Source organism: Rhipicephalus microplus, unplaced genomic scaffold, assembly GCF_043290135.1.
Source record: "Rhipicephalus microplus isolate Deutch F79 unplaced genomic scaffold, USDA_Rmic scaffold_15, whole genome shotgun sequence".
In the NCBI taxonomy this organism is placed as follows: Eukaryota; Metazoa; Arthropoda; class Arachnida; order Ixodida; family Ixodidae; genus Rhipicephalus; species Rhipicephalus microplus.
The window spans coordinates 2,126,452-2,198,540 of NW_027464588.1; the positions used below are offsets into that span (position 1 = coordinate 2,126,452).

Here is a 72,089-nt window from a genome sequence, read left to right on the forward strand (position 1 = left end):
ATAGATTTGAAGAGCTGAATGCAGCACTAGGTTTCCTCGTGTTTCCCCGTGGTTAGCTTTATCTACGCCTACTGGGACGCGCATCTGCCTCGGGTTTGCAGACGCGCATTGCGGTTTCGTTCTTTTAGCCTTTCAATCAGTAGTGCCGGGACGCGTGTGCGAGCCAAATGCAAGAAAAAAAAAGAAAACAATTCGCAGTGCCAGCTGCCCTGCGATAAAATAAAGCGAGAGTGGCCCCACCGTGACAGCAAATACTACGTACGGTTCCTTCGATGCCCCTTGAGCCACGCGCTCCTCGCCGATATCAATGCCCTTATCACCAGGAGCGCTGGTGATAGCACCTCCGATGGGCGGGCCTCTCTCTTCGAAGTGACCATTCTTTGCTGCTCGTTTCAACAGGCCTGCCTTTGACTGAAAAGTAAGTACCCTCTACATCCACGTAATATTCTACGTACCCCTTCATCTTAATACTACGACCGGGGACAGTTGATACAGCAGACCATGCAGTTGTTCAGAAAAAACAAATGTTTTAAAATAGTCTGTAAATTTGTTTGGCTAATAGACCAGTCTGACGACGAATGGAGCAGTATGCTATACTAATTGACGCTGAGGCAGTGTAATGCACCGTAATGCACCCTACCAATGTTTTTACTCTACTTATTGGTTGTCCTTATTTTATTGATTGATTGATTGATTGATATGTGGAGTTTAACGTCCCAAAACCACTATATGATTATGAGAGACGCCGTAGTGGAGGGCTCCGGAAATTTCGACCACCTGGGGTTCTTTAACGTGCACCCAAATCTGAGTACACGGGCCTACATCATTTCCGCCTCCATCGGAAATGCAGCCGCCGCAGCCGGGATTCGATCCCGCGACCTGCGGGTCAGCAGCCGAGTACCTTAGCCACTAGACCACCGCGGCAGGGTTGTCTTTATTTTATACTAAGGAAAATAGAATGCTTATATTCCTCTTCGTCACGTATTTAAATATATTTAAAAAAACTCTCTTTCACATAGTCGTAGGACACGTGATGCTAAAAAAAGTAAACGTGTAAAGCCAGCTATATGTAGAAATGATTACTTTTGTGGCAAAACAAAGTCGAAGACCTCAGTGCTTTCTTTTGTTTAGAGGGTGTGCGTCACCCTCTCTTAAAGCTATCGCCGCACAAACAATGTCCTTTTGTGAGCGTGTTAGGATTTTTCAGCTGAAATTGTTCCGACGTCACTTTCTCCTCAATGTGAGATACTTGTCACTTCCTCGCAAGGGCACCTTACGCAAACGTAGTACGGCGTCGAAAACATGCAGCGAACATTCCGCGCTTCTCATAGTCTGAAGAAGCTCTATCTGGGGACCTGGACATTTATTTGTTTTGTGCTTTGCTTTGTTGAAACTACTACTGGGGCATATCTTCAGGAAATTTTCTGTTGCAATTACTTTCATTGAGTAGTGTTGCTTTACATGAAATAGGATATAGAACGTCCACTGAACGAACCAACCGCCCTGCCCATCTTGCTTTAAGCAGCCAGTCAGCTTCTAGATAACAGCGCAGCAGACGGGACACAAATAAATAACTAGTTGCAACAAACAAACGCCAACCCACAACTCATTTATTTGAAACTTAACCGATGTTGTATAATGCGCAGCAAAGACAACGCGCCCCAGTCAAGGCTCGTCAGCGTACTGAGAACAAACACGCAAACGCAAAAACTGTGAATCAACCAGATTCACAGTTTTTGCGAATCAACAGTAACAAGTAGAACGCAGATATGCATACTCCTCGTGTAACAAAGTTAAAGAGGGCTCACTGACGCACTAAGTTTAATTGCGCCAAGTTTATCGAAGGTTCCGCAAAAGAGAATACAGATTAGAGAAGAAAGTATGGACAATACTAATGCTCTTTTCGTTCGCCTATGCAATTTTATTACTAGCTTTTCCACAATATAAAGCTACTACAACTCACCAAAATGTTTTCTTTGCTATAGGTCCGCCTAATAACTAGATGAATGGACAAGTAAATTGTGCGTACACGTTATATTAATACAGGCCACTGTGGTAGATGGCACGTATACGTCCGTGCATGGACATCATGGTACACAGCTCAGTATAGTCACGCCGGTGAAATGCGGATGCCCTGAAGTCTTTGCCGTTCTAACATCAATGGTGAAATACACTCGGCCATGAAGCTTCATAGCAAATACTTCCCACTTACTGGGAACCACGTCACAGGGACAATCTGTCATGTCACGAGGTAATCGTAACCGACTCAGATGTGGAAACTGCTACCGCACAGAAGCATTTCTATGAGACCATCTCTATGGGTGCAGGGATTTCTAATTACATACATCAAGCCTTAAGGTAGATACAAACCATAGTGTAGGCAAAAGGAGTTGGTATGATTGAAGGTGGCAGTCATACACAACATCCGGAGGGACATAGTCGGATTCGGGAAGTGGTTTTAAATGAAAAGTAGAGAAAAGTGGGCCCATAACTGTCTCTCAGGTGGAGGACACCTCAACAGCAGCTCACTAGGTGGGGGGGGGGTGAAGGATGGATTAAAATATTAGAATTAAAAGGTAAATAGATAGAGATAAAGGAAGCAGAGAGCGAGGCGCAGCGACAGCGAACGACGGATGTAAGTAGAAGATAGGAAACATGGACACGGTCACAGGAATCCGAGGACGGGACCCATGATCATCCGTACGTCTGTCCCGGCACTTCCTCACCCCTAGGGTCGTGTTATAGGGATGTTTTGTTTTGGGCAGACGGCAATATCCTGGCAAGAGGGCCACCGCTCGGTGCCAGGCGCCAAACAGACGCGGCCTACCTCCCGGCACACAAGCCAGGGAGACTTAACAAGTGGACTATCCCTCGGCGCAGCAACTTAGGTCACGAACGAGAAGCGAGCGTAACTTGGCAAGGTGGGCTAGTCTTATCCCCGTCGAGGCCGACTAGACGGGGGAGCAATGCGAGGTGGCTGGCGCATATGCGAGAGTGATGACAACGACCACCCCCTTTTTGTGGGGAAGAGGGATTTTAAATGAAAAGAAGAGAAAAGTGAGCAAGATAGCAAGTTGGGCCAGTTGAATTACGTTCAGAATTGAAAATTATGGGGCACCACTCTGCGAGAGTTCTTGTCGGCGTCAGAAGATGGCGTAGGGCGAGCCCAGTCGGCCAGAGCTGCGCTGTCGTCGGAGACCGCCGTCAGGACATGGCGTAGGGCGAGCCCAGTCGGCCAGAACTGCGCTGTTGTCGGAGATCGCGAGGGCACAACCGGTCGGCATGAAATCCAGCGAGTGAGACCGTCGAATTCGGGAAAACTGTCAAACGTTCGAACACTGGTGTTTGGAACCGATCAGAGGGCCTGCGATAATTTGCTGGTCAATGTGAGCTTAAATAACAGCGAATTCGAAAAAAAAGGCTTGTTGCACTATGTCCAGCTAAGTATCTTCAAAGTGTGCGTCGCAGCATGACACTATGTACCCACCTTTTTTATATTGGGATAACATGATTTTGAAGAGAACTATGTAAAGTTAGAGCACCTTTTTTATGCTTTTCATGGCTCATGTGTGTGCGAAGCCGTTCTTATATATGCCTAATCTTCCTTTTCTTGTGAAATTTATTCTCCTCAGACTGAACTCAGCCTGTGCCTAAATCGAACGTTACCATGACGGCACACTTCATGTTCATCGGAGCTATGGCCTGTCTGGCTTGGGCGAATGTCCGCGCCCAGACAAACCGGCCAAACATGGTGTTCTTTCTCACCGACGACCTTGACTTGGAGCTGGGCAGCATGATGGTGAGAAATGAGAGTTTCATGTTAGCAGCTCACAGCCAATGCAGAAGAATAACGCAGACAAACTGTATTGAGCTCACCTGTTAACGGAAAAGGAAGATGCTGGCTACACGTAATAGCAGAAAAAAAAGGTGATGCATTTTATGATAACAGGAAATTTTTGTATTTGAGTAAGTGCCTAACTATGATGTGCCATCGGCGAAAATCTCCAAGGTGCCTCCAATCTTGATATACTACTGCATCTCTCGTATTTCGTGCAAGGCAACCTGGCCTGAAAAGTTTTTATTCAATGAGCACGCTTGCAACATTTTTGTGCTGTAGACAACCACACACAAAATAAAAAAGTATGTAGATGTGCCCATGTCCCTCCCTCCCGCTCCTAAAGTGAACATTTTTGCTCAGATTGGCATTTATGAGTCTGTCTGAGGGAACCAAATGTTTTGGAGGTTTTACATGCCAAAACCCTGATATGATTATGAGTTACGTATTATTACTTATTAGTACATCTTATTCGCGGTATTGCCAAAATACACATGCAACTTTAGATATCTTTTTACGTGAATTTGAACTACCAAGAAGAGTAGCTTGGTCTTGTTGGCTTGTAACTTGATAAAAATAGCACCCACTTAGACGGCGATGGATTAAGTGAGGTGACACACGAATGTCGTGCTGCTTTTTCTCTTTTTCTGCCTCTGCTTATGTGTGTGCTATCCCATTCACACGGAACTATCAAACGATGTGAATATGTAGTAAGAATAACTCACCAGTACTGACCCATATTTTCAGTGGGCACTACTAGGTCTCATTAAGCAGACGGCATAAATCATGAAGCCTTGGACTAGAGGCGCTGCCTGTCAAACTTCTAATGTCTAACATTATTTACCAAACATCTATTTTGATAAGGTTATGCATTTGCTCACAAAACGAAGAGCTTCTGGTCTCCCAAACGTCAAGAAAAAAAGTATAATCAGGACAAAATCTTCGACTGTTTATGAAAAGATTATTTGCGCTATGTGCAATAAGCAAGAAAATATGACATGTTAGTAATAAGGGGCACGCACACACACGTTGTACATTACTGTGTTGTAGTAAACACATAATTACTCTACTATACATGAAAAATGTGGCATGTATTTACAAAGGAACTTGGTTGACAGTGTTTAGAAAGATTGGGAAGCAATTAAGGGTACTAGCTAGTTTGCTATGGGAAAGCATAAAGCCGTCCCGTGGGCTTCTCACTTGATGAGGCCCTGTCCGACGAAAGCAGATGCTCATTGTTAGTGCTCTGCAGTCAGTTACGAAAGAAATGGAGCAACGCCCTCGTTTTTGCGAAAGGAAGCCTTACTGTACGCTCTATAGAGTGTTCAGAAAGGCTTCTTTTTCATATGTAAACTAAGACCTGAGTCTTTCATCAATATTTATCTACTTTAGAAGTTAAGTGGTTCCTTTTATTTCTTTATTCCTAATGATATGCAGCACGGGGCGTTGTTTCTCTAGCTTTGTATTTACAAGCGTGATTAAGGGTGACGTTCATTGAGAAACTACCTGAAGAATGACTAATTGAAGGCGTATTTTTAACCACCCCTTTTGTTCGAGAGGACCACACCTATTTGTAGGTATAGTCAGCGATGCCCTGTCGAAATGCTCTAACAAACCCAGCTTTATGCGAAGGGCCTAAGGGACGCACATTGGCAATCTTTGGCCCGGACTACATTTATTGTAGCATGAAAGCGCTCTGCTGCAGCTACTTTAGAGAGGTATATATGGTTTCATTTTATTCTTTTTCGACAAGCGATGCGAATGTGGGTAGGTTGTGCCTAGCCGTACACCACCGTATTTTGTGCTTTTCTACCACAGCATCAATCGGAGAAACATGAGAACGCATTTTTCTCCCTATACCCACCTTGATACCCGCAGAAACCACTTGTGAGGACGCGCCAGCTCATTGGAGATGGTGGAGTGACTTTCGCAAACGCGGTGAGTGAAGATTTTGAGGGGTCTCGTGAGCAATGGTCGGTGTTCCTTTACTAAAGTGAAACATTCTATAGAAAGCAACAGGAGGTTTCACAAGCACCGTATGTGTAAATGCGAAAAATGTATGTCTCGTCCTAAATCTTGCCATATGATCTCTAGCGAAGTAGAGTTAAGGATACCGTGACATGAAAGATGAAACATACGAATATACTACGTCAATACGTTTAAAAAAAGGCATGCCCTGTGTGGAGTCTACTGAAGTTATTCGCATATTACAATTACTGGCTGAAAGCTTCTAGTTGCTATTGATTATCGGCTCATATGATAATGTATCGATATTTTCATGACCCATCTAATGATAGTAGTATCAACACAGTATTGATGCAATCTGAAGATGTGCACTGTTACGCCAAGAACTGGTTCGTTACATTGCGTGTTTTCCATACTACAATTTATGGCAGCATGCAGACATCCATTGTGTTGCGGAGAAAGATTACTGACGAATACAAGAAGTTTTTTAACCAATAACTTACTCTTGAATTGTTCGTGTGAAAGAATTCAAGCCAATCAGGCCATCAGGCATACCGAGGACTGCTGACCGCCGGCTACAGGCACTTGCAAGATAAAGACTTTTTGAACTAAGACACAGCGTCTGTTTCTGATATTGGACGCAGTACGTGACGACGCCCCTGTGCTGCCCTAGCCGCTCTAGCATCCTGACGGGTCGGTATGTGCACAACGTTGGAGTCTTCAACAACTCGCTGTCCGGAGGATGCAGCTCGCAGCACTGGCAGCGCGGACCCGAGCGCAGCGCGTTCGCTGTGGACTTACAGAAGGCCGGATACGAGACCTTCTATGCGGGGAAATATCTCAACCGGGTGAGGCTAGCGAATTCGAATGAACTCAAGTTCAGACAAGGGTGTGTCGGAAGGGTTGCTTTTGATCATACCGGCTTAATGTTTTATATAGTGGAAAAAAACATTTTGCAAAGACATAACTTTACCACCGTCACTTAAGCATTTAGTGTTAAATTTTTACGGAATCGTGAATGTCGTGGCCAATAGTTTGACTTGATCTATTGTTGCTGTGTCAACTGGAAGCACATGGAGTTTCAGAAGATAAACAAGAACTGAGAATGTTCCTTCTGCGGTTATTTATTAACTCGCTTTATTGTCGCCTCGAAAGCTTAAATGCCATTTCTGTTTTTCACTGCATTTGCCGTTTATAGAGCTACCAGCCTGAGCTAAAAGTCCTACTTTTTTTCAAAAAACAATGAACCTGGGAAAAGCGACTTACTTGAGACGTGTGCACTAACGATCTTATGCAAGTTGTTAATTTATATATCGCATTGGTTCACACTATATTTTCTAACAAATTCGAAATTAATAACAACCAATAATCAAGTCAAGGAAAGCACAGCGGGTGTTGTTAGTAATTATGACAAAATGTGAATAAATTAAAGTGGACCAATAAATTACTTGCCCCCGGCAGGGGCATAACCCGCAACCTTTGTATAACGCGTCCGATGCTCTACCAAGTCAGCTATGAAGGTGGTCATCATCCCGTGCATTTTATTAGGTATTGTTGCGAATCTCTGTGCTGTTCATCAGTAGTCGCTTTGAATCCCAGCGCTGATCACCAGTTGTTGCAGACCGGGGTCTACCCGACGCTTCTCCGCTTACGTGGGTTGCCGGAACGTCAGGGATACGTCGGACTCGGCCTCTTGTGGTAGCGTGGCGTAACTTAGAGTGGAGGAAACGAACGCTCACAAGATGGGGATACGAAAAACAAACAGGTTTATGGCACTCTTTACACTTATTTACAGAATAGAGAGGTTGAGAGTTTCATGAACCACGAGCGTGGTGGCTGTATCGTTACATGGTTCAGAGCAACATCCAGAAATCTGCGGCGTCGTTATAAACCCTCTCGGGCTCCTCCTCCTTGTTTGGAACAATCACACACACAAGACACCGCCCACAGGGCATCAGTCAGTAACACATGGTCCGCCGAATGGTTATTGCACCTATTGACGCAACGCTCTGTAGAAAATGAAAACGGGGATCTTTCCCGGAACAACTTGGCGGTTGGGTTGCTTCTTCCACCTTTCCCAGGAAGAGCAGCCAAGGAGTGGATACTTCAATTGCGTAGACACAACCTGTGCGGTCGGTCTGCTTTGCCGTCGCGCTAAACAACCCGGCCTGGAGGAATTGCTTGCAGGGACATTGGCTCACGGACAATCTTCTAATCCTTCTGTTGCTCCCCACCGTTAGACGCTGGTTCCGAGAGAACTGGGGTTCCGGGCGTGGGAGCGCAGCCCGGATCGTTTCTCAGCGGTAGCAGTGCGGCTACTGACGTGGGTCACGACAGCTTCCCCCTCGCCAGATGAGTCATGTAGGGCAGCAGTCACCACTGCTGCTCGAAGGGACGAAGAAAGGGTCCATAGTTGAATGCCAGGAACTCGCCTTCGCTTGTAGCATTGTCTGAGTAATTGCCGAAAACTTCGACAGCACCTCTGAAACTCGATAGCATGCACAAGCAAGCACTCGGCCCCCTTTGAACAAACCAAGCCAAAAGAGGGATGGCAAACCAATTTTCATTACTAGCTTTAACCAAAAACTTACACTCAAAACTGTCTGGACTCACTTGCACTGAGAAACCACACGTGCTACCTTACACATTTCACATAATAGGTTGCACGAAAAAAAAAACAAAAATATCAAATTTGATACACCAAGAGCACCCTTAGATAGCTTAGAAAGAGCGGCTGAGCGCGTCAGCGTTTCCATTCAATTTGCCCTTCTTATACCTATTGTCAAAATGATATTTTTGAAGAATCAAGCTCCACCTCACAAGGCGACTGTTCTTCGATGTCACAGTTTGCAGCCACGTAAGGGGACAAAAGTCTGTCTCTACTTTAAATTTAGCTCTCCTGAGATAACACTGCCACTGATGAATGCCCTACACAAGGCAAGCACACTCTTTTTCTGAAGCGCAGTACGTCATCTCTCGAAAACCCAATTTCTGGCTCAAGTAGAGCGCATCATACTCGTTGTCACTGTCGTCCTGGCAGTATGACACCTAGGCCTCGATATCTCACATTGCACCGGACCGTGCATTCTCGATCGTAAACAGAAGCTCTCAAAACCGGAGGACGATAAGTATTGCCTCTCCTGCCTCCTCTTTTTCATCACTGACTACTTTCATAAGTTGTGTCCCGGGGAAAGCATCGGTCAAGTACGCGAATGCCGAATAAATTTGGATTCAGCGAGCGCTACTATTGTCCCAACGTCTGTCTTTGTCTACAGCTGCCAATAACTGTCTACTGAGACATTAAGCTATCTAGCTTTCCTGAAACTTTGACCTATGCTGTGGCCAAAATATTATTCATTTACTGAACATTAGAAAAAAGTTACTGTTTCGCTCATATGATCGCTTAATCAATCGCCCTTAAAGTGAAGCAACACAACATTAGGAACAAACACTGCCTTCTAGTAAGTTCAGGGGGTTAAACTTACCTGCCTATGCCAACGCCTTTGATTAAAAAAAAACCACTGAGCTCTCCTGAGCGTTTTCACTTAATATCCTTCCTACAGCGCTGCAAAACGCACGGCGCTACCAACCAAAAGCTTCAGCTTTCACAGTTCGTCTAACATTCTTACATTACGCTGTTACACCTTATGTACAACACAACAATAATCCTAGGAAAAATCGGCGACTCTCGCCGAAGCTCGGGCTTGTCCAAACAAAGTATATGTGCTTTACGAGCCTCTTCGAGTCCACCTTGACCTGTTGACTCGACACAGGCAACCTCCCCTATCAGCGCTAACTGCCAGCCACCGAGACTGCAGTTATTCAAGAGCTATATCGTGGCTCGAGAACATCATACCGCCAAGACTCTCTCCCCCACGTGTTCCTGAGATACCTCCATGGCTCCTGCCTAGACCACTTGTCATACTTCAGATTCTTGGGATAATGAAGAAGTCCCTTGTATCATCGATCGGCCTAAAGCAACTTGCACTGCTGCACATTTATACTATGTACGATGGTGTGGCGCACGAATATACCGAAGGATCTACTACGTCGCGTAACTCCGCCGCAGCCTTTGTCATCCCGCAGATTAAGATAGCTCGTCGTTTCAAGATAGATCACAAGACCACATCAACAGCCGCGGAACTTGTTGCTATTCGGGAGGCAATACGTTTCATGTCGACAGAACCCGCTCGTAAATGCACAATACTGTGCAATGCCAAAGCTGCTCTTCAAACCATCGATGGCTTCATGAGACAAGGTTCATATCATACTTTATCGATTGAAACTGCAGAGCTTCTTAACATTGCTACAAAAAATAGACATCATGTAACATTTCAATGAATACCTGCTCATTGTGGCATAATGGGCAAAGAACAGGCGGACGCTGAAGCTAAGAGAGCTTTAAATAGTGCCCTGGAAGTGTGCATCGCATTTTCTCGACAAGATACTGACATCCTACTTCGACGCGTAATGCGCAACTTCATCTTGGAGCACTGGCAGAAACCAGAACACCAGCACAAGCAGCTGCACAAATGGGACCCGGAAATGAAGTTCCGTATGCCTCAAAAGTTAAAGCGAAGCATCTCATGCATTATCCAACGCATTCGCCTCGGTGTGGCTTACATGAGACGTTACACCCACTTGATTGGTTGTGATGACACAGGTCCCAATTGTGCTGACTGTCTGTTGCCAGAAACGCTCAAACATATATTTTACGACTGTCCAGCATATGCAAGCGAACGTCAGCAACTGATATCTTCGATTGGCCGATATATTAATCGACTATTAATCGATGAGGTTGTGTTAGGTACTTGGCCTGACGCCAGAAGCACACATGTGGTTATACGAGCCATCATCGCTTGCTTAGAAGCCACTGGACTGGATGCACGTCTGTAGAGTTACCAAGCCAAATAAGAACATATCATCTCTCTACCTTACCATCGTCATTCATCAATATTTCACTCCCCAGTCACCCTTCCCTAATGTAGAGTACTAGGCCAGAGCAAACTATAACTCAGGCCGACCTCTCTACCTCTCTGTAAATAAAACCTCTCTCTCTCTTTCTCTCTCTCTCTAGGAAAAATCACGTCAAAAGCACCTCACAACAATCGCACAGGTTTTATGCTAAAACCGTGCACTAGATGTCTTTCAATTCTTATAGCGCGTAACGACAACTCCACGGTGTCATGCCAAGCTTAATCATTTTACGAAATAATTAGGTCTATGTTAACATATTCTTCCCTAAAATGCTCATTCACGCCACATCCACATGACAGTGAAGGCATATGACATTACACTAAACCTATAAAACACTATAAAAATAACACATTTTTTCCAGCTTTTGCCTTCTGCACGATTTCGCACTAATTTATTAATCACTTCGATGCTAATTTTCAGCTTTTGGTTTGGGAGTTTTCTTTCTAAAAATTTACTCCACATTACGTAACTTACAAAACTAAAAGGGTTCAAATACGCACCTCCGATGCAACACTCAGTAACCATATTTAACACGCCTGTGCAAAAGTTACTTAAACTGACCGTTTCCCCTTTCTCAACTAAGTTCTTTTGAATCGTACCCGATGGGGTCGTGGTCACCGCAGTTTTCGAGCACGCCAGAACCTACAAAATCCACACACTCTAAGCAGTGCACTGCCGTCACACCTCATTTTACACTTCGGCCTGTTCCCCTCGGGAATTTCAAAGGGACGCCAGAAACAGGGGAAAATTGGGGCCATTGCCCATTTGTGTTCGCCCTGATGCGTTTTTTTAGCTATTGTGATCTTTCGACGTCGACCCTTCGAGCAAGGTCCCCTTCCTGAAGTTGTCGAACTGAATCGCACCTTTCCTTGTGGTGACGCACCTCCTTTTTCCCCTCAGAACCTGGTTTGCCACTTGTGCCTGCCTAAACGCCACCATTGCGTTTCCTGGAGCGATTTAATGGCTCATACCCTTTCATCTTTCTTGCGACGGAGTGGAACCTGTCCAAGGCTTACCCAGTTCTGAACGGTTCCGCTTCTTTCTTTTTCTTCGATGATCGCAAACCACCTCGATGGTATGGCTGCACTGCTGAAGCGTGGCGTTATTGCTCTCATCGGACACTGCGCTAATCATGTCAACATTCGACGATGTCGAAACGTCTTCTTGAGACACGAAGAAGGTTTCCAGCTCCTTACTGGGCCCATTAAGGCTGCTGGCACCTTCCTCGTCCACGCAAGACGCGTCTTTCGATATCCTCCCTATTTTCAGACCAGCCAAGACCTCGTTCTCAGCATACTCCACCTTGATGGATTCTAGAAAACGCGGGCCCTTCTCTGGCGCCATCTGCTCTTCTCGCGTTTAATGATGCGCCTCAACTTCCGGCGCTTTGCGACGCGCCTCGCTTTCAGACTCCGGTCTGAGTGTTTCTTTTTGCTAACATAAGTTTCGAATCTTCTGATTAGCTCTGCTTGAATAACTTCGTAGTTTTTGGCGTCCTGCTCACTGAGTCGCGCCACAACATTCGCTGCCACGCAGGGCAGAACCGTGAGTAGCTTCTGACACCAAGTGCCTCGTTCACACGACAGTTGCCTACGCTTTCATTCAAAGAGTCTAAAATACAGGCCCATATCCCATGATACCTCATATGGCTGCATGTATTTAGACATCTCGAACTCTGCCCTATTGTCGACAAGAAGTACTTCTCGCTGGGGTCCCAATCTCTTACTCAACTCATTATCTTGTTCGAAAAACTTTAACTTTTGGTCTAGTCTTTCGTCTTCCCTCTTTCCATCTGAGCTGCTCTCAACTTTCTTTCAATGATGAGGTCCCATTCTTCCCTTAGTTCCTCATCATCAGCCCCCAAATCATTATTCACTTGTATGATTATGGGTTTTTGTGCAAAACCATTTGTATCAATCCCCGATTTCTCAAACAACACCAACAAGTCTGACTTCTGCAGCTCCCTTCCGTAAGTCCATGATCGTACTGAGTACTCGATACTTCCAAAAATAGCTTCCCGAAACGGCGAAACTGAGTCTTGCGGCAAAGTTAACTACCAGTTCTAAAATTTACACTCTTTTAGAGCCTGGTTCACTCAAAGGAAAAGCCAAGCACTCGCCCTTACGTGATTCATGACTTGAGCCAGCCGCTTCCTGTGGGCCGACAGTTACTGTCACTTGCTTGTAACTTCGTATCCCACCACCGATCACCAGTTGTTGCGGATGCCTGCACTGGTCACCAGTAGTCGCTTCGAATCCCAGCGCTGATCACCAGTTGTTGCAGACCGGGGTCTACCCGATGCTTCTCCGCTTACGTGGTTTGCCGGAACGTCAGGGATACGTCGGACCCAGCCTCTTGTGGTAGCGTGGCGTAACTTAGAGTGCAGGAAACAAACGCTGACAAGATGGGGATACAAAAAACAAACAGGATTATGGCATTATTTACAATTATTTACAGCCTAGAAAGGTTGAGAGTTTCACAAACCACGAGCATGGTGGTTGAATCGTTACATGGTTTAGAGAAACGTCCAGCACTCTGCAGCGTTGTTATAAACTCTGTCAGCTCCTCCTCCTTGATTGGAAGACCAATCACACACACAAGACACCGCGCACATGGCATCAGTGAGTAACACAGGGTGCGCCGAATAGTCATTGCACCTTTTTACGCGATACTCTGTAGAGAAGGGAAACGGGGTTTCTTCCCGGAACAATTTCGCGGTTGGGTTACTTCTTCCACCTTTCCCAGGAAGGGTAGCCAAGGAGTGGATATTTAAATCGTGTATACACGACCTGTGCGGTCGTTCTACTTCACTGTCTCACTAAACAAGCCGGCCCAGAGGAATTGCTTGTAGGAACATTGGCTCACGGACTGTCTTCTAGTTCTTTTGTTGCTCCCCGCCGCTGGACGCTGATTCCGAGAGAAGTGGGGTTCTGGGCGTGGGAGCGCAGCCCAGCTACGTTTCTCAGCGACAACATGGCGCCTACTGACCCGGGTCACAACAGTATTTATGCGCATGCAAAACCCAGGAGTGTTCGTCAGCGCTTCTCGTAACCACGAAGCCAAGTGTAGAACCCTTGTTTCAGAGGCGAAGCTCTTTAGGGTGTGGCCGTTCCCTCCTCTGTAGCAGTAGCAGTAGTATGTAGCCACATATAGTTTATGAATTGCTGAATAAAGGACGTTGTGAGTATGTGTTCTTACAACATATCACTAGATCGCGTTAATGGTTTTCGTATAGGGGACGATTTCATATATTTGACAGACAGACAGACAGACAGACAGACAGACAGACAGACAGACAGGCAGACAGACAGACAGACAGACAGACAGACAGACAGACAGACAGACAGACAGACAGACAGACAGACAGACAGACAGACAGACAGACAGACGCAGCCTGTGGATGATTTCCGGTTGGCCGATAAAACCCTACCAAGCTTTGACCAACTCATCATCAATCACTATGTGGATACGCAGCAATTCTTTCATGAACTTCGTGGTCTAACCTCTCCTTCTGTGAAATTGATTCAGCGAGCAGATCTTACAATAGGGTGAACTATAAAAATGGACATGGACTGAAAGCTTCTCATTACTTTGCTTAAAGATCTTGTAAAAACTAAAGTAATTTCTGTTGATTTTTTTTTATTTTCTCTACTTATAAGAATGTGAAGAGAGTGCGTGGTGAGAATTAACTCGGATAACTTGAGAAAGAATGACGGCAGAGAAAGACAAGGTTTAGGTAACTATCGTTTTTTCTTGGGGTCCAGGTGCTAAAATTGTGAGGGTCCGTAGTTGACCAGTTGTGTAATCACTACCCTGGGACGGCTCTATGCTCTCCCGTAGTAGAGTAACAAGTACTCTTAATCGTAAACCACTTTCGGTAAACACACACGATAGAAGAGGTTGGCGCTAACGACGGGACGGCTTTCAGCTTTCCCATAGTAGAGTATCTAGTACTCTAAATCATTACGCACTTTTTCTAAAGACAGTTCATTGACGGGGTAGCTTGATACTGTCTCAAAGTAAAGTGCATTGTATTCTAAATTGTCGAACATTTAATTGCGATGACAGTTATAAGGACATTCTAAGGTGGATTTCGCCGCCAACATCGATGTCGTGCACCGAATTTGTATACGTATCTCTATATATAATAAAACGTAAGAAAGAAAAAATACCAGAAAGACTCCGGCGCGCCGAATCGAACGTGAGACCTCCGCGTAGTGAATGCGAGGCGTTGACCACTATACCACCAAGAGGTACCTCCTTCAACGTTCAAACGGCAAGCTATATATATCTACTACTTACCACTGTTGGTGGGCATCACGGGGGGAACTGGCGTTTTTTTGCAGCATTATCAGCAAGATGGCGCAGTAAGCGCACGGCGGCTGTGATCTCTCACGCGTGGTTTGGCCCGCATAGAGAATAAGGGGGTGACGTTCGATCACGTGCCCTTATCTTGCATTGGGGAGAATTGTACGTCTTGGCCAGCCTTTGAGTTTCATCAGAGCGATTCGTTTGGAGTTACCGGGCGCACAATAAAAGGTCACTGCAGTCGTTGCACAGCCTCCATTTGCGAAAATGGCGCGCTTTTAACACACAGCAAAGTAACGAGGAACAGTACAGCGAAGTACGTTTCGTGCGTTCTTTGTGCGTGAGAAACGCGGGGCACGTTTTGAGCTGCTTGCCGTTCTGCGCGTGACCTTTGAATTTGTTCCTATCGCGTTCATTGCTTCGCTTTTGCGGCAAATCTGTGACATTTACGGGCGAAGCTTATTATAGCGGCACTCATTTGTCCCTCGTAGCCGTTGTAGTATGTAACAAGTATAACATTTTGACCTCCAAGGTGGTGCCGGTGAAAGATTTCTTCTGTGCGTTGTTGAACAATAAAAATAGTGCCTAATGTACATGTCAATGGCTGCTAATGGCGAATGAGAGACAGGAGCGTTCGGCTTTTAGTTATCGCGCACGCTGCAATTCCCATTAGCAGCCATTAACATGTATATTGAGCACTATCTGACAAGAATGCGTTGCTACGTTATACTCGCTGGGCGTAACCTCCATGGTTTTAGAAAGGTTTAGCGAGCATTGGGGCCGCAGTGTCATGAATATAGTGAACTAGTATATGCCATGAACTCGAGGTGGTTCAAAGGTGGGAAGTAGACACGAAGCGCAAGCCGTAAGAAAGTGTGCGTGGGCCACCTCTCGTTTAGTCCTTGGATTGTCCGCTGTATGGCGGTGCTTCTATATAGGGAATATATGATGACAAGATGCGAGATGGTGGTACTTGAAGTGTTGAATAGATGGACGAACGGACACACAGACAGATGCACGGATGGATGCATGAACGGACGCAAGGGCGGATGCATGGACGAACGCAGGGACAGCCGCACGAACAGACGCACGCACGGACGGGCGGATGGACGCATGGACGGTCACACAGACGGGCGCATGGACGGACGGAAGCAAGAACATGGACGGACAAATGCTACGCCCCACTCTACATCATTCACTCCGTGGATATGCTGCCAATTTTTGTTTCGAACATTTCTCAGTCGTCAGGCGTAATTTTTGTCGATGTGACCTCATAAAATGTGAGGCCCAAGGGACGGCTTTCCGCTCTCCTATAGTAGAGTACCGAGTACTCTAAATCGTCAGCCACTTTTAGGGGCGAAGCTCCTCTCGGTCTACCCTTGTCCTACGTCAGGCATAACCGGCCAGATGGACAGATGGAGAGACAGACGTACAGACAGGTACACGTTCAGACAGACAAATGGAGAGACATACAGACACACGGGCATACAGACAGACAGACGGACAGAAAAAGAGGTAGAAAGATGGACGGATGGACGGACAGACAGACAGACAGACAGACAGACAGACAGACAGACGCTTCGGCCAAGTCATCATCATTCACTTCGTGGATATGCTGTGATTTTTTGCCTGCTTGAGTCCCGAATGAAGGTACAGAATGGTTTTATATTTGTTTTCAGCGCATATTCACAATACTTAACTCCATGCTTATATTTCTCTTTTTTTTTCGCCTAAGGACACACATTTTCCAAGTTGGAAATTTCAGACTCATTTCTTTAGGCATCTCTGATTGGGAAACCTTTTTAATACTTTCGACTGGAAAATGCGATATAACTTTGCAAGATACTTTCTTAAACCAGTTTGTTCATGAACTTTTGAAGAAAAGTTGTAGCGCAATGCAACACAAGGACAGATAAGGAATTGTCTCGCCAGTCTTAATTTTATTACCTATCACTGCATTGTTTTGCTTCAAGACAATAAATGAGAACTCTATCCGTTATGTCCACTCTAAGTTACGTTCTCAATCAATTCCAGCAAATGAAATCTCATCAAAAGTTCTCCACTGGTAGCGTCGCGTATGTGTGTATCCGTTATATATATATATGTGTGTGTATGGGATATAACACAACGGGAGCGTTGTCAACAAAGATAAATATATTTATCTTCCTTGTTGACAACACTCCCGTTGTGTTATAACCCAATAACCCAAATCTTCACGAAAACGAACTGGCATAATGAATTATTACTCTCAATATATATATATATATATATATATATATATATATATATATATATATATATATATATATATATATATATATATATATATATGTGTGTGTGTGTGTGTGTGTGTGTGTGTGTATATGTATATATAGTTTGTGTGAGCGCAAAAACTCAGAGCCAATGTGAGCGTTTTCGTCTTTGGTACTTTATGCATGTTCTTCGAGTACTCAATTGCCTGATAAAGGCGACTAGTTGAGGTTGAGGTGATACGTTTCTGTTGCAGTACGGTCACAAGAAGGCAGGTGGTGTGCAACATGTGCCGCCTGGATGGACCAACTGGAATGGACTGGTAAGCATCAACAGTGTGCACGGTTCGCATGACACTTAGGTGCTCTTCAATCCAGTTTCAACAGTAAATTATTTACCGATTACTTATTGAGTCCTTACCATGGGACATTAGGCAAGGCCAATTTTCAAAAGTTAACTTGAGCGATAAAGGGTTCGAATACTGGGAGATGCAGTCGACACATATACTTATAACAATTAATAGAAAAATATCTCATTATCTGGCCTCAATCAATGACAGTTACCTAATACCGCGAATTTCTTTGCTTCCTCACCAAAAGAAAACACCATTGTTTTCACCTGAAAAATGATTAGTCCAAAGTACTATTTCGTGTCGACAATATTGTTGAAGTGGAAAAAACACCGAGCAAAAATAAGCAATCATGAAAAATAACTTTTGTATCTCCTGTGCCATAAACCGGGACTATGAGACGCACCATTGGTGTGAACTCCACGCCCATGTATAACTGTATGACTGTGTATAACTGGCACTACGTATAACTGGGACTTCTTCTTATGTACTAAAAAATGGCAGATCCCACGTACAGGGGAGTCAATGTTATGCGAATCACGAATTAGAAATGTTGATGGGTCACTTTAAAATCGGCACAACGTTACGAGGTGGAGGTAAATGATGCCGTACATGACTTACGTGTCATGATTATCATGTTTCCATTTGTCATGATTGTCATGTTTACATTTGTCATCTGTTCACGTCACGTGATATCTAATTTAGTATATGTGGTGCTAGCGAAACGGCCATGAGCACGTTATGAGCGTGGTATGGTGTCATGTTTTTACATGACAGGCATGTCATGATTATCATGTTTGCACCAGTCATATATTTTGTGATTCAATGACGTCACGTAACACCGAAATTGGTATATGTGGAGCTAGCGAAACGACCACGAGAGCATCATGAAGGGCCCAATATAATCTAATGTAGCGTTGACGCGCGCGCACGCTGGGCACAGCGACGCTACGTTAGCAAAACGCGAGCAGTTTATAGTCTGACGCCAGGCGTGACAGGCGCGACCAGCGTCCGTCGGCGTGGCCCGACGGCAACCAGCGTGAAATTCGTGCCGATGCGTTACCCAGACAACACTGCATCTCCCTCTTTTCATGACGGAGGAACGCCAGACGCGCTTGAACGCGCTTGCCTCAAAGCAACGCAGGGTGGCGCACGCCTGCGATTATATGGCAAAACAGGTGCCCGGCATGGCAACGCCGGGCTGACGCGGCGAAATGAACGCCGGCGAGCACGGGCACCGCGTCACATCGAAATGTATTGGCACCTCGAATGTGGAATGTAGTCATGTTCTCACACGACATGCATCTCTTGATTATCATGTTTGCACCAGTCATGTACCTTCGTCATCCATTGACGTAACGTATTAAAAATTTGACATTTGTGAAGCTAGCGAAACACCAGTGAGCTCATCATGAGTGTGGCATGTAGTCAAGTTGTTACATGACACGCATGTCGTGATTATCATGTTTGGATGTGTCATTTACCTATATCATTCATTCACGTCCCGTAATACTAAATGTAGTATAAGTGAAGCTAGTGAAACGGTCGCCAGTGCATCATGAGCGTGGAATGTAGTCATGTTGTTACATGCCAAGCATCTCATGGTTATCATGTTTGCACCAGTCAGATACCTTTGTCATCCATTCACGTACTGTAATACCTAATTTGGTATATGCGACGCTAGCAAAACGGCCGCGACCACATCATGAGCGTGGCACGTAGACATGTCGTTACATGACACGCATGCAATCATTTTCATGTTAGGGCCTGTCGCTTGTGTTCGCCATGCAATCATGTCATACCATACCAGTTTTGCAACATGCCATGGGAACGAAACCACGGCAAGAGCTGCAGGATTATGAATAGTAAATCACGACATTCATGACGTACATGTCAAAATTTTTGTGTTATGACTAGTCAAATATGTTCTTCATACAGTCGTGTTTTTCACACAGCCATTTATTAGGAATGATCAACCACCAGTAGGGCGCGAAATCAAAATTTGCTCAGGGATTTGGACAGCAACGTATGAGAGGGAGGAGTACCTTAAGTCCTAACGTTTAATCACTTTTGTACATTACTCAGTTTATGCGCAGTTAGTCGGCATGTCGTAGATCTAGTCGCACAGAAGATAGTTTTGATTTTTAACACGGGTTCTAGGTTCTGATTTGGTCCTTAACTTTTACCAGTTACACCACGGCCGACGCGTTACAAGGTTCCTTGCCGACAATTGTGACATCAATGATAGATAGACCATTAGTCTTCCCCAAGAAGGACAGTACTCTAAATGTATCAGCAAACCATCCATCTGATCACTAGAAAAATAAGTAGCTCCTTGGTTTTATTTACTCTGATGTAAAGATATATTATGAACATGTTTTATAATCTTAAAAAAAAAGTTCTCATCATGTACCTTTTCGCGTTTTTGGCGTGTTATTGGCAGCGTTAGCTGGTGTGCACGTCAGAGGGGGATTCTGTGGTTGTGTAGAGATGCTCCTGTTCGACTACGAGTAAACTAGGTCATGTAGTTTGTGCCCATCTTGTCTACAGTGCTCTTTATCTCCGTATTCGCGCCTAAGTTTTTACATATTTTAGTGCGACCAACCAGCTAGAACTGGTTTTGATGCTGCCTCGCAGGTGGGCAACTCCGTGTACTACAACTACACGCTGTCCATTAACGGCAGTGCCGAGAAGCATGGCGACAACCCGAACAAGGACTATCTTACCGATGTATTGGTAAGCCGACATTGCTACTGCAACATAGTGCCACAGTGCATTTGTTCCCTTTTTACATGTGAGGCTTGCTTAACACTTACTTGGCTGGTTATTGCAATTCGCTTTGACTTTAAGCCTTTGCTAACGTCTTTGTTAGGTCTTTTTCTACTTTAGAGGAAAGCGGTAGAAGACGAACAACGGTCAAAAACTATAGTCAGACTCCTGTAAGCAGCCGGGACGCTTTCGTCTACCTACAGAACCATCTTTTGCGCACTGGGTGCGCCAAGATGAAGCACATGCATAGAACAATAAATTACAACACCAGAGCTCAACTCTAACTTCTGATGCATTGCTTCAGGCAGGACTGCCAGTTGCAGTTAGTGAAAATAGCGCTTGGAACTGAAAAGTTGATGCCGGATTATTTTAGTAGATACGGCTTAATGTGAGGTAGGTTGCATTCCTGGGACAGGTTTGGTCTGATGCAAATAACCTTCCATGCTCTCGATGAATATGACCCGGATCATGTTCTGTCATGATGGTGAGGCCTTGGCATTATATAGAATCATGCAGGCGTTGCGGTGTCACAGATTTAAAAAAATCACGTGGATATTTTTTCCGTGGCTAAATATTTTTCATTCGTCATTTTAATGCGCAGATCCCACGTAACAAGTGGATAATTGTAACACGTATACATGGTTCGCAAGCAGGTTAAGGCAAAATGAGGATCCAAACCTCCTGACCAGGCCCTACCGCACAGGGGTAGCAGAAGCAGCAGATTTGAAAATAAATAAGTCAACTTAAGAAATGCTGAATCAACAAGGACATAATCATTATTATGTTAAGCTTATAACCACCAATTATAGTAATAACGTTGCGACAGTAATGGACATAAAGTATTATTGTAATCACAGGACCAACATAAGCACTAATGCAATAAAAGCAACAAACATCAATAATGTAGTAATTAGCCACAGTAATAACAATAACATTTAATAATGTTACAGTGCAATAGACGGATATCATTTTTATTTCTGTAGTGAAAGTTACATTAAAAATTGAACAACACATCCGCATCTGACTTAAGGAACATGTCCATTATTAAATGATTAAATTGTTGAATCATTTTACAATTTCTGGCTACTTGAACAACAGTTGAATACATATTACATAAACACATAGTCTCATACTCGATGGTTTGCTTGCCTTAGTTTGTCCTGGGTTGCTTAGTTACCATTGATGCGCTGCGTAAACTGTATCCTGTTTCTCGACTGAGGTACCAGTTTGAAAAGCCTCAAAGTTTGTAGGGACTTCCTTAAACAGTCGAATGCAGATCTTTACTCTGTAAGAGTTTGTAGTGTTAATAATACTGTAACGCGCCATTAATTTGGAAGACCCTATGTTTCCAATTGAAAAGTTTAGCAAACGAACAGCTCGACGTTGTAGTACTGCCAATTTTTACAAGTCTGTTTTGTTTCCTTTCTCCCATACTGATAAGCCATAGCTAAGCTGAGAATGTACAAGAGAATAGTATAGCTGTCTCACGAGCTTAAGTGGCATATAGCATCAAATTCGTTGTAACAGGCCAACTGATCATGCAACCTTAGCTCAAACTTTATTTATGTGCTCAGTCCAGCTTAGGTTTATATGAAATGTAACACTTAAAAAAGAATGGCTTGTCACATCCTCTAGTTGCATTAATTGGCTATCCCGTGCAGATTCAAACTCCTCTAAAGCAGATAAGCATCTTGCCCGGGTAATATATATATACATCAGAAAGCATAGTGTTGGCTACTTCATATCTGTTTCGACGAATTCGAGGCCACGATATATGGCGCGTGATGTTTTGCTAATATAATGGGTAAATCATCCTTGATTTCAGAGAAGTATGGCGCCACATGCTGTGTGTCGCAAAATTTGACATATCTACTGAGTGTCAAGGCTCAATTGCACATCCTCTTCCTCCTGGCTGAGTCCAAGGCAGTGGATCACTGGTACCCTTTCTCTCCCCACCCCCAATTTTTTTTAATTTTGCATAAGTACAGACTGTTTCAAATTTCTATGTACGTCTGGCATCGCGATGCGACTGGCACTGCAATCGAGCGCCCGCTGCAGCTCACGCGTGCGCAGACGCTTCAAGGGTGTAGAGTTAAATCACGTCGACTGCTGCGGTAGGGCAAGTGCTGCCAATGGTACTAGAATCGTGGGCGTGCCGCATTATGGGCCAGTGCACGGATGTCATTGTTAATGCGGTAACTGGGCCGATATTCTGCACTAATAATTTTCAAAAACATGTGCGCCACAGATAGGATACCAATAAACAAGGAAAGACGAAATCGCGCCTCCTTTCTTTCTTTGCGCCCCGTTTTGCTGTGCAGTTTTTCAACTGTTCCCGTACCAACTTGCCCAAGTTCAAACGATTGTCTGCACTAAACGTTGTGTATTGATTGATTGATTGATTTGATGGTTTAACGTCCCAAAACCACGCTATGATTATGAGAGACGCCGTAGTGGAGGGCTCCGGAAATTTCGACCACCTGAGGTTCTTTAACGTGCACCCCAATTTGAGCACACGGGCCTACGACATTTCCGCCTCCATCGGAAATGCAGCCGCCGCAGCCGGGATTCAAGCCCGCGACCTGCGGGTCAGCAGTCGAGTACCTTAGCCACTAGACCACCGTGGCGGGGCAATAAACGTTGTGCAGTGCCAAGCTATGGACCTGTGTTTGGTATAATGTGGTCCTACAAACAGTATTTGAACCCATAACTTGTTTGCTCTATCCAAACATCGTGGCAATGTTTGCATTCACAAATGTTTCTTTATTTTGTGTGCGCCGCAGTAAGCTGCATGACGAAGACACGATAATGAACATGCATTGTTCGTCGTCTCTTATTGACTTTAAATAAAACAAAGCACTCAGTTGTGACTGCTGAGCAGTTGAGCGGGTTTAACACAACGAAAATTCGAAAGAACTCGGGAATGACTTTGAATAGGACAACCACATGAACGTCCTTATTCTCGACAATATATAATCACAACAGAAAGGATTCACTCACCGGCGCCAAAATGAAGTTGTGACGCTTCCAAGTTCATGGCCCCAGCGGTAGCGATGATGGCACTAATTCTAAACGGCAGTGAATGCGTGGTGTCATAGATGTGTTCCGCCAAAGCATGTCTCATTTGTTGACGATGGGGGTGGGCCATCAGAAGATCCAGATTTAGCTGAACAAAACAAGGGCTCGTCTGCCACACGTTTTTCTCTTTTTTCAATTTTTTTTCTTTTCTAAAAAGAGCAGCACTGTATGAATCAAATAGTCAACTTCGCGCCAAATTTACAATCATACTGAAGAAGAAAACACATAGACTGTACGGGTGCTCACTTACAACTGTTTGTTCCTTGAAGAAACAGGCTCTTATTAACCCAGTTCTAGTCAACACATGCGCAACATGCTTTGGCTGTCACTTACCTAATGACGCTATCGGACGCATGCCCTCTAGATAACGTGCTTCCGACTCATACAGGTTGAGTGACGTTTCGCTAACAAATTATACCCGATTTTTTGATGTAATAGGCTTCCAAAATGACCTTGCTTTTACTTTTTTTCATGATACTAATCCGCATGAAGCATATTGTGTATCCACCTGAAGTAACATGAGAGCTAAAGTGCGCACCGACCTTAATCTTTACTTTGAGAGCGTGTTCTCTTGCTCGGTCATTGACGCAGCGCCCTGTGTGGGCGACGTAGCTCTTCCAGCACGACAGGGATATTATGTAAGTCACTCCAGTGGTGCGCTTCATGACATTCCTGAAATAAGCCCACATGATTTACCCTTCTGTGTGGTTGTGAATTTGGCACAAAGTGGAGTCTTTAATTCAGGCATGTACCAACTAGCTCAACATCGAGTTCTACAAGTAGTACTCTGTTGTTTATTTGGTTTACCATGTCCTGTGTACAACGAAAAGAGTGACTTCAGATTATTGAACGCTGTTGTAAAAACTAGACTACATTTCGGAGCCAGCTAGCGAGACTTGTTGAGGCTTTCTCCTCCCCTAAAGCATTCTTGAATTTGTTCCCGCTTGTTTTATCGGGTTAAGCCAGCGCAGCAGTACGACTCTTACGGTTGAGGGATTTTTTGTTGTTGAAAGTCAAATCGAGACAACGCACATTGCGTGCTAATTCTTGTGTCTTCCTCATCGAAGTGTACTGCGGTGTGCATACATTGAAGAAATGTTCATCAACACGCACAGCACCACTGAGTTTCGGGATAGCAATCAATGTATGCCGTCAAATGGTGCTTGTAGCACCCCGTTATCACAAATAAAGGCCGAGAGGTTGGTGTCATACAACATTTAGTGCAGATTATCGTCCCAGTTCCTGCACTAACAATGATATTCGCGCGCTGGCCAGCAATGCGGTAAACAAGAGCCACCGTATACCAGGCAGCACGGTTCAAAACTACTCGCCTGAATCATCTGCGCACGCATTGGCTGTTGATGGCGCGTGGTGGCAGCGCTGGCTGCATCATGATGCCACGTGATTTGAGATTTCCCCAAAGTCTGAAACAGCCTGTACATGCGCACGCAGGCATACAAAAGAAACCACGAACTTGAAGCAAGTGTAATTTCACTCTACCCCCCCCCCCCTCTTTGAAGAAAGATTTCTCTCTATGCTGCTTATGGCCCACGGTCACGGTTGCCCACCTTGAACAGCGAAGGTACGCATTCACAGGTAGCAGATCCTCAGTTCTACATTTCCCTCCCTTTTTTCTTCGCAATTTTAGTGCTTGAACACTTCAGTTGAATTGCAAGTGTTTATGCAACCTAAGCACAAAAGCGCGGACGACGTGGATGAAGTTTGCTTCGATACGCCCTAACCTTCTTGTCACTGCAGAGAGCCAAGGCCTTGTCATTTCTGGAGGGCCGAGCAGACAGGAGGCGTCCGTTCTTCATAATGTTGAGCACGCCTTCGCCGCATGCACCATTCACGCCCGCGATCCGCCACAGGAACGCATTCCCCAACGTGACGGCACCCAGGACGCCATCCTTCAACACCAGCGTCAACGGGGTAAGTTACATATTTACGACAACTTGACAGAACGCTATAAGAGAGGAAAATCGATAGTTTGTTCACTTTTAGGGTTCATGTGCTGTTTGTTTCTCACAACGTTTAATTCATTGCTTTACGCACATGTTCAGAACACATATAAAAAAGAAGATATAAAGTACCTGAGCTGTCTAAAGGAATTACGGCACTATTTACATGACAAGAACGAATAGAAAGTGTCGATTGCAATGATTGTAAGTATTGTGTTATGTGCTTTTTTACCTTTCTCGAGACGTACCAACATAGCAGCGTTGAAAAAACTGATCATGCTGTATGCGTTTTGTTGGCTCCATGGTCTCATCTATTGTATTTTTTAGACGAAGCACTGGCTAGTGCGACAGGCCATCCACCCTATACCGGAAGATGTGGTTTCCTGGATTGACGAAGCCTACAGGAATAGGTAACGGCTGAATGTCAGTGCTCATTGTCAGTGCTCAATGTCAGTGACCAAAGTCCATGCAAAGCCATAGCCACCTTCACGTGCATGATTAGATTTGTAAAACAAAGTGTTTCCCCACAGGCACAGTGTTCGTAGTGTAGATAGCGAGAGGGAATTACTTTACTCAAGAAGGAACCCCAATATGGCTCTGCTAAACAACAAGACAACTAAGTTTATCAGATAGGTGCAGAAGGTTTAGGTGTTTGAGCAGTGCCTTCATGACGTATAGGACACAGTCCACCAGCCACTTATCCAGGGTCACTGGCATCCGTTCATCATAGGTGTGTACCCGAGGCACCCATTCAAGGCTGTATGGATGCCCGGACAACCCTACAAAGTGCGGGGTTCATCCAGGAGTCCACCACACGTAGTAATGATGCACGGTTATCCCGATCGCAAATTTCTGAAATGCCTCAAAGGTTCGCACTCTTTTCTTTCGGCAAGCTGTTTATCCTGACAGGCCCCTGCAACCCTGCTGCGCCCACTATCTCCAACCTTAGCCGAAAGGAGTGGGTGAGAGGCGACCCTGATTGGCTGCTCTAACCCTAAGGCCCAAGAGGCCTTAGTTCGACTAGCCTAGGCAGCAGCCGACGCCCATGGAGTCCCGTACTAGGGATCCCCACCTACTAGTTGTGGGTGCTGTTATCTTATGAGGTGGTCGCTGCATACTATCCTTGTTTGTTTTGTTAAATAAATGTACTTGCCACCATAATCCTGACTTGATAATTGCTGCTAGTATTCGCTCAGAGAGAGTTTTCTAAAGTTCACTATAGAAAAATCTCGCGCTACAACGGTTCAGCGAATGATGGAAATGACCTGTAGTATACATCAGAAAATTCATGGGAGTTTTGCGTGACACACGAATTTGCCAAGTGTTTGTGCTTGCGAGCTTCTAACACACTTGTGGCTTTGTTCAATGTCTTGCTTTTATTTTATTTTTGTCGAATATAAGAAAAAGGCCACTGGGAACTGCGTGACCGGATTTGAATTGTGGAGCTTAAAAGGTTGAGGTGGTGAAGTGCTGAACATTTGCTGACTCACATTTTGCAACAAAGCAACTCCGAGCTACGGAAAGCCAAACGGAGCCGAAAGTACAAAGATTAGGGAAATGTCTCTATTACCCATCATTTTCATGCTCGCCGAATCAGCATGCGTTACAGCGCTCCCACGGACACTAGCACCAGTGTTCTCGCTAGTTTATTAATAAGAAACTATGTGCGCTTTTACCCAATGTCATCCTCATTAGGTTTTCTCTCCAGCATGAAATAATTACCCGCTGCCAACTGCCAGGTCAAGGGGCTTTCTCTGAGATTTTACAGTGTTATGGCTTACGCTGACGAACGCTCTGATCACCAACTCGAGGTGAGAGAAATGATACTGAAAAGGGAAGCATTGAGAAACTGATGAGCACCTTTCAGAAGATGATGACAACGGAATGTTAGGAGGGATGATATTTCAATTTCTCAAGTACAGACCACTTTCTTATCAGCATTCCATCATATACACCCTTATTTGCCATAAAGGGGGCAACAGTTATGCCGTGGTAACGAGACGTCTCCACACGAAAGTTGATTTATGAATGTCGCCATAACGTGGAAAAAATTGTCCTTGCAAATAAATATGACTGAAGTTGTACGTTCCAAAACTACGATATCATTATGATGAATGCCATTGTAGAGCGGTTCAGAAATTTTGACCATCTGATGTTATTTACCGCACCCTGACATTGCCTCGATCAAAAGGCGACTGCCATGGCAGGAACGAAAATCATGACTTTCGGATCAGCAGCTGAGCACATAGACCCCTGCACCACACTTACTCGTAATACCGAAAAAAATGAATGCCTTGCCTAAGAAAAGAAAAGTAGGCTGTTTGCTTTGCAATTCTGTCTTACAGTGAAGCACTACTGTTGTATTGCGAGAAAGCATTTGCGTCATGCAATGACTTCGTATCATGTTTTCAATTACACGCGCACACATGCACAGTCCTTGGTCACAGTACGGGCATCAAGAGGTTTAACAAGTGTGCATGCAACAACGGTACTTAGCAAATGGTCAGTGAGCAAGAAGTTCATGTTACTTCTTAGATGCGAAGCCTCTCGTGATCAAGCTCAATCCGGTGTGAGGAGTGACCACACATACTGGAAATGTGCGTCCCTCCCCATCTCTCTCCTCTCCTACGCTACCCCATCTTATCTCCTACGCAGGCAGCGTCGGCTCGCAAGTGTGTTTAGAAAAATTGTTTAACGATTCAGAGTATACTTGATACTCAACTACGAGAAAACATGGAGCCGTCTCAGTAAAGGGGAAAAAGTGGTCGTTGTTGGTACTGAATCGTAGCTACATAAAATTGTGTTTAGACAAAATACATTTTTACTATGTACAAAGCATAAATTATGCGTGACTAATCAGTTCACAGTAATACATTCACATTTTGCCAGTGCCATTGTTACATTTTATGTGTAGGTGTGATGTATGCTCATCTGTATGTATCATGCTTTCGATGCAAATGCCATGTAAAAACACTCGGTGAGCTGTGTCATGTATGTGCTATTGCCATGTAAGGACCCTGGGCCTTCGTCAAGTACCTGCAACAGCTTTTATATGCAAAGCATTTCTTAGCGAACTTCGGCGACTTTGAGCGTATCTTTCTATCTATCTATCTATCTATCTATCTATCTATCTATCTATCTATCTATCTATCTATATATCTATCTATTTAAAATGCAGCCGCCACAGACAGGATTCGATCCCTCAACCTGTGGGTGAGCAGCCAAGTACCTTAGCCACTAGACCACCATCGCGGGGTGATGTGAATGGATGATAAAGGTATATGACTGGTGCAAACATGTTCCAGCATGACTTGCGTGTCATGTAGGAACATGAGTACATGCCAAGCTCATGATGCACACGTGGTCGTTTCGCTAGCTTAACGTACAACAAATTTGTTATCACGTGAAGCGAATGGGTGATGAAGGTTTATGACTGGTGCAAACATGATATACTATAATTGCGTGTCTTGTAAGAACATGACTACATGTCACGCTTATGATGCACTCGCAGTCGTTTCGCTAGCTTCACATACACCAAATTTGGTATTACGTCACGTGCATAGATTACAAAGATATACGACTGGTGCAAACATGATCTACATGACATGCGTGTCATGTAAGAACAAGACTACATGCCATGCTCATGATGCATTCGCGGTCGTTTCGCTAGTTTTACATACACCGAATTTGGTATTACGTGACGTGAACAGATGATGAAGGTTTATGACCTCTGCGTACATAATAATCATGACATGCGTGTCATGGAAGAGCATGACTACATGTCATGGTGATGATGTGTTCGTGGTCGTTCCGCTGGCTCCCCATACGTCAGTTTTGGTGTAATGTGACGTGAATGGATGACGAGGATATAGGACTGATGCAAGCATGAAAATAATGACATGCGTGTCATGTAAGAACCTGGCTACATGCCACGCTCATGATGCACTCGCGGTCGTTTCGCTAGCTTCACATATACAAAATTTGGTATTACGTGACGTGAATGGACGATGAAGGTTAATGACACGTCCAAACATGATAATCATGATATGTGGGTCATGTAAAATATGACTACATGCTACGCGTATTGCACGCTCGTGGCCGTTTCGCTAGCTCCACATATACCAAATTGGGTATTCCGTGACGTGGATGGACGACGGACAAAAATGCGAGCGCAAACATGGTAATTATGAGAAACAAGTCATGAACGGCATAATTTATGTCGGCCTCATAGCTTTTTGCTGATTTTAAAGTGACATAACAACCTTCCTCATTCATGCTTCGCATATAATCGAATCCATAGTACGTAGGATCTGCCAATTTTTTTAAAGGGAACCATGGCTGCTTCTGTACTTTCGTGTGCCACACCCGAAGAAACAGATAGTGAGCCAGTTTTCTAATTTCTTGATGTTTTTATATTTCTTTGTAGATTACGCACTCTGCTATCTGTGGATGATATGGTCGCGGATGTGCTTGGCTACCTGATGTCGAAGCAGCTTTTGAACAACACCTACGTATTCTTCTCGTCCGACAACGGCTACCATCTAGGTGCGTGTTCACGTTATATTCATTGCGTTATACTGCGCTTCATAAAAGTGCAAGCACGCATAGATAATGAAAAGGGTAAATCACAGGGGAACAAATTAACCAGGTGCGGAGCTGTATACGCATATTGTGTGTTGAGGGAGGAGGAAGACGAAGTGATTCGTTTACGGTACACACCTTGCTTGTCTTTGTGCTTTTCTGGATTTTTCACTTCATTTGTGGGGTCTATCGCCCCATACATCGTGGTGATGGATGTTCAACCTCACGGGGCACCGTCCGAGTCCGCTTCGACCGTGGGGACTGCTTCGAGGAAGCGAGGAAACGCGTCTAGTAGTGAGAGTTATGACACTGAGCTGTACTCCGAGCGACGAGTCCTCGGACGACGGCTTCCAACCCGTCCTGTACCGCAAGGCTAAACGACGGATCGTCAATGCATCTTCGGCATCAAGCACGACCACCGTGAAAACTGCCCCTCAACAATGGCCTCACTCTATCCTGTTTGTGGCACTGAAGGCTACCGACAGTCTACGCGGGCTGAACAGGCAAGCGCTTTCTGTGAATCTCGAGAATATTACGCCAAATCAGATCAAAGAAGTACGTCTAAACGCAAGAAGGAACATCTTGACAATCGATGTGCTGAACCCACGTGCGCTTAACGCGCTTCAGAAAGTAACGCAACTGCGTAACATCAATGTCAAGTCTATAATACCAGTTCATAGCACCACTTCAACAGGAGTCATTGATGACATAGCCACTGAAATTACAAACTCGGATCTTTCAGTGCTGATAAAACCGGCAAAAGAAGATAACGTCATTGTAAATGTCAGCCGCCATGGTAACACACATTGTGTGAGAATTACGTTCAAAGGGGACTGTCTTCCCTCTCATGTGAAGGTTGGCCACTTTCGTCACCAGGTCCGACCATTTATTACAAAACCTATGCAATGTCATAAGTGCCAGAAGATCGGCCATATGCAGAGAGCGTGCAAGAACTCCGAAGTGTGCCCCCGATGCTCAGAACCACACACCGAGGACAAATGCAGCGCAACCATACTAAAGTGCCCTAATGGTCAAGGTGCCCACAGTGCATCTTCCAAAGACTGTCCATGCATAAAGAAGGAGTTTACTATTCTTAGACAAATGGTGCGAGGCAGCTCTATCGACAAAGAGGCCGCGGAAAAAGTCCGGCGAAGACGACGACGTCAACGTCGAAGATCTTCGCGAAGAACACAGTCAATTACAAGAAGTAAGTCAATGCATCTGGGAACGGCACCCACTGCAGGGGTACACTGCGGTGATCGCAGACGATGGAAGAGAGAAAACAAGTAGATCTCTCTCTACTGAAGAATGGCCGCCACTTACGCGCACGCAACTTGTGGAAGAACCGCATCAGAAGCCGCCTTCATCAGAGCAAGCTGCGACAACAGAGGAGCAGCGGAACTTGGATAAGCATGTGATTGCTCTTCTACGACCCATAATTAATGCCATTCGCACGATGTTAAACAACATGCACACAAGGTCAGCCAGAAGTGCAGTTCAAGTACTGGACGCTCCGAGTCTAGTACTGGTGGCTCTTGAGTAGATAATGGCTCACTAGCCACTGTCTTTCAGGAAAGAGGTCAAAAAAGCAACAATTTTTCAGTGGAATGCACGGGGACTGAAATCACGCATTGCAGATTTCCGTCGGTTCGTTTCCACCAATATATTTCCCATCATCGTCATCTGCGAGCCAAATTTATCGAGCGCTATCAGACTCTCCGGATACGAATCATTTATGTCGGCTTTTTATAGTGGAAACAGCAAGGTCCTGCTGTTTATTCGCCGTGATCTGACTTACATTCTTCGGTCTGTACCACCTGACAACTATAACCAATATATATGCTTAACAGTGAAGAAAAAGGGTCTTACTGCCACTGTTGTCGGTGCATACCTGTCGCCATCAAGTAGATTTGACCACAGAAGACTAGGACACAACCTATCAACCACTCCTGGCCCATGGGTCATTATCGGAAACTTCAACGCCCACCATACGCTATGAGAGAGCGCGAAGGTCAGCGCAAAGGGTGGAAGTCTGATAAAGTTTGCTTCAGACAAAGAGCTTTGCTTGTTAAATGATGGCAGCCCAACATTTTTACGTGGTCCTGGATACAGCAGCTGCTTTGACTTGGCTTTTGTTTCTCGAAGTCTCGTCAGATGTGCCGGATGGTTTGCGGACATAGAAACACATGGCAGCGACCAAATTCCCACATATGTTAAGATCAGAGGATTATCACCTTGAAAGGTACGCAATACTACTGGACCAAGTTCGAATCTTTCATGGAAGAACGCTGTCAAGAGAACACCTCATTTGACTTAGAAAGGTGATCAAGTCGACAGTGCAAGACACAGTGTGCACCCTCACATGCTCTTCGAGAGTAACCGAATTCGATATGGAATTAGAACGACTTCGAGCTCTCTGATGGCGTGCAGAACGAAGGTGCCGATGCACGAAAGCAATCGACGATTTACGAATCGCTACACGTCTTCAGAAGAAGATACAACGCCGCATACACAAGCTAGAGTCACAACGCTGGGCAGCCTTCTGCGTGTCGTTAGATCCCCGCAAGCTTTTATCACACTTGTGGAGGACAATAACAGGGCTCCAGACAGCTCGCATTCAGCAGTCCCCATTCAAGGCTCTAGCCCTCTCTCAACAGAGATCGGAGGTTGACGTGGCCGAAGAGTTCTGTGCCAAATTATCTGGTCAGCTCGCAGATCTCAACATCTCCACGCTCTCACGTGGTGGCACGACATCACGCGATCACCACATGGAGCAAATTTTTTTTTCTATTCGTGAGCTTGAAGCAGCACTGGTTTTGTGTAGACGGACATCAGCACCCGGGCCTGATGGAATATCATACAGAGCACTGTATCACCTTGGCGAGTGTGCGAGGAGTGCCCTCCTCGAGATATACAATGATTCATGGCAAGAGGGCACCCTCCCAGTTAACTGGAAGACCAGCCGTTTTTTCCATTACTGAAGCCTGGCAAGTCACCATTGGTGCTCACATCATACCACCCGATTGCATTGGCTAGTTGCTTGGGCAAAGTGATGAAGAGGATGGTACTAGGACGGCTGTAATGGTTCTTGGAGCATCACCACATCTACCCGGACGCTATGACGGGGTTTCGCCGTGGCCGGTCATCAATTGATAGCGTCATAGACGTGGTCAGCTACGTGCAACACGAAAAAGGCCGTAAGCGTCTCTGCGCTTTATTTGTTGATGTTAAAGGGGCGTACGATAACGTCACACATGAAGCTGTCCTCACCGCTCTCGAGGAGGTAGGAGTGGGCGGTCGGATGTTTCATTGGCTACACAGCTATCTCTCTGAGCGATCCTTTTTCGTGAGAACCGAGGATGGTGACACTTCGCTACATTACAGCCACCGTGGTGTTCCCCAAAGTGGCATATTTAGCCCTGTACTATTCAACCTGACTCTAATAGCTCTCAATGAGCATCTGCCAAGTACTGTCAGATTGTCAATGTACGCGGACGACATCTGCGTTTGGACGTCTGCAGTAACACGTCTACAGCTGCGAGCGCGAATTCACAGAGCTGCCACTCAAGTTGCTATTTACCTCCGTCAACGAGGTCTGAAAATTTCCTCTGAGAAATGTGCACTTGTGGCATTTACGCGCAAACCAATGCAGAACTACAGCGTTCTGATAAACAGCGAAAGGATACGTCACCTCCGATTATACAAGTCCCTAGGTGTTATAATTGGCAGAGACCTCTCATGGAGCCCACATGTATCATACATGAAAAGGCGATTGACAGACATCTGTCATTTGTTCAAGTACCTCGCTGGAAAGAACTGGGGAATGTCCACAGCTGCTATGTTGTGACTATACAGGGTTCTTTTCCTTGGATTCCTTCGGTACAGCCTACCTGTGTTAACCAACGCAAGTAAAACAAGCATAGGAATGCTTCAAAGTGCCCAGGCTTAAGCACTCCGGATATGTTTAGGCTTGCCCCAAAGTGAATCAACAGCGGCAACTATCGCCATCCCAAGGGACCACCTCATCAAGACCCACATTAATGCGGAAGTTCTGAGGACACATATACGACACCTTGCTCGAGTTCCTCGACATCACCTAGCCTCTCTACCAGTGGTCCAACCATGCACATCTTACTGCAAAACAGTTACCGCACATGGTGAGTCAATCCCAACTTCGTTCTCTCCTGCCGCTAGACCTGTGACTCCGCCATGGTGCCTCGCTCAACCAATGAATAATATTAACATTCCTGGTGTCCCGAAAAAGGCCAATTTGTCGTCACCGGCTCTTAAACAGCTCACACTACTTCTCTTGTATGTGAAATACCAAGACTTCACACATATATACACTGACGGATTGGTTCAGCCGGATAGCTCTACAGAAGCAGTAGTGATACCAAGGTTGGCCACGACGATTAAATTCAAGACATCTCACGCTACAACATCAACGGCAGCAGAATTGGCAGCACTTCGTGCCGCGTTGCAATTTGTAGTAGATGAAGCTACACGCAAGTGGACTATTTTCTGCGACTCGAAGGCGGCACTGCAGTCTCTACTATCAGCCTTACGCCGTGAACCACACGAGCAGCTGGTACTAGAGATAGCAGAGGTTATGCACCACCTGACTGAGAAAGGGCACCAAATTTCATTTCAGTGGTTACCCAGTCACTGCGGAATCATCGGCATTGAACGGGCCGATCAAGCTGCCCGCTCAGCCCACACAGATCATAAACTACAACTACCACTTTTTAGGACAGATGCTGCACGAAAGCTCCGCAGGCTTGCTCGCCAGCAAACCACATCACAATGGAAACAGCCACACTTCAAGCATGCAGCGTATAGTAATGAACGACTATGCCTTCACAAGGAACTCAGCAAATTAGATAATCAACCTCTGTCGGAGCAAGGAATTTTACAACATCGACAAGATGCAACTTCACAGAAGAAGGCCCTGAAAGCGCTACTACACTTTTAGCGATCGACCAGCCTTACTGAACGGTTGTAGCAAGGACGCCCTTCCTGTGTGTGTATTCGTTTTCACGTGAGTGCGAGTGCGTTTTTGTTTCTCTATCTACCCCCTCTTTCTTGCCCCTACTTCCCCGCCCCCAGCGCTGGGTAGCAAACCAGATGCCAATATCTGGTTAACCTCCCAGCCTTTCCTTTCTTTCTCTCTCTCTCTCTGTCTCTCTTGAGCGTTAAGGAGGGCGCAAGACGAAGAAAAATATGAAAGGAGTACCAACGTATTAGCAGTTCCAATCTTCATGTGGCAGATGGAACATCAGTCAAGTATGCGATACCTTCAGAGAAACAGAGAGATGCTCCCGCAACATCTAATTTTCAGTATGGTTGTACAGTTAGGTGCGTCCGTCGTTACAATAATCAAAATCTCCACAAAACATGAGGGGAGGTTTGTCTGTGGGATTACTGTGTAATTTGAGGGCGTCACAGAGCGATTTTCCTGCTCACGATGGCAGCTCTCCCATTGTACAGTACCGAATGCTGTAAATCGTTAACCACTTCTTCTAAACACACAGAATCGATCGTGAAGTCGATGTTCTATCGGGACGGCTTACTGCTCTCCCATAGTTGAGTACTAAGTACTCTAAATTGTTACCAACTTTTTCTAAACACACAGAGTACTCTGAATTAGTAACGACATTTTAGGATCGAAGCTTCTTAAGGTGTGGGCTGAGCGTCCCGTCGTAATCGTATGTAGCCACCTCTCGTTAGTGCTTGAACCGGCTGTGGAGGGTGATACTTGTGCATATAACGAAATGCATACACACTAAAATTGCAAATTGTACGATACTACTTGACATTACTTGTAGTATGATAAATAATAAAGATCACAGCATAATCATGGATTGAATAATGATGAGTGGGGCGAAGTGCCTGCCATTCCGTTTGAGCTTCCGGCCATCCGTTTGTTCTTGCTTCTGTCCATCTGTGCGTCCACCCGTCCGTCCATCCTCTCGTGCGTCTATCCGTGCGTTCATCTGTGCATCCGCTCGTCCGTGCACACGTCCCTGCGTTCATCTATGTTTCTATCCGTCCATCCATCCGTCCATGCATCCGTATGTCGTCTCGTGCGTCCGTCTGTGCGTCTATCCGAGCACCCATTCGTGCTTCCGTGCATCCATCTGTGTGTCCATCCCTTTGTGCGTCCCTCCATGCGTCCATACCTCCGTCAGTTCTCTCGTGCATCTATCCATGTCTGTGCGACAGACAGACAGACAGACAGACAGACAGACAGACAGACAGACAGACAGACAGACAGACAGACAGACAGACAGACAGACAGACAGACAGACAGACAGACAGATGATGGATGGACGCGGTTCACGGTTTGCCGATAAACATTATGATACATGCAAGGCGGCGGCGGCTCGCGCTCAAAGACGGAACCCCGGTGTGCAAACGCGCGAGAAAATAGGAGTCATATCACACGAAGCCGTTGGCGATTGGTTCTTCGGCTGTGGCGCCGTACGCCAGGGGGCGCAGTGTAGTAAAAATTGGGGGACCCTCAAGCTTCGCCTCTAAGAGTTGAACGCGATAGATAATTCTGGCCCCTAGTGCGCCCTGCAACCGCTAAGTGCATACTTATTAATATGTTTTGTTACACACACACACGCACACACACGCACGTACATGCACGTACACGCACACAAGCAGTAGATTCTACCAGCACGCACGCGAGAATGGTACATACAGTTTTTTTATATAAAGAAGGCGTCGCATGGCTTCAAGATACACGTCGCTCTTTCTAGCCATAAAGAATTTCACAATGCCTCACAGATGGCAGCACATTATCTAGCGTTTGCTCTTTGCTTCATGAACGCCTCTAGAAAGGCAATATATGTTTTCCGCTAGATAGACATAATTGTTTATATTTAGAGCTGTTTGAAAGTTCCTGCGTGTTTTTAGCGGCAATGGCTGCACTATTCCGGACTTTTCCGACAGCTTGATGGCCTCCCAAATGCGTCTACAAATCGCTGAATGGGCTTGTTTTCGTCGTGACAGCTGTCGAAAAAAATTGGCTAAGGAGACTACTTCTCCTACCTGGCATTTATGTAGTGTTTTTTCCCGAAGCAGTGGCAAGTAACATCGTGGCTTTGTGATCAATAATGAAAGAAAAAAAAAACATTGTGGCTTTGTGGTAGGACACCTGCTTGCCACGCGAACGGCCCGGGACCGAACATTCCATTCTTTATTTTGATTCTTTCTCAAATTTTCGCTCTCTGACGATTTTCGCTCACAACCAACGGTGCTGACGCTGACGGCGGAATTGCTGCGACACGAGCTCTCCAACGCAATTGCGTTAAAAATAAAAGCCGTCCTTGCGCGCGCCTGAGTTCAGAAGGTCAGTGGATGGACAAAGCTGCAGAGAAGCGTACGCGCAAGGCGGCGGTGGCTCGCGCTCGAAGACAGAACCGCGATGTGTGAGCAGGCGAGGTGAAAGCGCGCCGTGAAGCTGCGTGGCGGCGCCGGCAAGATACCGGCGAGCGAGTACGGTAGGCTGAAGCGGTGCGGTATTAGTGTGTGGACTCAACTTCGCTCCGCTCTCCATCATTCACCCCGTGAATAGGCTGTCATTTTTCTAAACACAAAAGTGTACTGCGAATAGTTCGAAAAGTGAAGTGTGGGTCACTAATTTTTCGCCAAGGAAAAGAGAGCTATATGAAATTCGAGAGCAGCGGGGATATCACGGTATATAAATTGCGCTTCATTACTGTGATAATTAAGGTTCGTTTGCGCTGTGTAGTCTTTTCGCACTTTTAGGTGGTTCAATGCCACCAACCTATATTGTTGACAGGTGTGTACGAACAGCCTAAACAAGATCAGGCTTTTTGTTAGTCCTTTTCTGCTGGGGCACCATAGAATGATCTGCTAATAGCGACCAGAGAGACAACGCGTTATCTTCTTTTATCCTATTGTCTACGCTGTCCAGTTTGTATGTCGTACATGAATTGTCTAAATACGTCATTACTAACACACGTTTCACTCATTCTCACAGGCCAGTTCTCAATGCCGAAGGACAAGCGGCACATCTACGAAACGGACATTCACGTGCCCCTACTCGTCAGGGGACCCGGCATCACCGCCGGGAGAGTGGAGAAGGTGAGCGCAGATGGCGAATGTCGACGCGAAGTGAAATTTCTAGCTTTCCATGATGAGCCACAGAGTTTCGCTCGACTGCATCAACGTGGCCCGACAATGCTACCTTTTTTATGGGTGCAGCTGATGTTTACAGCAGAACCACGCCTGACAAACGTGCACCTTTCATATAAGACATGCTGGCTTTGTAGTTCAAAGAAAGAGGCTTAAAGCCATAATATATGCCACTGAACAGGACATGTCTCTGGAGACAACGTTTCCACAGTGGACCACCCAATGCGCAAATAATAATAACAGATTTTAGAAAAGCATGTGCTCATTATTTGGCAGGAAGAAGGATCTTTATTCGACAACCAAGCAATATAATAACGTACCACTGATCCCAACCGAAAACGCATATTTGGGCCTCTTGTCATTTGTGTTTGCAAAGTAATGTGGCTGCTGACGTGGCCAGCTGAGTGCTTACCCACTGAGACTCTCAACCCCACTCTTAAGACTCGGAGAGCACCACAGGTGTGGTTCGGAGAAATTATTACGTATTACCTCTACGCTCACCCCCTTTTCCCAACTTATGCAAAGGGCTGAGTAAGGCGAAGGAATGACCGATACCGTACTCTGCACTGCAACTACTAAGCGTTTCGATACGAACGTGGATATGTGGTGCCCACAATGCCGGGAGGCCTGCGTTATTTTTCACATGGTGTGAGCATGTACTAAAATTATCACCTGCCCCCTTTTTCAACGCCTTCTTGAGATGCATGGGTAGTTCCCTCTTCGACTGCTTCTCACCATGGAGTCTCAACGAACTCTAGCGAGACGGGCCAAAGTTCGTAGCTCTTTATGCAATGTCCTGGGCTGTAAGGAAACTGTGCATGTAGCGGGGTCACACTTTGGCCTCCTAACCCTCTCTCTCATTTTGATAAGTCTTCAGTGCCTAACTTCAATAACAATAACTTCAGTAGCTAATATATGTGAAGAATCGGCACACGGCTCTGCATGAATAATTCTTTTATTGTTCAGGAACGGGAACAATAAACTATTAACTCATGAACCTTACTTTCTGGATAACATTCATGTATATGGTTCCAGATATGCGCACTAATCGGGGGCGCAGCACAAGTAACTGCCACCTATAACACAGCGCTATCAAGCGATAGGCCTTCACTTTTGTACAAAAAGCTATAACGCTATGCTGCTATAACACATCCCAGCTTCTTTCTATCGCATGTTAAGCTCAGACGAGGTGGTGGTTATTCCCGTGAAGTACCTCACAATTAAAAACATGACATCGCATTTGACGTCGTCGACAGCTGCAGCACTCGCCGCCATACGTGCAGCTCTGAAGTTTATTGTTGAAGAACCTTCTAAAACTTAGTCTATCTTCTCGGACTCGAAGGCAACTTTTCAATGCCTCATGTCACCCTTTCTCCATGAACAGTTAGTAGCTGAAATAAAGCTTCTTCATCAGCAAGCAATCAAGAAACAACACAGCATTGTGTATCAGTGGATACCACGTCGTTGTGGTATATATAGCAACAACCGCGCAGATGAGGCCACTAGATCTGCACATGATGGTACTCAACACAAAGCCATCTAGTTCTCAAGATCCGACGCAGCTATAAGACTTCGTTCGCTTGCACGCGACCTCACGCTGGTAGAGTGGAACTCGCAATTCACAAACGCGCGCCAGCATAGCTTGGATCCCGATCTCCAGCTTCGTCTTCCCTCAGAATTATCTCGAGCTGAGCAGACTCTTCTATGCCGCATGTGGCTTGGAATGGCCTTCACGAACACATACTCCTATCTCATTGGAATGGCCAACTCTTTTTCGTGCCCTTATTGCAATTTCGAAGACACATTCACCCTCCTTCTATGTGAGTGTACACATTACAATGCCCCAAAACAAAAACTAACTGAAGCTCTGAATTATCCGGACTAGATGATCGGCCTTTGTCGGAACAAAGAAGTATTGGTCATTGACCGAGTCCATCCTCAGCCCAGAAGGCTCTGAATGTTTTGTTACGCTTTTTGCGGACAACTGGCCTCAGAGACAGACTTTAGTATCTTATTCTATTTTAATTTGCTTTTCCTCTTTCCCGATTTTAACTGCAAAGCATTTCTTAATGAATTTCAGTGACTTTGAGCGTATCTATCTATCTATCTATCTATCTATCTATCTATCTATCTATCTATCTATCTATCTATCTATCTATCTATCTATCTATCTATCTATCTATCTATCTATCTATCTATCTATCTATCTATCTATCTATCTATCTATCTATCTATCTATCTATCTATCTATCTATCTATCTATCTATCTATCTATCTATCTATCTATCTATCTATCTATCTATCTATCTATCTATCTATCTATCTATCTATCTATCTATCTATCTATCTATCTATCTATCTATCTATCTATCTATCTATCTATCTATCTATCTATCTATCTATCTATCTATCTATCTATCTATCTATCTATCTATCTATCTATCTATCTATCTATCTATCTATCTATCTATCTATCTATCTATCTATCTATCTATCTATCTATCTATCTATCTATCTATCTATCTATAGCGAGAGAGCAAGACGGGACGGCAGCCAACGTGGTCGTGTCGTTCTCTCGCCACTTTATTATCCAGGGTGATTTGCTGAAGCGGAGCGGCGGCGGCTGCCACGTCTATACCGCCAGGCCAGAAGCTCGTTCTCCACAGCTCGCGCCTCGAGCTGTCGCATCAGCTGCACGAGAGGCGAAGCGCGGTGGTTAGAAAAATGACGACGATGATGAATGGCGATGATGATGACGCTATCTATCTATCTATCTATCTATCTATCTATCTATCTATCTATCTATCTATCTATCTATCTATCTATCCTCTTACGACCTTTAGCTCTCCTGGCTGTTTGGATAATAATATCGATACCAAACTTTGTATGGCATATCATGACTGCATGATGAGCATATTTGACTAGTCATAACATGGTAATCATGACATTTGTTTCATAAGTGTCATAATTTACATGTCATGATATTGCTGCTCTTGCGGTGGTTTCATTCACATGATATGTTGCAAAACTGGTATGGTATGGCATGACTGCATGGCCAACACAAGCGACAGACCCTAACCTGAAAATGATGACATGCGTGCCATGTACTAACATGACTACATCCCACGCTCAAGATGTCCTCACGATCGTTTCGCTAGCTTCACTTATACCAAATTTCATTAATATTACGAGACGTGAGTGGATGGCGAAGGTATGATACTGGTGCAAACATAATAAACGTGAGATGCGTGTCATGTAGCAACATGTCAACATGTGACGCTGATGATGCGCTTGCGGCCGTTCCCCTTGCTTCAAATGTACCAAACTCGCTATTTCTCGACGTGAACAGACGACATAGAAAAATGACACATCCAAACATGATAATCACGACATGCGTGTCATGTAACAACATGACTACGTGCCACACTGATGATGTTTTTGCGGCCGTTTCGCTAGTTTCACATATGCCAAATTTAGTATTACGTGACGCCAATGGATGACGAAGGTATGTCACTGGTGCAAACATGATAATCATGAGATGTGTGTCAGGTGAGAACATGACTACATGCTACAGTCAAGGCGCCAATACATTTCGACGTGACGGGGTGCGCGTGCTCGCCGGCGTTCGTTTCATCGCATCACGCCGGCGTTGCCACGCCAGGCGCCGGTCATATATACACTGGCAGGCGCACGCCGCGCTGCGTTCCTTTGACGCAGGCACGTTTCAACGCATCCGGCGTCCTTCCATCATGAAAAGAGGGAGACGCAGTGTTTTCTGGGTAACGCATCGGCGCGAAAGGCAGCATGTCCCTTTCCACGCCGGTTGCCGTCGGGCCGCGCCGAAGGATGCTGGTCGCGCCTGGCGTCAGACTATAGATTGCTCGCGTTTTGCTAGCGTAGCGTCGTTGTGTCCAGCGTGCGCGTGCGGCAACGCTGCATAGGAGTATATTGGGCCCTTCATGATGCGATCGTGGACCGTTTTGCTAGCTGCACTTATAGCAAGTTTGGTGTTAGGGGACGTCAATGGAGGACGAAATATAGGACTTGTGCAACGATAATAATCCTGACACACGTGTCATGTAAGAACTTGACAACATACCCCGCTCGCAGCATGCTCGCGGCTGTTTCGCTAGCTCCACATATGCTAAATTGGGTATCACGTGACGTGAATAGATGACGAAGGTAAACGAAACATCCAAACATGATAATCGTGACACGAAAGTCATGTATGGCATAATTTACCTGCACCTCGTAGCATTGTGCTGATTTTAAAGCAACATGTCAACATTTCTCACTCGTGCTTCGCATATCCTCGATTCTCACAGTATGTGGGATCTGCCAGGTTTTTAGGGGTGAAGTTCTTTATAACGGCACCCATTCGTCCCTCGTGGCTGTTGTACTATGTACTATGTCATAGATTTGCGGCAAATCTGTGACATTTACGGGCGAAGCTTATTATAGCGGCACTCATTTGTCCCTCGTAGCCGTTGTAGTATGTAACAAGTATAACATTTTGACATCCAAGGTGGTGCCAGTGAGAGATTTCTGCTGTGCGTTGTTGAACAATATAAAACAGTGCTCAATGTATATGCAAATTGCTGCGAATGGGGAATGAGAGACAGGAGCATTCGGCTTTTAAATAACGCGCACGCTGCAATCACCATTAGCAGCTATTGGCATGTACATTGAGCACTATCCGACTAGAAAGGGTTGCTACGTTATAATCGCTGGGTGTAACCTCCTTAGTTTTAGAAAGGATTAGCGAGCGTTGAACCGCAGTGCCATGAAGACAATGAACTAGTATATACAATGAACTCGGGGTGATTAAAGGTGGGAAGTAGACCCGAAGCGCAAGCCGTAAGAAAGTGTGCGTGTGCCACCTCTCGTTTAGTCCTTGGAATGTCCGATGGATGGCGGTGCTTCTATGGGGAATATATGATGAAAAGTTGCGAGATGGTGGTACTTGGAGTGTTGATTTGATGGACGAACGGACACACAGACAGATGCATGGATGGACGCGTGAACGGATGCAGGGGCGGATGCATGGACGAACGCAGGGGCGGATGCATGGACGAACGCAGGGACGGACAGGCGGATGTACGCATAGACAGTCATACAGGTGGACGAATTGACGGACGGAAGCAAGAACGAATGGACGGACAAATGCTTCGCCCGACTCTCCATCATTAACTCTGTGGATATGCTGCCGTTTTTTTTTCTCTCTCTTTCTTTGCAACATTTCTCTTCTTTCATATTTTATTCCTTTCATCTTTTTCGCAGCACAGGGTAGCCAGCCGGTCTATGAACTGGCTAACCTTTCAAATTTCCGCTTAATCTTTTCTCCTCCTTCTATCGTATGAGTTTGTCCGAACATCTGTGCGCAGCAACACGAAGTGCAACAGAAGGGCAAGTGTGAAACCCCATCATTCTCAAAGGATAACATGTGCTCAGTTCCGCAATCATAATACAGTGGCCTCCTCGGCCTCTCTACGACTGGCCACATGTCAAAAAAATTTCAAAACCATCACCCACTATGCAACGCAGAACTGGCCGGGCGTACTAATCTTCGCATGGCAGGTTGGCTTCTTGCGAAGAAAAGCGGGTACAAAGCGCCGGGAGCTTGTCGGGTGGCGAAAAAGATAACACAGAAAGCGCTGACCTTCAACAACAAAGAGGTTGTTGCAAGTCAGTGTTGTGTGTCTTAGCATACAGTATAATAAATGACAGTACTGCGCCCTTATTTCTGCACAGGGCGTGGCTCTGAACGTGGACCTGGCGCCCACTTTCCTGGATCTGGCCGGCCTACCACCGCATGAAGACATGGATGGCGTCTCACTGAAGTCTCTGCTGCTGAGCGGCGCGTCCAACGACAGCCAGCCAAGGCAAAGCTTCCTGGTCGAATACAGAGGCGAGGGTGTCGAGAAACCGTTCCACGAGGAGTGCCCCGTACTACAAGGCTTATCGGTGGGTCCGCGCAACGAGCTCTATGAAAGCGTACAGACCCATCACGTTGAAAATAATATTTGAAGGTTTACGTCCCAAGACGATTATATGATTGCGAGGGAAGCCCGCTTGAGAAATTTGTCACTTTAAGCAAGGTCATGCGTTCGAACCCCTGCAGCGACACTGCCGTGAGAAAGGAATGCTGTAAAATTTTGCCAAATTTCTCTGAGGATGACTGTTGTGTATGTGAAGACCAGCTTGTGGGATCCACCGGCAACATGGAGCTTAGCAACAAACGCTTAGCAACAATAAGCCAGTATTAACCAACGGTTAGCTAACAGTTTAGACAAGATTTGTCAATTCTATAGGATAATTTCGGTTGTGATGGTTGCCTCCAGTAACCCCTGACTCCACAGTTGGTCGTCAAGCCTTTCTATTTGAGTTTGCTTTCATAATAATTGATTCAATCAGTACACATTTTTTATTATTCAAATACTCTAAATGTCTGAGTAGGTAATGCGCAGGAGAGAAACAAAAAAATACTTGGTTACGGGTACAGGGCACATACTTAAACAGGTAGAACTACAACAAACAAAAAATAATACATGTAGTGATAGTGGTAACTCAATAACGAAGCATGCACGGTCAATCAAAACAATAAATAATACAATTAGCACAAATATGTACGCGTTATTCAGCATATGCTCTTTGCCTTGTAGCAGACATCTTGAGTCGGCTGTAAACATTATTTACAGTGGCAGTTATTAAACGAAAATAGGTAACATTTTTGTTTCTTAGCAGGAACAGGCGCACGGGTCAGTAGAGAAAATGAAGGTTCTTCCCAGTTTAAAATTTCTAAAAAACATGTAGATTTTTCGCAGAGAGATGAAAATACAAAATTCAACTGGTGAAGCCAAAAGCGTAGCGCGGAAGAGCGCAACTATCGAGCTTATTCAACATCAATGAATGAGTTTCGTACTACGCGAAGCCTATGAACAAATACAGTGGTAGGGTCCAATAAAACTCGGTGCGCTTGGTTGGACCATAGCGCGCAGCTGGTCAGGCCTCTATACCAAGCGATTCAACATTGCACGCGTTCTTGGTACACATGGGGAAGGGCTCTCTTACAAGGTGGTCGGCGCAAAGGAGTAAGCTTCAGCTTCCTCTTCCAGGGGTGCGACCCAGAGGTGGAATGCGAATGTCAAGACTCCGTAAACAACACGTACCTCTGCACAAGGCACATATCTGCGAATTCCAGCACCAAGTTCTGCATTTTCGACGATGATGAGGTAAGCACCGTATTGTGTGAATCCATACGCCTTGCCGAAAGGGGTCAACCCTTCGTTATTCGTTCTTGACGTGCGCATTTGTGTACCTCCTTTGCTTGTGCCAGTTTTTTCCACTACAGGTTAGAAAAAAAAACATTTAAAGTTGGTTTAGCAAAATGGAGGAGGAGCGAACTGCTTTATGTAAAACCGGGGAGATACATGGCAAACGGCTATGCTATAGCCACCTCGCAAAGATTTCAAGATGATGCATGGCAGGCATAAGCGTGCGCAGGGTGCCCCTTCAGGGGTGGGGAAGGGTACTGTGGTTCATCGTAGCACCCCCTATGAAGTTAATGTACTCGTAAGGGGCAGACTTCGTGCCCTCTCTCTCATATCATATGGAAGGGTAGCCGACCCCTAGTCCCCTCACACTCCTGTGCGTACGCCATGATAGTATAGGATGTAACACCCAGCTGTGACTATCTATCTATCTATCTATCCATCTATCCATCTATCCATCTATCCATCTATCTATCCATCTATCCATCTATCCATCTATCCATCTATCCATCTATCTATCTATCTATCTATCTATCTATCTATCTATCTATCTATCTATCTATCTATCTATCTATCTATCTATCTTCGTGTGATTCTGAATTATGTCTGCGTTCGTGTGTTCTGGCTTTGCAGGGTTTCGTGGAAAGCTACAACTTGACGGCAGATCCTTACGAGCTTGAAAACACGTTCTTGTCTAGCGGTAGCGCACTCCGTGGTTACGACGGTCGATCATGCCTCAGCGAGCTTCGATCGTGTCGTCGGGAATCGTGCTATGTGGACTGCTGGAAGTCGGTGCGATAAAGTGACTTGTTTGCCGTATCCATCCAATCAACGGGAACGAGCCCACCCAACAGATAGTGCGCTATTGCTACAAGGTACTGCGCATGCGCTCATGCGCACATATTGTCTATAACAGGCATTTTTTTTTTCACGTGCATCATAATATCTATTTCTATTCATACCTGAGTATGGCCGATATGTGCATAGTGATGTCTCTGGTTGTGCGCGTTTTGAACCCAGGAACTCTGCAAAACCAAAAAAAAATTATCTGTGCGGCCACGCTCCAGTGTGCCCGCAAGGTGGCGTTGAGGCAGGACCTCGAGGTTGCACTGTAAGGGACCTAATAGCGAACCTCTGAGTCCTGCAGGACTTCTCAATAAAATCATTTGCATCCATGGGGTTTTACTTGCCGAAACTAGAATATGAAACGAGGGACGCCTTAGAGGAAGGCTCCAAAAATTTTGACCACCTTGTATTTTTTGAAGCCGGGGTCAGCAACATGTGGGCCACGAACCGCATGCGAGCCGTGAGGCTCTCTTCTATTCTACGGCCCCAGAAGCCTCGTCAGAGTCGTCTGCATCCCCATGTGCCTCCATACTTGAAGGCTCACATAGCCGATTGGACCCCAGAAATATTGTTTCTAGTTAGAATTTGCAACCTACGTTTGAAGCAACCTCAGGGCATGCGTACTGCAAATGAACGTGATTTATAGAGGGTGTCCCACGTAGCTTGTGCCAGATATTAAAAATATGCAGAACACGTAATTACCACGCAACCACATGTATGCTACTCGCCGTTGCCTGGAGTAAGTCACACTATTTTTTGTGTTCTCAAGAATTGTTTAATTAGATATGTTTAACTAACTTTTCAAAAAACCAAGTAGAGAAAGAAATGGCAGCATATCCACGGAGTAAATGACGAATAGAGGGGCGAAGCATCCGTCCGTCCATTCGTCCTTGCTTCCGTCCACCCATGCATGCGTCTGTGTGGCCGCCCGTGCGTCCATCTGCCCGTCCGTGTGTGCTTCAGTTCGTGGGTCCTCACGTTCATGTGTGCGTACGTCCCTGCTTTCATCCATGCATCCACTCCTGCGTCCGTCCATGCATCCATCCATCCGTGCAGCCATCCGTGCGTCCGTCCATGCATCTGTCTGTGTGTCCGTTCATCCACCTATTCAACACTCCAAGTGCCACCATCTCGCATATTTTCATCATATTGTTACGGAGCTCGCAAACACACGGAAGAGAGGAATGAGCGTATTTCCTATATTTACATGCCAAAGTGACGCTTCAGAGCTGCCAGTCTCTCGCGCGGCGAGTCCACTTCTTTTTCATCGAACTGTTGTCCACGACGGTAGAGCCATGCCCACTGCCTCGTAATATCACCCCCGGCGAACAAAGCGCCGTCACGGCGCCCCTAAGTCAATCAGGACTGGCAGTATAGTAGGGCTTTAGGCGCGACACATGAACAACATCAGTAGATGGTGTAGCAGAGGATGAGTGCGGTTGAACGGGAGTGATGAGGTAGTCGACGTCGGTGACCTTGCGGAGAACTTTGTAGGGTCCTGTGTATCGTGGGAGGAGCTTCTCGCACAAACCTTCACGTCGATACGGCGTCCAGAGTAGGACAAGAGAGTCATCAGGGTAGTCAACGTCGCGGTGCGAGTCATCGTAGCGGACTTTTTGTGCGGCCTGAGAAGCACTGAGCCGAGTGTGCGCGATTTGGCGAGCGACGCGGGCTCGAGAAGCAGCGTCCTGCGCATACACCGTTGGTTGGATAGTAGCAGAAGGAAGGAGTGTGTCGAATGGCAACGCAGGGTTGCAGCCGTACAAAAGAAAGAATGGAGAGTAGCCGGCGGTGTCATGTCTTGACGAATTATATGCAAATGTAACGTAGGGGAGCATTGCGTCCCAGTCACGGTGGTCAGCAGAGACGTACATAGACAACATGTCTGTAAGAGTTCGGTTGAGACGCTCCGTGAGACCGTTAGTCTGGGGATGGTAGGCAGTAGTAAGGTGATGTTCGGTAGAGCAGCTCCGGAGGATTTCGTCGATAACTTTTGCGAGGAAGCAGCGGCCCCGATCCGTCAAAAGCTGGCGCGGAGCTCCATGCCGCAGAATGACGTCATTTAGGAGAAAGTCTGCGACGTCTGTAGCGCAGCTAGTTGGCAATGCACGAGTTATCGCGTATCTGGTCGCATAGTCGGTTGCGACAGCGATCCACTTGTTGCCTGACACGGACGTCGGGAAAGGTCCGAGCAAGTCGAGGCCGATGCGGAAGAATGGTTCCGGGGGAATGTCGATAGGTTGGAGCAGGCCAGCCGGACGGAGAGCAGGACGTTTCCGACGCTGGCAGCGCTCGCAAGCAGCGACATAACGGCGCACAAATTTATACATGCCAGGCCAAAAGAACCGTTGCCGCACGCGGTGATAGCTGCGTGAAAAACCCAGGTGTCCCGCCGTCGGTGCGTCATGCAGATGTTGAAGAATAGTGGCACGCATGTGTTGGGGAATAACTAACAAATATTCCGGGCCATCAGACTTCATGTTGCGACGATACAGAATGTCGTTGCGAAGGACATATTGACGGAGAGAAAGGTCGGAATGTCCTGAAGATACTCGCTGAATGACCTTCTTGAGGGTTGCGTCCCGGCGCTGCTCTGTGCCGATGTCGTGCAAATCAGATATGGCGAGCACACAAGAATCGCCTTCATGGACAGCGAGGCTAGCAGGGTCCACCGGATAACGCGAGAGACAATCAGCATCTTGGTGCAACCTGCCCGACTTATAAATTACGTCGAAGTTATACTCCTGTAGACGTAGAGCCCAGCGACCTAGGCGACCAGTTGGGTCCTTGAGCGACGACAGCCAACACAGAGCGTGGTGGTCCGTAATAACTGAAAACTCGCGGCCATACAAGTAGGGGCGAAATTTCGCTACAGCCCAGACCAACGCAAGACACTCGCGCTCTGTTATCGAATAGTTTCGCTCAGATGTGGAGAGAAGGCGGCTGGCATACGCAATAACACGCGTTTGGCCTCCCTGGTGTTGAGCGAGGACGGCGCCGATTCCGTGAGCACTGGCGTCTGTGCGTACTTCAGTCGTCGCAGACGGGTCAAAGTGAGCCAGTATTGGTGGTGAAATGAGCAGGTCGATCAGCGTGGAAAACGCAGCTGCTTGGTCTTGGCCCCACGAGAAGGGCACGTTCTTTTTGAGAAGATCAGTTAGTGGTCGTGCAATTGTAGCGAAATCGCGTATAAAGCGGCGGAAGTACGAGCATAAGCCCACAAAACTCCGAACATCTTTGGTTGAAGAAGGCAGAGGGAAATTCTTGACAGCGCTAATCTTGTCAGGGTCAGGTCGGACGCCAGCAGCACTTACAAGATGACCAAGGATCGTGATTTGTTGTCGGCCGAAATTGCACTTTTTCGAGTTCAGCTGGAGTCCTGCTCGACGAAAAACGGCTAAAATGGTCGACAAACGAGTTAAGTGAGTTTCAAATGTTGGGGAAAAAACAATCACATCGTCGAGGTAGCAAAGACAGATGGACCATTTATAACCACGAAGAAGAGAGTCCATCATGCGTTCGAACGTTGCCGGGGCGTTGCACAGCCCAAAAGGCATAACCTTGAACTGATAAAGGCCGTCCGGTGTGATGAAGGCAGTCTTTTCTCGGTCTAAGTCGTCGACAGAAATTTGCCAGTAGCCCGAACGCAGATCAATAGATGAGAAGTATCGCGCGCCATGAAGGCAATCAAGGGCGTCGTCGATTCGTGGCAGCGGATATACGTCTTTGCGGGTTATCTTGTTCAAGGCACGGTAGTCAACGCAAAATCTCCAGCTGCCATCCTTCTTTTTCACTAAAACAACAGGTGACGCCCATGGACTTGAAGAGGCCTCTATGACTCCTTTGGAGAGCATTTTCTCGACTTCTCGTTGTATGACCTGGCGTTCGGACTGGGAAACACGATACGGTCGCCGTCTAACAGGATTAGCATCGCCGGTATGTATTTGATGACGCACGAAGGACGTTTGCCCTAAAGGGCGGTCATCGAAGTCGAAAATATCTCGGTAGGTAGTCAGAACGTGGTGAAGTTGCGCCAACTGACAGGGCAGAAGATCAGGGGCGATCATCATCGTGATTTCGTCGCTAGGTGCGTTTGCTCGGCTGGCTGCAGTAGGGGACGAACAGTCTTCAGGGTCCAATGCCACGATGCTACATGCATCAAGTGGGGAAACGTGGGCTACCGAAATGCCTTGCGGGAGAACTTGGGTCGAACTACTGAAGTTAAGGAGCGGAAGCTGAACGTAGTTGTCCACAATAGTCACGATTGTATGCGGCACAGCAACACTTCGAGCCAAGAGCACATCCACCAATGGAGACACTATGTAGTCACCGTCAGGAAGAGCTGGTGATATCGTTAAGGCAACACACGTGGTGGCTTGCGGTGACAGCCGAACATAATCAACAGCGCACAAGCGGTGTGACGGTGAGGACGGCACAGGTCCAAGTCGAGGCAGTTCAAGTTGAAGAACGCCGGTTGCACAGTCGATGAGAGCAGCATGGGTGGACAAGAAATCTAAACCAAGAATTAGGTCATTTGGGCACTGCTCAATAACTGCAAAGAGAACAGATGTGGGGTGATCGGCGATAGTGATGCGTGCTGTGCACATTCCTGTGATGGCAAGACTTCTTCCGTCGGCGACACGAATAACGCCAGGGGCAGCCGGTGTGAGCACTTTCTTCAGGCGGCGACGAAGTCGGGCACTCATCACAGAAATATGCGCCCCAGTGTCAACAAGTGCAGAAACAGTCAGGCCGTCAACGTCGACGTCGATCAAATTTCGTCGTGTCGGCAGTACAAGGAGAGGATTTGAGGTCGGTACCGAGGATGCAGCTTCACCTCCAAGAGCTGCACCGCTTAGTTTCCCTGGTGAGAATTGAGCGGGGAGGTCGGGCGTCGTCGTAGAGGAGAAGGGGACGACGGGCGACGTCCTGGCGGCGAACGAGACTGGTGACGTCGAGGCGACGGTGAGCGGCTGTGCTGCGTATCAGGGGCATCGCAGGCGTAGGAATCGACGGGCAGAGGCCGGCGGTAGTTGTCGGCGATCGGCTCAGGAGGTTGGAAACGACGGTAGCTATCGGTGCGGCGAGCAGTGTTATACTGGTTTCGGGACGAAGACCAATGGTTGTGGCAATACCGTGCGACGTGACCTATGCGGCGGCAGTTAAAGCAGATCGGCCGATCATCCGCAGTTCTCCATTCGGCCGGATTGCGAGAGCGTGGATAAGACCTTTCTTGGGGTGGTGACCTGGGGCGAGGCGGCGACCTTGAACGGAAGCCAATTGGTCGAGACTGAGCAACGGCGCAGACATCGAAGCCCAAATTGCTCAGTTCTTCCCGCACAATCGACTGTACCAAGCAAACCTGAGGTACTTGCAAATCGACGTGGCCGTTGGCGGGAAGAGTAGGTGTAATTGCTTCGATTTCCCGCCGGACAATTCGCGTAATTTCAGACGCTGGTGAAGACTGCCGATGGGAGGACAGTCCATCTTCGCAGGAGGACGTCGCTGCGGTGTTCGGCAGTCGAGTAAATGATCTTGAAATCCGCCTGCTTTTGGCCAGTTCAAAACGCCGGCATTCCTCAATAATTTCGTCGACGGTCGCACAGTTCCGGCACATTAGCAGGTTGAACGCGTCGTCCGCTATGCCCTTGAGGACGTGGCCAACCTTGTCAGACTCCGACATGTCGTTGTCAACTTTACGACATAGAGCCAGCACGTCCTGTATATATGAGATATACGGCTCTGTGGACGTCTGAGCACGTATAGACAACTCCTTCTTTGCAGCCGCCTTTCGACCGATGGGCTTCCCAAATAAGTCGCGAAGCTTTTCCTTGAAGGTGTCCCAACTGCCGATCTCCTCCTCATGGTTCTCGTACCAGACTTTGGCCGTGCCTTTCAGGTAAAACAGCACATTGGCCAGCATAAGAGTCGGATCATACCGGTTGAGAGCACTGGTGCGTTCGTAGTCGGCTATCCAGTCGTCGACATCAACTTGGTCCGTACCGCAGAACGTTCCAGGATGCTTCGGATGCGTCAGCACGTACGTGGGTGGGGGTGGGGCCAGTGGAGGCGTTGCCGTGGATGGTGCGGGCGTCGCCGAAGCCGATGGAGAGGTGGCCGTGGGATCAGTCCCGTGTTCCATCACGGAAACTCCGATTTGACGACCACTGCGGAGCTCCGTTGTATGGCGCTTCGTTACCCAGCACTCCCACCAATTTGTTACGGAGCTCGCAAACACACGGAAGAGAGGAATGAGCGTATTTCCTATATTTACATGCCAAAGTGACGCTTCAGAGCTGCCAGTCTCTCGCGCGGCGAGTCCACTTCTTTTTCATCGAACTGTTGTCCACGACGGTAGAGCCATGCCCACTGCCTCGTAATAATATGTTCTTTATATAGAAGCACCGCCATCCAGCGGACATTCCAAGGACTGAACGAGAGGAGACACACGCACACTTTCTTACGGCTTGCGCTTCGGGTCTACTTCCCATCTTTAACCACCTCGAGTTCATGGTATATACTAGTTCACTGTATTCATGACACTGCGGCCCAACGCTCGCTAAACCTTTCTAAAACCTAGGACGTTACGCCCAGCGAGTATAACGTAGCAATCCTTTCTTGTCTTCTGTGCGTTGTTGAACGATAAAAAATTCGCAGCATGCGCGTTAACTAAAAGCCGAGTTCTCCTGTCTCTCATTCCCCCTTAGCAGCCATTGGCATGTACATTGAGCACTATCTTTTATTGTTCAACAACGCACAGAAGAAATCTCTCACCGGCGCCACTTTGGTGGTCAAAATGTCATACTTGTTACACACTACTACAACGGCTACAAGGGACGAACAAGTGTCGCCATAAAAAGCTTCACCCCTAAAAATTCCAATGAGAAAGTTGTAGATATGTTTGCAAAACTTCTGATTAGACAGTTTTGAACTTTACATCTGTTAGTTATTAGCGTTTTTTTGCTAATTACAAATGACCGGGAAATAAAAAATATCACGTCACAAACCCGCTCGTGAGCCAGTGAGCGCAATTGTTCTAGTGCTCTCTAACGATCCGCGTACGAACGACACAGCGCTTGTGTCATGAGTTGAATCTTTCTCCGTCCCGTTTCTTTGCGCTGTTCCATTCAGTATCATGTATCAACTGGCCCTTCAAGAAACCCTTTTGCGGTTTTTTTTACATTCCGTTTCTGATTAGGCCAGTACTGGAGCAAATCATTGGCACCATAATTCAATCGAAACAGCCCTCATTTGACTGATTGTTATGGGCGGTTTGACATCCCAAAACTACCATTTGATTATGAGGAACGCCGTAGTAGAAGACTACAGAAATTTCAACCACTCGGGGTTCTTTAACCTGCACCCCAATCAAACACCTCGTATTATTAGAGCTATGAGTAATAAATAGGTAGCCTCCTCCTCCGCTCCACGTTGATTGATTTGATTGATTTGTGGGGTTTAACGTCCCAAAACCACTATATGATTATGAGAGACGCCGTAGTGGAGGGCTCCGGAAATTTCGACCACCTGGGGTTCTTTAACGTGCGCCCAAATCTGAGCACACGGGCCTACAACATTTCCGCCTCCATCGGAAATGCACTCCGCTCCACGTTTCGCCCTCAACTGCCTCAACTCTCCCGAGCGCTTGGGGCTAAGGCCTACCTTTACTGGACCTCTCCCACGTGTTGCACAGCCAATCATATCAGCAGTCACGGTGACGTCAAGTAGGCAGAGCATGTCGTTCTATGAATGGACGGTAGAAACCGCGTTTGGCCGACTCGCCGCGATCTCCAGCGATTTGCAGTTTTAAAGCGTTGTAATAAAATACACAGTTGACGCCGAGGGCTCTAATTGGTTCGTAAATTTTGATGATGATGATGATGATGGTGGTGGTGGTGGTGACGATGGTGATTATGATGATGTTTTGTGTTTTGGGGCGCAAGAGTCATTTGATGGCCAAAGAGCACCAGGTGGCGTGACAACAGATATGAACAATGATTATGACAGGTGGCTGTGCAAGGGCCTTAAAATTCCTCGCGCTAACGCGGGTAAAAACATGGGAAGTAATAAAATCATGAGAGTGATGTGAAATTTGCGTAGTGGGAATGAATGATGAAAGCTCGTAATAACAAAAGCATGGTGGATATATATGGCATTAGCACATGTGCCTCGTCAACTCCCTTGCGTCCAAGGACTGCGAGGCAGGTACTTTTTTTAATGTAACCACCACAGCAGCGACCTCTCTCGAGAGATCGTGCTACGGAATGCCTGGGTATATGACATGAAACGCATTCGCTTCTCTTAAAAAAGTCAACAGTGATTTATGAGTAGAAGGTGGTTTTCTACCAACGAAAATTCCAGGGTGAAGTGGTATCACTGGTCGGTCGAGTAATGGAAAATGTTGATTGATATGTAGGTTTAACGTCCCAAAACCACCATATGGTTGTGAGAGACGCCGTAGTGGTAGACTCCGGAAATTTAGACCACATGGGGTTCTTTAGCGTGCACCCAAATCTGAGCACACGGACCTACAGCATTTCCGCCTCCATCGGAAATGCAGCCGCCACCGCCGGGATTCGATCCCGCGACCTGCGCGTCAGCAGCCGAATACCTTAGCCACTAGACCACCGCGGCTTCTCAGTGTGTCTAGTTGATTGCACTGAATTAAAGTGTGAAGCACGGTCCGTGCTTCTCCGTATCTGTCATACAAGGGTGGATCACCGCTATGCAAAATGTATCAGCGTGTACTGCGCGTGTGTCCTGTTTTTACCCTTGAAAGTGTAACTTCTGTGCGACAAGGTTTGGATACTGTCGGTCATAAACAAAGTTGAGGCTTAACAGTGTGCAGTTTACTCTCTTTGTGCTTATCCCACGTGTTGTGCCAAGAAGCCCCGAGCTTTTGTTTCGGGGGAGGTTTCAGGTTGTACCGGTATAGCTATCGATGCATTAAGAATGCTTCCGTTGACGGATGCGGCTTGCTGGTCTGCCAACACGTTTCCTTGTATCTCGCGGTGTCCAGGTACCTTGCACACCACGACATGCTGTTGAAGTGAGTATACTGTGCATAGGAGGGAGTAGAGAGATACAAGGGCAGTTTTTTGTATTTTCAAGGGGTTTAAGGGCTTCACCACGCCTATGGAACCAGTGTATACTACTGCACTTTATAGTTTTAATTGTTTACTGTGTTTGACGGCTGCCAACATCGCGTGAGCCTCTGCTGTGATTATACTTGTGTTGGGGTGAAGAGCACAGACGCCAAAGAAGATGGACCGTACTGCAGCGTAGGAAACAGAAGTGTTAGACTTGGAGGCATCGGTGAAGAATTTTTGGCAATCGTATTTGTTCTGGTGCTCCAAGAAGTACGTTCGGATATGTGGAATAGGTGCGTGTTCTGTCACTTCTGTGAAAGACACATCGCAGTCTGTAACCTGCCACTGCCACGGTGGGAGACATATAGCAGGAGCTACCAAACTGTGTTGAAAACGTGGCCCACCCGTGTCCTCAATGAAGCCCCTCACACGAAGTGAGTTACGCTGTCTCAGCGAGGAACGGTTCTCAATTACCACAGAACAGGAAAGATCATTGATTATGGAGTGTGTGTGTTGCTTAGGTGCATTAAGTTTGAGATAGTGCACAAAAGACACGTAGCAAAGGACACGTAGCAACGCTTTCCTTTTGTACTGTTCGATGGCCGCAGACTAGTGCGAAGAGCTGGAGACCTCTTTGAAGTAGGCACCTGAGGAGTTCGTTATCACCTGTCATGCTTACTAGAGGGAGTGAATATGCAAGTCTTCCTGCTACCTTACTAACCATATTTCATACTTTGCCCTCATGCGTATATGCATTCAAGCCTGATTGAAATTTTTGCCAACTGTCTCTTCTTGCTTGGCGGCGCGTTCTCCTGATTTGTAACTTCATGTTTGTAAGATTCATTAGGTTTTCCGCTGTCAGAGAGTCTCGAACCGATTACCATGCTTTGTTTTGGTTCCTGCGCGCATTTCGACTTGTAATGTTTCACCATGGGACACGTTGTTTGCCAGGCAGTTGAGATATTTCTGGATTGTATTTATTGCAGCTTGAATAAAAAAAGCACAGCATATCCACGGAGTAAATGATGATTCGTAGGGCGAAGAGTTCATTTGTCTGTCCGTGCTTTCTTCCGCCCATTTGTTTTTGCTTCCCTTCATCCATGCGTCCGTCCGTGTGTCCGTCCATACGTGCGACCATCGGTGCGTCCATCCATCCATGCGTGTGTTTGTGCGGCCATCCCTCTGTCTGTCTGTCCATCCGTCTGTCCATCCGTCTGTCCATCCGTTCATCAGCCCTTTTGTCTGTGCATCCGTCAGTCCAGCTGTATATCTGTATGTTCATCCGTCTATCCGCCTATCTTGTGAACACTCCTAAGTACAGCCATTTCACATCTTTTCATCATGTATTCATCATATACAAGTGCTGCCATCCAGCGGACATTCTAAGGACCGCGCTTTCGGGTATGCGCCACTGGTGGCTACATACACAAATGGAGGATGGACAGACCCACACCCTAAGAAGCTCCCCTCTTCGAAAATCTGTAAAGTACTGTACAGCTGCATGTATGCTTAAGCCAGAAAAGACGGTTCATTTAGGTCGAGTAAGCTTATAAAATTATTCCCAATCAGTTTTTTTTCTGTGAGCCATTTGGGAACCTGTGGAAGACGTGTGCTTGAAATCACAGGGACGTGGTCGCTTCCGTAAGGATTATTGCAGACTTTCCACTGGAGCAGGGGTAATAGCGATGGGGATGCAATGCTGAGGTCTATGGATGAAAACGTATTCTTAGCGAGGCTATAACAAGTTGGCTCCTTTCAATTTAGTAGACAAGCACCAGAAAAGAAAAGAAGCTGTTCAATTAGACGACCTCGTGCGTCGCAGCAAGAGCCATCCCACTGTGCACTGTGCAATATAGTCCCGTAGGGACAAGACAGGGCTCGGAAAGTTTGTCTATCAAGGAGTGGAATTCATGTTTACAGAGTTGGTCGTGTAGGAAAATGTATAAAGAGAGAATAATGACGAGTTTATTAAAAAGTACCGCCCGAACAGCCACTTCCCCAAGGGGCGCTCGAAGCGGTAGTTGTGTGCATGATATCTCTTGATCACTATAATAGCTACACTTCCAGATGATGTCATTGTATTACCAAGGTCCTTCCAGAAATTATTGTAGTTACAAAGAAAGATGGTTTACTTGGATTTTAAATGCATTTCTTGTACATACAGCCCTTTTGGTGAATATTTGTATAAAACTTCTTGAACATCGTGAAGGTTTCTGAGAAAGCCTTTGACGTTCCATTGTATCATTTTTGTGTTCGTCATGAAAGTAAAAGAATGAAGTGTGTACAAGAAATGGGACTCCGTTGTCCAGACGGGAAGTCTGACTTCAAGTAACAGAGCCGTCATCGGACCCTGTTACCAGTTCATTTTCTTTTCCTGGTGCCGTTCAAGTAGCTACGCATCAGCTACAAAAAGATCAAAATGTCACATCAGTGAAATGTTGTTCTTTCCACCCTTTTAAATATCTTGTTTGGTCAGTTGAAGGAGGTCTGCTTTTGAGACGAGTACACGTGATGTGTTCATGGATCGATGAGGTGAAACTAATATTGCAATGTTACCGAACGTTCCTCGATTACCAAGTTTTTCAAACTATTGTTTCTGAGCTAGTTCAAGGACTCTCCTTGAACTACCTCTCCATCTTAATTATTTTGTAGCCTGGTCTGAGAACTTAGGTACACGACTTTGACACAACAATTGGTGAAATCAATCTGGCTTGTTTATATGGGGCTTGGCTGTGAATGACATGGAACTTTGGAAACAATAAGCTGGGGTAGTGTTAGTATGCGAGTTAATCGGTGCGCTCCATTTTTTGAGGAAGGCAATTGAGTAGACAGAAAAACGAGGGTGTTGCCATGACATTTTTTGTGTGTGTGGTTTGGCAGCAATGGCGGCCATCCGCCATGCAGTCCACCTAGGGGACGCTGAAGCACTTGTTTCAGGCTGCAGACATCACCCGTACATTGCCACTCTAACCCAATATAATTACCATATTAAGGGTAAGTAACCACACAGTTATCCCTTGCTGCCATGAAGACCAGAAATAAGCGATAAGAGTAGGAGACAGGACATATTGAACGTGAGCGAGAAAGGCGCAGATGATGGGCGACAGAGATAGGAAAAGGCGACTGCCGGTTTCCCCTGGGTGGGTCAGCCCAGGGGTGCCGTCTACATGAAGCCGTGACGAAAGGGGTGTGTTGCGTCTGCCGGAAGAGACTGGGGGGGGGGGGGGGGGGGCTTGAAGGTCCAAACATGCGGCGTCGGCTCAAACCCCAGGATCCCCTTTTCCCTGGACAAGGCTAAGCCACGCATGGCTAGACGTAGAAGGGGTTCGAAATTCCTCATTCGGTCGGGTCCGTGGTGTTGCTACAAATCAAACGCCTGCTTACAAAGAAGCGCATGTGGGGTGATTCGTAAATGACCCTTGAGACTCGGTCTACGGGCCTAATGTGTTAGTACGAAACCATTTCAGAAATCTTTGAAGTGCATTGATAACATCAAAATTCACGACCTCTAGCATATCTCCTTCAGCGACCATTGTACGTACTATCTACCAAGAATCACATGATTGAATGAACCACACTGTTTCCAATCATTATTTTCATACGGCGACTGTCAGGGCTCTAAGCAGTGAAACTGGCAGGTTCACGTAATACACTATATCAAATAACAGTTGTTCTCTCTAATATATAGGTAAATGAACCTAATGTCATATTTCCTGGGACCACATCTGAGCGATGCAAGAGATTTTCGATGACGTGTACCTCAATATTCGAAGTTAACCACAGTGTTCAGTCAAAAGTTCTGAAGCGGCTACAAAGGTTACTAACAAAAGCAGTAAAAGGAAAACCGAACACTTGCAGACACATGGTGACTATTCTACACCGGTATGAAGAAATTGTACTAGTTTTTTTTTATTATGATTGCACACTTGGATAATAAAAAAAACCCTACATTTTAAAAGAATTGAACATTCCCAGGCGTCCGTTCAGTGAACGCGTCAGAAAGAAGGCCAGTACGCACCACTTTTCATTATTTTGTCACCGAAAACTATCTTTTTAGAACAAAATAGGTTTCGCAGCGACGCTGACTTGCTGGGCTTCGTTACACTTTTATTGACTTTCTGGGCAGATGTGCAAAACTCCTGACAGGACCACCACCGAATCAGTAAGCTGCAAAGACAGACGGTATGCTATAACTGTCACCATCGTGTTTCAAGCTGTGCCATTGCTGTAAGTGTGTAGCTTCTGTATGCGTTCGTGTGAGTGTGATACGCACCTGTTTCCGGTACGAAATGGCTATGTCCGTCCGTCCGCCCGGTATCACGTGACGGATTAGGTATCAGGTGACGCCAATGAATGCCAAAGATATGCGACTGGTGCAAACATGATAATCATGAAATGCGTGTCATTGAGAACATGACTACATGCCGCAATCAAGGCGCCAATGAATTTCGACGTGACGCGGTGCGCGTGCTCGCTGGCGTTCATTTCATCGCGTCGCGCCGTCGTTGCCACGCCAGGCGCCGGTGCTGCCATATACTAACAGGCTCGCGCCACGCTGTGTTTCTTTGACGTATGCGCCTTTCAGCGTGTCCGGCATCCCTCCGTCACGAAACGATGGAGACGCAGTGTTGTCTGGGTAACGCATCGGCACGAAATGCAGCATGTCGCATTTCACACCGGTTGCCGTTGGGCTGCGCCGACAGACGCTGGCCGCACCTGGCGTCAGACTATAGATTGCTCACGTTTCGCTGACGTAGCGTCGCTGTGCCCAGCGTGCGCACGCGCCAACGGTACATTGGAGTATATTGGGTCGTTCATGATGCGCTAGCGGCCGTTTTGCTAACTCCACATATACCAAATTTGGTGTTACGTGGCATCAATAGATGACAAAATATATGACTAGTGCAAACATGATAATCCTGACACGTGTGTAATGTAAGAACATGACAACATGCCACGCTCATAGCGCGCTTATGGCCGTTTTGCTAGCTCCACATATACTAAATTTGGTATCACGTGACGTGAAAAGATGACGAAGGTAAACGATACGTCCAAACATGATAATCATGACACAGAAGTCATGTACAGCATCATTTTCCTCCACCTCGTAACATTGTGCTTATTTTAAAGTGACATATCAACATTTCTTTCTCATGCTTCGCATATCATCGATTCTCACTATACGTGGGATCTGCCTTTTTTTCCCGTTCTAGTTCTGATGTGGTAGAGATGATAGAGGCCGGCGTGAGAGCGCCAAACGTTTTTGGTTGTTCCCTTTCCTTTTCATGTAGTTTTATTGCCTTAGCTTTAGATATGAAAACTAGAATGGCAGGAAAACACGGCACTGAACAGGGAAATCGTGAAGTGCTGCTAGGAAGAATGTGTGGAGCGGATGTGTGAGTGATTACTGTTGTTTTAAGTGATTTTAGAAGGAGGAAGGAGACACCTAATTTCTCTCTGTCTTTTGGGCGACGCGGTGCCGTGCCTGGGCGGCCACTCTACTTTCCGATAATTCTTTCGGCACGCACTCGCCCTACCGTGGTGGACTAAGATACTCGGCTGCTGACCCGCAGGTCGCGGGATCGAATCCCGGCTGTGGCGGCTGAATTTTCAATGGAGGCGTAAATTCTGTAGGCCCATGTGCTCAGATTTGAATGCACGTTAAAGAACCTCAGGTGGTCAAAATGTCCGGAAACCTCCACTACGGCGTCTCCCATAGTCATATGGGGGATTTGAGACGTCAAACACTAGATATCAATTAAACTTGCGGCACGCACTTCGCTATGTGTCTTTCGTTAGACGCTGACGGCGCGGTTGAATGAACGAGCAGCGGAAGTGAAAAACTTCGGACACATTCGCATGTCTGCCGCACAGCACGCCATGCAATGATCCCAAGTGTGGCATATTCCCGCTGCATCATTTTCCATACATTCCGCATGAATTTCGGCAGATGTGGGTGGCTTCGCTAAATCTAAAAAAAAAAGTTTTCTAGCATCGCGATCATCGCACCCCTGTTCTCTGCATTGCGTTGGTGTCAAGAAAGCAGACGAGAACAGCATTCCCCTACTGCATTCTGAATAATGAATAAAGGTACAGAAGCCACTGATGACGCATCTCGTAAGTGACGTGATTGCTGCACATTTGCACTTTACACCCTTCATAACGCAGCACCGGCGTGACAATAAACTCTGTCCTTTCCGGCTTCGTGTGTGCGCCCTGTACGCCGTACTTCTCCGCAGGTCTTACGGAAATCCACGCGTGATTTGGCGTACTGTTCCCGGCATGCGACGGTGTCACCTCCTCCGTCACCAGCACGATTTCATAGCTTCCTTAGTTCGAAAGCAAATGACCTACACAACCTCACAGCACGTAGCTGTGTGATTCCAGTGCCCCATACTTGCACACCTGGCAAAGAGGCCGCGTATTTGACTTCGATAAAGATTATTTTCAATTTTCATGAATCTCACAACTCCCCCGTGTTCACCACGGATACTTCATTGGGTTGAATGCAGGTGCAGTATTAAGCGATGCCAACTGCTGGCACACTTACGCGCTAACAGCGAGTAGTATACTTGATACGTCAACAAAGCAAAGTAGTGGACAGCTGGAATAGCACTCGACTTATCGGTCAATAACACTTCACGCCTTGATCGACCTACGCTGGATGACGCTAGTGTACACGACGAAACACCGTTGTGGACATACGTGAAGCTCGTGCCTTTTTTTTTTTTCATCACGAATGTCAATGCGCGCAGTTTAATGGTTTGTGTTTATCTCTCTTCTCTCTCTCCGCTCTATCTTTCATCTCCCGAATCCCCCTCCCATGCGCAGGGTAGCAAACCGGCTGCCTATAAGCTGGTTAACCTCCCTGCCGTTCTTTTTCTCCTATTTTCCTTAACGGTTTGGGAAGCGACACAGACAGCGTACAAGTTCGGCACACCAACGCTAGATATTTAACCAAACTTCACCGTTAGACGGTACACGTTCTGTTATGGCGCATGCCCATCAGAAACGCCGCTAAGAGCTCGAATCACCTCACCATAGAAAAAAAAAATGGAGGACGCTTGTGAAGCGACAGGGGTTACTACCCTCTTCCCCCCCCCCCCCCCCCGCAGATCGCGACAGCGCAATCGGGCCTCGTGCGCACCACTTTCTCAATTACTAGCCTAGTCTCGGTGCATATTCCAACCATGCCGAAAGGAAACGAATGACTGTGCGCATAACATTGCATGTTTTGAAGTATCATTGAATTCCTGCTGAAAGCACAGTTAAGCTCACTACGCCATAGTTAATCCTTTTGCGAATCAGCGAAAGGCTCACTTCACATGCGTTGGGCTACACAGGAACCTAGGAAGCCTTTAACTTTTTCAATGGCCCTGCTGTTGATAATGGATAAGAATGCCGGTAATGTAAAATGTAAACTCTTAGTTGGTGAGTATTTAGCAAACACCCTTTCTTTTCTCAACCTATATTTCGATATCTGGCGCGACGGTACGCTTCTCCAGCGAAATATATGATGAAGGAGACGTACTTCAATACATGACAGTAATACAGTTTTTATTTTCTCCGAATCAGTTAATAACATGGCTCTGTGATAGAACAGCTGCTCATCTCGCAGATGGCCTGGTTGCGATCCTCGCATGGAATAGAAACTCTTTTTCATTCATTTCATTTGCATCTTGGTTTTTCGGTAGTGAATAAGGATGTGATTCTTAGCTCAGAAAAAGTTAACCGACGACGCCGATGATAGAATTTGTGTGAAACAGACAAACTAAACGTTATCACGTTAAAGCGTGCACCAGAAATTAGAGATGGTGTTGCTTCACAAGTCTTTCCCGTAACTGCCGCTTGCTTCAAGTCCCATCCCCATTAGTGGGTGAGAGGCATAAAAAGAAACTGATTATCATCAACAACTAATCCCGCGCTCGCGTGCGCATGCCGGAAGACGGAGCCGCGCGAGAAGTCAAGCGAACCATTTCGGCGACGAAAGCAAAGCCAGGTAACGTCCGCAATTCACGACTCTCAACCATGATATCGACTACCAAGATTCGCAGACCACCATCCGTCATTCCTAACGAGAGGCGAAAGCTCCGCCGAGTCTCCTTTCTTGAGTCCAGCACAGCGGACGTAACCGAGGGCACAATCGGGGATGTTTCGGAGTCGATCATCTGGAAGGCCCGAGATGAACCGCAGCCGACGCGTTTAAACGACGCCAAGTACGACTTCCGGTTCAGCAGTGACAAGGCCAAGTCCAGAATCAGACCTCCAGCAGCGTCGGCGTCGCGTCTTTTCCAAGGCTCACAGCAACCTTCGCACGTGACATTGGCTCCAGGACGGAGCCCAGTGATGACAGCTATTCTGCAGGGGTCACCACCATCACCACCGCCACCGTCAGGAAACGATCAGGTCTATGTCTTCGACCCCGTGTCTAAGGTGTGCCAGACGCGATGCGAGGACAGGGATGAGCGAGACGGCTCGGAGCAACCTTGCCTGCAGAACTTCGGCATAGGGGTGCTCGTGGCTGCGCTGGTTGCCGCTGTGCTCACCCTGGCACTGACCGCTGACAGGCCGACGGCGCAGGTGAATCGCAAAGAAGTTTCGCCCCTGCCGCGCGAGCTGGAAGAGTTTGCAGCAGCGGGTGGCAACAAGATTGTCCAATCGATTGAGGCGAGAAGAGCTGCCGCCAGGATTGGAACTAAGGTGATGACCATGCGTCGTAGAGTCCTCCTCGCAACGGCCTCGACTTCACTGAAAACCAAGACGAAGACGCAGCCTGCTTCTCGGCTGCACACCGAGAACCAAACGGTAAGCATTAGGAACCTTTCGTTGTATATCCGGCCTTCACTGCTGTTGCAGGATTAGCAACGCTATGTTAATGCGCCAGACGTATTCAGCAAAAAAAAAAAAAAACAGCCATAGGGTCAACATTCGCGTTTGTAGAGTTACCTCACACCTTTAGCCCTAATACGAGTGTCTCACGCAATTGCTCATTGGAGGCTTTTATCTCGGGGAAATTTCCTGAGTTGTATGCTTGGTTTATATCCAACTTAAGAAACGCAAATGACTAGAAGATAAGGATGTCGTTATCAAACCATTTCGCTACAAGAAGCTTAATTTTGACATATCTAGGGCTGCACTGGCAGTTTCGAGGCGAAGTGCCCATTAGAGAACGCTGAGTCGCTGCAGGAACATAAAACAGCAGGGAGAAATAAAAAAAAAAAACACTCCAGATGGTAATGAAGACCGGAAATAAAAAAAATATTGCAATAAATAGAAATAAACTATTTTCAATTATAAAATGTAGTTTACTTCAAGGCGATCTCCATCGAAGACTTGTTCAACATTATTTCCGAGTCTTCGGAGTGTTTTTCCGAAGTTCCTTATATTGAATGTCGTTGAGGTGGACCTTGCGAAATCGTCTTAACCGACCGCACAGAGAGAAAATTTCGGGATTTCTTGGAATTTAGGTTTGATTTGTCGCTGAGCCTTGGAATCACCAGTGACGACTGGCTGCAATCAAACCGGGATACGACATTACAGTAGTTTCTCGCTTTTTTATTCACTTCACGAGTACGTAGCTGAGCCACACAGCGCACGAGTCGATTGAGCTATGGTGCACGGTAATCAACACCGCTGACGGAACTGAACCATGGTGTAACCCCTGTAATGCTTTGTTTCCACGACGTATTTCCACGCAGAGGCACGCAGATCGTGGGTGCGGTCGCCGTTTCTACACGTACTGCGAGCAGGAGAGACGCGAGGCCTACTACGACGACTGGTCTCAGTCGTGCGCCTGGAGCGAGCGCGACCGTGTGCGCGTCTGCAACCGGGGCGCCAACAGGTTCCCCAACCTGGGAACTTGTCTGGACAGCTGCGCCAGGGACCCGCCACGTGAACGGTGCTTCGAGAGCGTCCTCCTTACCGACTGCTCGCGGTAAGCATTCAAGTTTACTCTTCAGTCGAGTTTACATAAGACAACTCGAAGACAAGCATCTGCATCATCTTTTTTTTTTCTCCTTGTTGCTTCCTCTTCTTTTTCACCTCCTCCTCTGTCTTTTTCTCAATCCATGTATTAATCCCCATACAGAAGTTTTTTGCATCATTGTCCAAGTAAAAAAATTATTCTAATGACCAGTAACTATTGATTAGTGACCACGAAAACCAGCGAAAGCACAAATAAAAGCTGGTCAACGCCGCCCGAAGGTAATAAAAAAACGCGAAGAAAAGAAAAAAAAGAGCGCGCGGTCTTGTTGATTTCTGCTCCATACAGTTTTTATCGCGTATTTTTGAGACTTGAAAGGTTTATACAAAAAACTTCTATCGAACGAAGTACCTGGTTCGGCTTATTCGTTTACTCCTTCGGAGCGTTGTTCATTAACTTCATTGAAAAGCGTACATTCCGAATTTTATCTTGCATGGCTGAGTCGTTAGACTGTCGTTTTCCGGTCCTTGCTTCTACGTGCATACGACAAGTAGTCCCGCTGATACACATTGCTACGTATATGAGCCGTACAAGAAGGTATAACGGTAACAATATAGTAGTATAAAATGCTGCTTCTCATTCGACATTCGCCATGTCATAAGCAATGAATAACCAGCCCAGCATAAATATCTTGAATTTATTTTATGCATTAGTTCACCTTTAGCAGGTGTGTAACAAGTTGATCAATGCGCGTGTCAATGCAAATAAACAACACTCTGGACTTGCAACTTGCGAACAAAATCAGCGGCTGATCTGTGGCGCACACTACTGTAACTTCCGGCTGATAGGCCACATACTCTTAACGCATCACTGATACGTTCCAACCGTTGCGCTCTAAGCTACGCGAATATACCATAATAAACAACTAAAAATCAGCTAAACAAACACGAAGATTGATTCGAAAGGACGATCAATACATACAACACATCAGTATGGGGATTCATCATGAGCAAATAATCTTCACGTAGGCCACAGCCGCATGGACTGTGACGTAGCCAGAAATTTTGTTTGGGAGTATTGGGAGAGGGGATAAATGATACTTCGTGTATGTTCGACCATGCGTTTGCATGTGCGCGTGCATCTATACAGCTGCAAAATTGAAAAGTTTCGGAAAAAGACATGGTTAAAACTAAATACCTTAGGTTAAAACGCCCCCTCCCCCCAGCTCTGTCTTTGCCACTGGCACCTAGTATTCTGGCGCATGTAAAGTCATGCTGCACTGTGTCTGTGGCTAGAACTCTCGAGCTGCAAGCAAAGAACGTTATATGCGAAGTGCCCTTGTAAGCAATATACATATATGGCTGGTCAACCATAAATGTATAGTGAAAAAGTAGCTATCTGTAAACGCAGTTTTCTGAAGCGGTTTTGTGTGTTCGTGGTTGAAGCGCACGTGGAGACCGATGTCCCTGCTTATAGAAAAAAAATGGAAGGCTGTTGCTGCAGCAGCGTAACACATGCCTCGGGAGACAGAAGGGCAGAAGTCGCATGATTTAGCGAACATCTGCGGCGTGACGACAGCGGTGAACTTACGAAAGATGTGGTCCGAGTTCGACCTGGTGGTCGAAACTGCCGTTTGATTCCAGAGATTAAAGGCGCGAAACTTCACAGTAAGTTGTAATGGGCGCAGCATGTAGGAAAAAGTTTCAAATTAAGTTTAATAAGTAAAGTATGCTAAAGTGACTCATTATTTCAATTCAACGCGATATGTCTTTCTTCTTGGAAATTATTTTGCGGAGTACCCATGCATTTCCTTTCATTTGCATTGAGCCCCCATTGCGGTACATGTCCGCGGATGAGCAGGTCGGTTTGAACAACGCAAAGCAAATATTTATTGAACGAGGTAGTGCTGTGCTCGCTGCCAAAGAAGGAGAGAAGGCAAGAATAGAAAAGGCAGGATGGTCAACCAGACGGGTATCTGGTTTGCTATACTGAAACGAGAAAAAGTTCAAGTATGAGGGGCACAATCAGTCGTTGGGGCTAAATATTCTCTGACATACCCGACTTCAGCACTCTGACATTTGATAGGAGAGTCACGGCCTTTCAGATGACCATGGGAAGGCCGTGGTAGTTACAGAATCGCTAAATATACTGGATTTACAACCTCCAGCAGTTCCGGGACTATTCGGGTTGTCAGAGTGTTTAGGTTGTACAAAGCATAAGAATGGTGTCCGAAAGGAATAGAAGCATCGCGGCGCGGTCCTTGTCTTTCTCGATCAAATTTTGGGCAACCAGTACTCTCGTTGACTCAATCAATTTTTGCTGCAACCATTTGGAGTCGCTGCGCATTCTACTGTGGCTGCGGCTGCAGTGGTGTTAAGACCGGTAATGCGTCATTGTTCACGTGCGCTGGCGCCTTCTTGTCCTCAAAAACCGACTCGGATGTGTCCGATCTAGAAAAAGTTGCTTCTTTTGTATACTGTAGCTCTGACTTTAGAACTGATCATGTGCGAATAATCTGAATGAATGAAACTCATCCAACGTAAAATATTATATAATTAGACATATACGCTTCTCCTCTTCATATCTGACTTTTGTGAGCACAAAAGCCATGTACGTAAAACGAACGAAGTGCACAGGACAAGGGCTACTTTCTATTGTAGTTTAATGGAAATTGAAACTAAATATACAGATGAAGCCACCAGAATAGAAAAGCATAAAAACTAGACAACGCGAAAATTAATCGAAGAAACGAACATATCATCACTATCCAGAGTTTATTCATGCTAACATGTCTCAGGAGCATATGCGCAGGCAACAGTCCAAGTGAAGACCTTATTAAACATCATTCATTCATTCATTCATTCATTTTTATTTCTTTAAGGACCCCACTCGGGGGTATTACATAAGGGGTGGATACACAGGAAAATAGAACATTTGAACACGTTGGTTTTCGCAGCATAGGTGATTTGTAAGATTTGTCGCGAAGGATGATGGGCAGGTGGTTGAGGCAATGGAGCAGGGAATGTCGTTCCAATCCTTGACGCGCGGGGAAAAAAGAAGTGAAAAAAGCGGCAGTTCTGTTACAATAACGGGATACTTGAAGTGGATGGCTTGTGCGGTGTGAAATGTATGTCGAGAGGAGGATGTAAAGAGCTGCATTGAGAAAAGAATGAAAAAATTTATGAAAGAGGGAAAGGGTGGCGATACGGCGGCGAACAGAGAGGGGTGATAAACCGGATTGTGCTTTCAAGGATAAAATACTGATGTCGTATGAGTACTGGGAGTGAATGAATCGAGCGGCGCGATTTTGGACAGATTCGAGGTCGTTAATGAGGTATGTTTGGGGCGGGTTCCATATGGGGGAGGCATATTCGAGTTTCTATCTGATGAGGGACTGATATGCTAGCAACTTCACATGTTTTGGTGCATGACGTAGGTGACGCTTCAAGAAGCCCAGAGTTTTATTTGCCGATGAAATGACGTTAGTAATATGCGCATTTCAAGTGAGATCGCAATACAATGTGACACCTAGATACTTGTAGGATGGTTGTGATTGTACAGGGACGTTGGCGATATGATATGAAAAAATGAAAGGATTCTTACGGCGGGTAAACGTAACAAGTTTGCATTTGTTAGGGTTAAGAAACAAAAGCCAATTATCGCACCAATCTTGAATGTGGTTAAGATCGTTCTGGAGAAGATTTTGGTCGTGAGTGTTAGTTACTGTCCGATAGATTACACAGTCATCTGCAAACATGCGGATTTTGCAGGATACGCTGAAGGGTAAGTCGTTGATGTATATCAGAAACAGGAGGAGGCCAAGAACTGAACCTTGAGGTACGCCTGATGTTACTTTGAGGTAAGCAGAAGATTTATTATTGACATGCACAAACTGAGAACGGTTAGTTAGAAATGCTTTGATCCAATTTAGTACACTTGGGTCTAAATTTAACTGGGATAGTTTTAGCATTAGTCTTTGGTGGGGTACTGCGTCGAATGCCTTTGCGTAATCTAGAAAGATTGCGTCAGTTTATAAGTTATTGTCAAGGTTAGCATGCAGATCGTGAAGAAATATTGCTAGTTGTGTTTCTCAGGAGAATCCTTTCCTAAAACCATGCTGGCTGGGGTGAAAAAAGTTGTTGGAATCTAGAAAGTTTACAATCTGAAAGTAGATGATATGTTCCATGATTTTGCATGGGACGCTTGTTAAAGAAATGGGACAGTAGTTCAATGGACAGTTCTTATCACCTGATTTGTAGATGGGAACGACCTTGCTCATGTTCCAGTCATCTGGAAGAATGCCTGTGGAGAGCGACTGCGCATACATCAAGCACAGAAATGGGGCGATGGTCTCATGGATATTTTTTAACACTTTTGAGTTAATATCGTCGACGCCACCTGATGAGGACAGTTTCATGTTTGAATAATACTTGAAATACCACCTGCGCAAAAAACAATTGAGCCCATAGAGGATGTCAACAGCACCGGGGCAGCAGAGGAAGGTACGCTAGATTCGTTAGTAAACACAGATGAAAATGCGCTGTTAAAAGCATCAGCACATTGATCATCTGAGAGCATGTGACCAGAATCATTAGTAAGGTGGATGGTGCTGGTAGGCCGAGGGTTCACTATCTGCCAGAATTTACGTGTGTTATCGGTTAGCATTCCTGGTAAATCCTGGTTCAAAAACGTATATTTTGCGTTACTAATAGCGGTAGTATATTCTTTTTCGGCTGCGTTGTATTTCGCCCAAGCTTCAGGCGTCTCGTTTGCTTTTGCTGCGCGAAAAAGGCGCTTTTTTCTATTCGCTAGTCTCTTTAGTTTGTTTGTAAACCAGGGTTTTTGCGGCGTGCTACGGAATGATGTTGTGGGGATAAATTTGCTAATAATTTATTCATCTTATTTTAAAAAATATCCCAATTTTTGCTCACAGATCGGGACTTAAAGCTATGTTCGAAGTCTGGAAAGAAGTGTTTGAGTACTTTGTTAATGACCTCATAATTACCTTTATCGTATAAGGTAATTGTTTTCTTGAGCTTGTCGCGCCGCTCAAGAGGGAAGGAAAAAACTGCATGTATTACTTTGTGGTCACTAATTTCGAGTAGGTATGAAATGGACGATAAAGAATCTGGGCGGTCGGGTAGTATTAAATCTAGGATGTTAGCACAGCCGCCTGATATGCGCGTGGGCTCTGACACAAGTTGATATAAGTTAAAATTCAAACAAACGTCTATGAAATCTTTCGTTTCGACATCGTATGCCGACGAGGGTGCAGGGTTATGCCAATCAATTTTCGGGAAAAGTCCCCAAAAAGTAAAATCTGAGCGTTAAGGTAGGTGGTCGTGAGTGTGCTCATTATATTGTTTAAATCACGTGAAAAACCTGTATTGGTGCTCGGTGGCCTGTAGCACACCCCGAGTAGGAATGTTTGAGGGGAAGCGTGGCAAACCAGCCACAGAATTTCAAAGGCAGATTTTATGTTGACAGCAGAACAGGGTATTTCTGGGCCAACAGCGATTAGCACACCCCCGCCCCGGCCGCGTTTGCGGTCGGTGCGGAATAACTGATAATCGGGTAAGTCCGAAAGTACTTCGGCGTCAGTAACTTCATCGGTTAGCCACGTTTCTGTTAGTACCAAAATATTACTGTTGGAAGACACCACAACGTTTGACACGAGTTGGCACTTCGGCATGAGACTACGAACATTAGTAAAGATAACAGAAAAAGAAAGTTCACGACGTGTTTGGATTTGGCGGTGGTGTGGTTTATTCTGCGGGCGCGGTGATCGCTATGCGACTTCTATAACTGATTGTGATCCGTGGTCAAAAATGTACCGTTTGGAACCCATATACAAAGTTTTGAAATAGATCTGAAATTTTCCTGATTTATGCTTAGCGAAAGCAACGAGATGACAGCGGGCAGTACGAACTGAGAGGGAATAATCTTCGCCAATGCTGAAATCTGTTCCTTTCAATTTTTGGCATTTTAGAGGGTGTTTTCTTTGGTTTGATGATGGTTTGATGACAGCGTCGGCAAAGAAAGTGGTACGCCGCACACTATCAGTGACGGGCTGATTTCAGTGCCTTCTTTTTATGCATGACTAAGCGGCACTCTCTTCGCCTTCTGCATACAGGCGGGACGTGGTTGAAAAGTGGTGGTTCTTCGACGGGGCTCGCTGCGTCCATTGGGACTTCCCGATGGGCGACTGTCCATCGTCCCGCGGTGGCCGAACATTCAGGTCACTCAGGGAATGCTCCAGGACGTGTCTGTACCAGCGGCACTTTAGTCGACGACAGCGACTCGATGGTGCCCCGGTGCCCCAGCGGAGTCGCTGTCACGCCCCACTAGCTGTCACGTGCGACTCGCGAGACATCCGGTTCCCGTACTTCGCGGATATGAATGCCAGGGGCAGCGCTCGGTGCGTCAAGACGTCGACGCCCACACTGCTGAGTCGGCTTTGCCTAGTCGGCTCGAATCGATTCGACTCGCTCTCCACCTGCAAGGAGGTCTGCGGGAGTTCACCACGTGAGGTTTCGTGAATTTTGAGGCATATTTTAGCTGAACAAACGACGTTAGCCGGGACCTTGCAAATAAACGAATCATAATGTTGATTTTGTCTTTGTGTTTTTTTTAGTCTGAAATGCGAATGTGTCTAATGTCTTGACCTCATCAGGTCAAGTTGAATAGGTTCGGGTTTATTTTTTTCTTTCTTCTCACTGCTT

General features: G+C 46.2%; 1 protein-coding gene across 1 annotated transcript; it reads left to right on the forward strand.

Moving 5' to 3' along the window:
• Positions 1-260: 260 nt before the first annotated feature.
• On the forward strand, positions 261-46,689 carry LOC119174271 (N-acetylglucosamine-6-sulfatase). The gene is made up of 13 exons (XM_075883003.1): positions 261-418; positions 3,633-3,799; positions 5,714-5,773; positions 6,445-6,648; positions 17,592-17,657; positions 20,322-20,420; positions 25,290-25,463; positions 25,820-25,902; positions 29,919-30,037; positions 38,085-38,188; positions 43,991-44,203; positions 45,355-45,471; positions 46,144-46,689. The coding sequence occupies exons 2-13, from the start codon at positions 3,668-3,670 to the stop codon at positions 46,309-46,311; spliced, it is 1,539 nt and encodes a 512-aa protein (XP_075739118.1). The 5' UTR covers positions 261-418; positions 3,633-3,667; the 3' UTR covers positions 46,312-46,689.
• The last annotated feature ends 25,400 nt before the right edge of the window (positions 46,690-72,089 follow it).

Excerpts from the sequence above, each read along its gene's own strand:
- LOC119174271 (XM_075883003.1), top strand. The coding sequence starts at position 3,668 with ATGACGGCACACTTCATGTTCATCGGAGCTATGGCCTGTCTGGCTTGG. Across the intron at positions 3,800-5,713 it reads TGGAGCTGGGCAGCATGATG|AAACCACTTGTGAGGACGCG; the intron begins GTGAGAAATGAG and ends TGATACCCGCAG. Across the intron at positions 38,189-43,990 it reads CCGCCGGGAGAGTGGAGAAG|GGCGTGGCTCTGAACGTGGA; the intron begins GTGAGCGCAGAT and ends ATTTCTGCACAG.